Source organism: Canis lupus, chromosome 24 (genome assembly GCF_003254725.2).
Source record: "Canis lupus dingo isolate Sandy chromosome 24, ASM325472v2, whole genome shotgun sequence".
Taxonomy (NCBI): domain Eukaryota; kingdom Metazoa; phylum Chordata; class Mammalia; order Carnivora; family Canidae; genus Canis; species Canis lupus.
Genome location: NC_064266.1, coordinates 20,577,408 through 20,648,666, shown reverse-complemented (window position 1 = coordinate 20,648,666; position 71,259 = coordinate 20,577,408). Strand labels below are relative to the sequence as shown.

General features: G+C 44.1%; 3 protein-coding genes across 5 annotated transcripts; 2 read left to right on the top strand and 1 right to left on the bottom strand.

Moving 5' to 3' along the window:
• Positions 1-7,355: 7,355 nt before the first annotated feature.
• Positions 7,356-12,062, top strand: DEFB132 (defensin beta 132). The gene is made up of 2 exons (XM_025469620.3): positions 7,356-7,560; positions 8,757-12,062. The coding sequence occupies exons 1-2, from the start codon at positions 7,509-7,511 to the stop codon at positions 9,023-9,025; spliced, it is 321 nt and encodes a 106-aa protein (XP_025325405.1). The 5' UTR covers positions 7,356-7,508; the 3' UTR covers positions 9,026-12,062.
• A 22,529-nt stretch (positions 12,063-34,591) lies between these two features.
• On the bottom strand, positions 34,592-58,011 carry C24H20orf96 (chromosome 24 C20orf96 homolog). 3 transcript variants are annotated; one of them, XM_025469618.3, is made up of 11 exons: positions 56,636-56,794; positions 56,286-56,334; positions 55,622-55,745; positions 46,366-46,478; positions 42,047-42,205; positions 39,543-39,642; positions 38,438-38,595; positions 38,257-38,358; positions 38,012-38,098; positions 37,092-37,210; positions 34,592-35,591 (listed from the first exon to the last, which is right to left on the bottom strand). In XM_025469618.3, exons 1-11 carry the CDS (start codon positions 56,653-56,655, stop codon positions 35,531-35,533), a joined length of 1,092 nt encoding a protein of 363 aa, XP_025325403.1. In that variant the 5' UTR covers positions 56,656-56,794; the 3' UTR covers positions 34,592-35,530. The 3 variants fall into 3 exon arrangements, with proteins under 3 accessions (XP_025325403.1, XP_048956308.1, XP_025325404.1); XM_049100351.1 differs by lacking the exon at positions 55,622-55,745 and having other exon boundaries at positions 56,636-58,011; XM_025469619.3 differs by lacking the exons at positions 55,622-55,745; positions 56,636-56,794 and having other exon boundaries at positions 56,286-56,489.
• A 4,715-nt stretch (positions 58,012-62,726) lies between these two features.
• Positions 62,727-65,684, top strand: ZCCHC3 (zinc finger CCHC-type containing 3). The gene has a single exon (XM_025469616.3). The coding sequence runs from the start codon at positions 62,950-62,952 to the stop codon at positions 64,162-64,164; it is 1,215 nt and encodes a 404-aa protein (XP_025325401.1). The 5' UTR covers positions 62,727-62,949; the 3' UTR covers positions 64,165-65,684.
• Positions 65,685-71,259: the final 5,575 nt, after the last annotated feature.

Sequence of the window (71,259 nt, the reverse complement as noted above, 5' to 3'; positions counted from 1 at the left end):
ACACACACCATTCATACTCTCTCTCAAAAAAAAAAAAAAAAGAAAGAACGAAAGAACGAAAAAGAAAACTATTTAAAGTAAATAATCATTCCCATTGTTGTAAAAGGAGAAACTGGAAAAATAAAATATATGTTCATTCAAGGGTACTGTTTTGGCTAAACCACTGTATATCCATATGTGTAAAATGATGTAAAATTAGAAAAGAACCATGGAGACCCACATTTTTAGATATGAAAAGAACTAGACATATTAAATTTTTGAAAGGAAGCTAAAGAACCATAAGTACAGGATGATACAATTATTTTTTGTAATTGGTTCAATATCACTGACTAAATGTGGCTTTTTTTCTTTTGGTGTACAGTTTTAGGAATTTTGACATGTTTAGATTCATGCAACCATCACCACAAACAAAACATATAATAGCTTCATTGACTAAAAAATTCCTCTTTGTATTCAAACTTTTATCCCACCAGAACCTGTGGCAACCATTCATCTACTTTCCATCATTATAGTTTTGCTTTTCCTAGAATGTCACCTAAATAAAATGTTTTGAGCATGTCTTTGAGATTTATCCAATTTTCCATGTGCATCAATAACCCATTCCTCTTTACTGCTGAATAGAATTGCATTTTGGAGATATAGTGCAGATTTTTTTCTCCTTTCCCTCATTGAAGACATTTGGAGTTTTCCAGTTTAGGACTATATCACAAATAAAATTGCTATAAACATCTGTTTATAGATTTTGGTGTGATCCTAGGTTTTCATTTCACTAGGCCAAAAGTCCAGGTGCAGAATTGCTAGGTCCAATGGGTGATAACTGTATGTTTAACTTTTTTTTTTTAAGATTTTATTCATTTATTCATGAGAGAGAGAGAGAGGCAGAGACAGAGGCAGAGACACAGGCAGAGGGAGAAGTAGGCTCCATGCAGGGAGCCCGACGTGACTCAATCCCGGGTCTCCAGGATCACACCCTGCGGCAAGGGAAGGCACCAAACCGCTGAGCCACCCAGGGATTCCCCAATGTTTAATTTTAAAAGGAACTGACAAACCACCTACCAGAGTGACTGTGCCAGTTTGCATTCCCACCAGCAATGCAAGAGATCTCATCTTCTCCACATTCTTGCCAACAATTAGTATTGTTGAGAATTTTTATTTTAGCAATTCTTATCAATGTGCAGTCATACACTTGTTTTTAAAAGTCAAAGGATTAGGGGTGCCTTGGTGGCTTAGCGGTTGAGTGTCTGCCTTCGGCTCAAGGCACGATCCCAGAATTCTGGGATCAAGTCCCACATCAGGCTTCCTACAGGGAGCCTGCTTCTCCCTCTGCTTATGTCTCTGCCTCTCTCTGTGTGTCTCTCATTAGTTAATAAATAAAATCTTTTTAAAAAAAAAGTCAAAAGATTAAAAGAAAGTATATTATATATTATTTATGTAATTGAAACAAAACATAAACACATAAAAGGAAGATAAAAATAAGCAACCAATTCAAGAATCTATAGAAAGAACATCAAAATTAACTTTTTGAAATTAAGAGAAACGCATATACATAATGATCATGATTTGCTACACACCCAAATCCTCCCTAAAGAAAACAGAAAGCAGGTTAATGTAAGAGTAAATACAAATTAAAAATAAGAGCCTTGCTTTTCTTGCCTCTGATGGCCTGCCTCACCGCCCACACACCCTGCCACAGAAATGCTTTCATTACCTGCAATCCTTTGCCAAATTAGGCCAGTGTCCAGGTACTGGCTCCCCATCTGACTTGGGCCTATGCCAAAGATGTAAAACTCGGTGCAGGTGCCCAGACTTAACACTTCAGGGTGTAGACCTTTTAGCTGATGCTGTAGCTATTACTATGGAGCCAAAGGGAAGAATAGTGATTATTAACAGAATTAGGGAAGTCCCAAAGTAACAAAAGATGCTGTGACTCTTGCAAAGTCCATTGACTTAAAAGATAAATATAAAAATATTGGTGCTAAATTTGTTCAAGATGTTGCCAATAACACAAATGAAGAGGCTAGGGATGGCACCACTACTGCTACTGAATGAACATCTGTCAAAACTCTCAGATGGAGTAGCTAAAGATTGGTGGCACAAGTGATGTTGAAATGAAAGAAAAGAAAGGTGGAGTTACACATGCTACACAAGCAGCTGTTGAAGTAAGCATTACTCTGGGAGGCAGTTGTGCCCTGCTTCAGTATATTCCAGCCTTGGAATGCAGCTATGTAGCATTCCAGCTAACTCAGATCAAACAATTGGTATAGAAATTTTTTTTAAGATTTTATTTATTTATTCATGAGACGCAGAGAGAGAGAGAGGCAGAGACACGGGCAGAGGGAGAAGCAGGCTCCATTCAGGGAGCCCTGTGTGGGACTCGATCCCGGGTCTCCAAGATCATGCCTTGGACTGAAGACAGCACTAAACTGCTGAGCCACCCGGGCTGCCCTGGTATAGAAATTATTAAGAGAACACTCAACTCCAGCTAATGCAGATCAGAAAATTAGTATAGGAATGCCTGGTTGACTCAGCAGTTGAGCGTCTGCCTTCGGCTCCAGGGCACGATCCCAGAATTCTGGGATCAAGTCCCACATCTGGCTCCTGCAGGGAGCCTGCTTCTCCCTCTGCCTATGTCTCTGCCTCTCTCTGTGTGTCTCATGAATAAAAAATCTTTTAAAAAACTAGTATAGAAATTATTAAAAGAACACTCAAAATTCCTGCAGTGACCATTACTAGGAATGCAAGTGTTGTAGGATCACTGATAATTGAGAAAATTATGCAAAGTTCTCCAGAAGTTGGTTATGACGCTATGCTTTAAAGATTTTGTGAATATAGTGGGAAAAGGAGTCATCGATCCCATTAAGGTGGTAAGAACTGGCCTGTCTGTTAACTATGGCAGAAGTTGCAGTCACCGGAACTCCTAAAGAACACACAGATCCAGGAATGAGCAGAATGGGTGTTATAGGAGGTGGTATGGGAGGTGGCATGTTCTGATTCCTAGAATAGTGCTTTATCATTATTAATGAGCTGTGAGAGGGAGTTAAAGGCTGTGCTCCACAATAATAACTTTGGAAAGTCAACTGAAGGAAATGACTGAAGGAAAGGCTGGATGATGTTTAAGAAAATCAGTACAACCATCAGTTACTGGTTTCCGTTGACAACATATAATGGTTTACTGTCATCATTGTCCATGCTTACTGACAGCTTATATTTTTGAATAAAAAAACATTTGCAAGCTCTTGATAACTGAATGCAGGAACCATGTACCAATGTACTGCTTTTGACTTAAATCACTGAGATGTTTGTACTACTATTCTGTTAAAACCAGGATTTTAGTGCTTGCCATCACCAGATAAAAATTAAGAAGCAGCCTTTCTGTGGAGACCATGAATAATTGTGTACAGAGTAGAGACGTATCCAAATATGTAACAATCTCTGTGTAATAAAAGTTTGTGCAGTGACATCTGGGTAGCTCAGCGGTTGAGTATCTGCCTTTGGCTTAAGGTGTGATCTCAGGCTCCTGGGATCGGGTCCCACATCAGGCTCCCTGCAAGGAGCCTGCTTCTCCCTCTGCCTCTGCCTCTCTCTGTGTCTCTCATGAATAAACAAAGTCTTTTAAAAATAAAAATAAAAGTTTTTGTAAAGTTGGGGAAAAAAAGAGCCTTAATTCTCCTGCTTGAGACTTGTTACACTTCCCTCCCTTTCCTTCATTAGAACATTTACTTTAGAAAACTTGTAAGTTCTTTCTCTTTCTTTATTTTTTAAAGATTTTATTTTTTTATTCATGAGAGACACAGACACAGAGAGAGGGGCAGAGACACAGGCAGAGAGAGAAGCAGGCTCCATGCAGGGACCCTGATATGGGATTCGATCCCAGGACTCCAGGATCACACCCTGGGCTGTAGGCAGGCATGAAACCGCTGAGCCACCCAGGCGTCCCTCTTTCTCTTTCTTTAAAATGTGCATAAATCTTTTTAAAAATGTAAGTGGACCTCTGAGCACTTTTCAACCCAGGAATGTCTTTCTCGAAGACCTGGGAGCCACTTCTTTGAAATGCAGTCATCAAGAAAAGATAACACCTCTGCGGGTAGGTAGGAGCCTAACTTCAGCAGAGTTCCTTGCTCCAAGTTTCAAAAGTACCACGTGCCACAAGGATGCAAGAATTTTGTTTTTCCTTTGGATGAAACCAATCAGCAAACACAAAGACCCACTCTAATCATCAAGTGAATCTAGGATGAGCTATGTGTGACAAATGGTACTTTCACATCCTCTTACTTGAGGACTAATGACTGTTTACCTTGAGAACATGTCCGTAATGAGTTATATCTGCTTGGCTACAGAAATGGTAAGAGGGATCCCTGGGTGGCTCAGTGGTTTAGCGCCTGCCTTTGGTCCGGGGCCTGATCCTGGAGACCCGGGATCGGGCTCCTTGCATGGAGCCTGCTTCTCCCTCTGCCTTTGTCTCTGCCTCTCTCTCTGTCTCTCTCATGAATAAATAAATAAAATCTTTAAAAAAAAAAAAAAAGAAATGGCTAAGATTTCAGTCTTTTCAATCTCTTAGCAAATTGTCTATGATGTGCATCACATTCTGGTTTAATGCTATTCAGTGACAAAACTTTTTTCTTTCTCTTCTACCTCTGTGGGGTGGTTTTATTGACTGAGGAGAGATTTTGTTTTTAATTATATTCTCCCCATCAATAACAAATACAAACATACATGTGTGTGCACATGTGCACACACATAGATGACATCAACAAAACTAAGTGAAAAGAGTAGAAAGAAGTGAAAGTGAAAAAAATGAAAGTGGACTACAACAATAAAAGTACTAACATGTGTCCCAACAAGGAGAATAACCTGCCTTGCATGTAAGATTAAGCCAGTTGATCTCAAAGTGTGGTCTCCAAAAAGGGAGCCTTTTTGCATTGTTGGTGGGAATGTAAAGTGGTGCAGCCACTTTGGAAAACAATATGGAGGTTTTTCAAAAAATTACAGATAGAACTACCATGGATCCAGAAATCCCACTTCTGGATATTTATTTGAAGGAAACAAAAACACTAATTCAGAAAGGTATCTGCATCTCCATGTTCACTGCAGCATTATTTACAAGAGTCAAGATATGGAAACAACCTGTGTCCATCGATGGATGAATGGATAGATGTGATTTATATATACAATGGAATGCTATTCAGCCATAAAAAAGAATGAAATCTTGCCACTTGCAACAGCATGGATTGAGAGCATAAAAATAAGTCAGAGAAAAACAAATATAGTATGATCTTACTTATATGTGGAATCTAAACCAAATAAAAAACAAGTTCATAGATACAGAGAACAGACTGCTGGTTGCCAGAGATGATAGAGGGAGGTGGGCAAAATGGACAAAGGGGATCAAATGGCACAAAATTCCAGCTATAAAATAAATAAGTTATGGGGATGGACTGTACAACATGGCAACTATATTTAATAATACTGTATTGCATATCTGAAAGTTGCTAAGAGAGTAAATCTGAAGTTCTCATCACCAGAAAAAGGAAATTCTATAATTGTGTATGGTAATAGGTATTAACTAGACTTATTAGTGTGATCATTTCCAAATCTATAGAAATATTATACAAATATAAAATTATCATATTCTACACCTGAAACTAATATAATGTATTCAATTATACTTCAATTGAAAAAAAAAAAAGTGTGATCTCTGAACCAGCAGCGTCAACACCATGGGAATGTTTCAGAAATGCCAATCTTAGGGGTGCCTGGGTGGCTCAGATGGTTGAGAATCCAACTTTTTTTTTTTTTTTTCGAGAATCCAACTCTTGATTTTGCCTCAGATCAAGATCCCAGAGTTGAGCCCCATGTCCAGCTCCACACTCAGCATGGAGTCTGCTTGGGATTCTCTCCCTCTTCCTCTGCCCCTACCTTCTTCCCTCACCAACTCTCTCTCAAAGAAAAACAAAAGTGTTTCTCTCTGCCCCTCACCTCCTATAAAAATAAAAAATAAATAAAAATAAATTTAAAACTTAAAGACCTGTATTTTTACCAATCTTCTGGGTGACTCAGATACATGCTATAGTTTGAAAACCACAAAATCAGGCAACTAGATCTGAGAACAATCTGCCAAATCTAGAGGGCCCCTACACATGAGTGGATGCAGAAGTGGGTGGACAGAAAATTACTACAGTGAATATAGTAGCAGAAAACCAAAAGCAATCTAAATGATGGTAAAACATGGGTGAAATTAAATATAGAATATAATGGAACACCACACAGTTATTAGGCCTATGGCAAAGATTCATACACTAGGAGGGCAGCACACTAAAGACACCCCAACACTTTTCCTGTTCCAATTAGAAATGTGTGAGGTTGCAAGAGACAGGTAACTCAACTAACAGTGGCTTAACACACAAAAATATCTATTATTTATCCAACAATAAGAAGGGGGTGATTTGGTGGTGGCATGAAGTCATCCTTGGATCCTTCTACTGTGCCATCCTTAGTGTGTAGATGTGCTGATTACCAATTTATTCTCTCATAGCTCCAAATCCACCCTTCTTTGTTCAACTTTGTAATACTGGATTTGGACCCTGGAAATGTGCCTCTTTTGCCAGCTGGCCCGTGTTAGGCTTTGACAATAGAGGGTGTTGGAGGAATACCACAAAGTGGTAATTCTGTTCTGGGTTCCAGTTTTTCATTTTTAAAGGTAGCCAAGGAGCCTCGTGGCTCTCAGAGTAGTTCCAGCCCTGCTCAGGCCATGCTCTTTCCACCTGGTGGCCGCTCCAGTAGCAGCGCTGGCTATATCCTCAGGCAACTGTCTGCCCAGTGACCACCTCTGCAGATGAGCTCCGGCCTGCTCCCTTGGGTAAATTCCCTTATGACTAAATGGGACATTTCCCAGACTGGTCACTAAATCCCTCCTGGGATGTTCTTCCAATTTTGTAAAAATGACTTTCCTTGTTTGCCCTATGGGTACACAACCTGTACCCTGGAGGAGTCAGCAATGTACATCAGAAGGCAGGCATCTTGAAAAATCCCTGCATTTTGCCTCAGAGACTCTCTTCCTAGACTTTTGTCTAATGGACATAATTGTACAAGTACACAATGTTTATCTCAGCTAAATGATGTACATTGCCAAATTGCTCTCCAAAAACAAAACAATACCAATCAGCACAGCAACAATGCAACAATGCAAGAGAGTACTTGGTTCCCCCACACCCTTGCCAAGCTAGAAAGCACAGGTTGAAAGATGAGTGCTATGAACTGATGTTCTCTTTGCTCTGCCTCTTCCTCTCCCAACAGCCTAGAATACAGGTGCTCAATCAATCAAAGCTCCAGACTAGTAGACATTATGATCTAATCTGACTGTTCTGGGTGGCAAAGAATCCTTCCTCTGCTTCACTGCCCAGTATCCTGGCATCATGTGGCTCCTATAAAGGCAGTAGCTCCAAGAATATCACACAGAGGGTCCAGACTCCATCAAACCACCACCTGCTCCCCAAGCCATCTCTTCAGCCATGAAGCTCCTGCTCCTGGTCTTTGCATCCTTTGGATTCCTGGTGACTCCAGGTAAAATGGGTGAAGGAAGAGAGAGAAGGGCAGGGGACCTTCTCTGATCTGGTTGACAGATCTGGTGACAGGCAAGCCAAGTTGAGGCTTAGAGGCAGGACTCACCCTACTAAGTTCCAGCCTAAGGTAGGGATCTCTCAGCATTCACTACCAGCCTCAATACCCCATACCCAGCCACCACCGTATATATGAACTTATACAAAAACCAATCCCTCAAACTTTTTTCCTGTTCTGAAACAAAAGTGAGCCTCAACCTGGTCTGAAATATCCTTCTTTCACTTTACATGAGCTCCCTATGTCTGAGGTCTGAAGATGCTAAGAAGGCATCTCTCTCTGCCGTTTTCATCCTTTAAGATCAGCCCTGGGGTTAGTGCTCTGAGGAGAGACTGGGCCTGAGCAGGGGAGTAAGACATAGGGGTCCCATGTCCTGCAGAGTGCTGGCAGGCAGGACCAAGAGACCTCTCAGAAGGCAAGTTCACACAAGATGGCAAGCAATGTGCTCAACTTGAACCCTGGGGTGAGGAGGGCATGCAGAGCCAGAGAGACAAAGCAGAGAGCCAGGCAGTGGATGTGTAGAAAGCCAGAGGAGGAGGATTCACAGAAGAAACCAGTGCTGAGGTGACAGCAGACGGAGCTGAGATAAAGCTCTCAGATTTAGCCAGAAGGTGGCCCCTGGAGACAGGCAGTGTATGAATACACAAACACCCTGTCAGTAGCAACCATTACTTTTCCTTTAATGCCTTGGGGAATTATCTGACCTTTTTTTTTTCTTTCCCCTGGGTTGACTGATATTTTTTTCATACTCCCTGAAAACAAATGAGGCAGAAACACCATAAGAGTGGATGCTGTAGGTAGGAAGTGCCCCACTTCCCCCTTTCGAGCCCTTTGAGTTCCTCCCTGACACGAAGACCTGGCTCCCCACGCCCTGATGTCACACATACATTCTGTGGTACCAATTACAGCCCCAGGACAGGCTTTAGCTCAAGGCAAAGCCACAGAGAGTGGTGCAGACAGAGCTCCCCAGAGTTCCCAGAGCGCAGCAGTCCAGGCAAGTTCTGTCTTCTCTTCCCTGCCTTCCCACATTCACTCGCCGGCTATCTCAGGCACACGGTCTCAGAATAAAACACCAAAGGCTCCCAGAGAGCCCCGACCCCTGGGCAGTCCCCTAACTTCCACTCTTGTCCTCTCCTCTGCAGCCAGCGGGGGCGGGACCAGCTGCGGGCGCAAGTACCCCGGGCGCTGCAAGCTGCACTGCCACTCCCAGGAAAGATCCATATTCATCTGCGACAGGTACCGACTGTGTTGTATGAAAAACCCCATAGAGGGCATCACGGCATCTCCTGTCCACAGAGCTAAGCACCCCTGCAGAAAAACGACAGAAAGCCAAAATGTGGAGCAACAAATGGCTTCAACTCCACAACCACTGTCCTCTCCGAGTATTCCAAGTACTGTCATCTCCTCATAAAAGGCTAGGCTCCCTCCTTCTGTGGCCCCAATTTATGACCCTTCTCAAAGAGCCTGTCTTCCACATCACTCCGTCATTCACTTAATTAATTCTGGAGTTTCTATCTATCCTATGCAAATGACTGCTCTGTGGACTCATCCACGGGATATGTGTCAGTTTGGGGCCTCCAAGAGCTAATGCCAAGATGGAATTAGACATGGAAAGATTCTTTGAGGGGGAAACACCTGTGATGGAGGAAGGTAAGGAGCAGAAGGAGGCAGAAGAGCCTTCAGACTACAATACCTGTAAAAGGAGACAGGAGAGAGGACTGGAGGGGAGGAGCCTAAGACTGCAGATCTAAGGCTGATGGACAGGCTGAAAGCAAGGACTGCCCCTCAGAGGAGCCCCACAGGGCAAAGATCACCAAGCTCTAGAATGGCACGGAGCATAGTCATGAGCTGGGAGCAGCCCCTGGAGAACATGGCCTTGGTGAATGTTACCATAGATCTGGAAGTATGGCAGCTGGAGGTTGTCCACCAACCACATTCTCACAGCAGCATCTCTTGAGAAGGGTCTGAGCAGAGCACCTCCATGGCTGCCACAAAGCAGTAAATGAGAAAGAAAGGGCTAAGATTGTATGTTTCGGTCAGCCATGTAAACCAGCTGATGAGGCATTCAGTTACTCATTTGCATAATAAAATGGACAAAATACATAGATCCAACATTCTAATACTCTTTACAATGATGCTTATGACTCAAACATGCTCACCCACAATATAAAATTGGCATAACCCTGTTGCAAAGTCAAGTGGAAATAAGAACAAAAAAACAGAATTTCTATTTGTTTAATCCAGTTAACATTACTTCTAGGAATCTGCCCATTTGTTAAGTTACTCAAAAGAAGCAAAAAGGCACAAAGGTGTTCAATGCAGTGTTACTTAAAATGGCAAGAAAATAAATAAATAAATAAATAAATAAATAAATAAATAAATAAATAATAAAAATAAAAATAAATATTTTTAAATGGCAAAAAAATAGGAAAGCTCTAAATGGTGAAATATTATACATTAATAATATGTATAATTATGGACAAATGGGAATACTTATGAAATTCAATACACTCTAATAACATTATTCAAAATAACATTTATACTATGGTTGCCATTATGTCAAACTATCTCTTAAAATGATACAATGAAACTCATGAAAATTATGAAATTATGACTTTTTGGGGAATGGAAAGCAGGATCATGCATAAGCTTCCTCTTACATCTGACGTCCATCAATTTTGTATAACATTTATGTGATAGATGCCAAATTCCACCTGAGAGAAACAAAGCAGAACATTCAGGCCTAAACAATTCCAAGCAATTCTGAAAACAAGCTAACCATACAAAGCTTAATGCCAATACCTTACCTCATATCTCAATTCTGGCTAGTTTAAAAATGAGCATGATGGAGCACCTGCATGGCTCAATGGTTGAGCATCTGCCTTTGGCTCAGAGCCTGATCCCAGGGTCCTGGGATCAAGTTCTGCATCAGGCTCCCCACAGGGAGCCTGCTTCTTCTCTGCCTGTCTCTGCCTCTCTCTGTGTGTCTCTCATGACTCCCTGCTGGGCAGGGAGCCAGATGCAGATGTGGGGCTCAATCCCAGGACCCTGAGATCATGACCTGAGCTGAAAGTAGATGCTTAACCAGCTGAGCCACGCAAATGCCCTTCAGAGACTCTGATTTTAGGAATGATTCTGAGAAAATAACAAGAAAATAACAAGAATCCTTTTTTTTTAAGAATCCATTTTTTAATGTATTGTACAAATATAATCATAACAGCATAGATTAGAAGAATGAGAAACTGGAAACTACCTAAATGTCCAGGAATGAGAAATGTTAAATAAAGTTGATATATTCATAATGTATAATGCTATGCATCCTTTAAAAATGATAAATATAAAGCTTTCTTCCCCTCATACAGAATGAATCCAACTGTTATTGAGTCAAAGAACATAATAAAAATCACATATAGAGTTGATCCCATTTTATAGCAAAGATACATGTGCACACACAAACAGGTCCCCAAAATGCTGGGTGGGGCTCTGTGAACAGCTATTATTTTTGATCCATAACCTTCTCAAGGAAGAAATGCAAGGCATCCCAAAGGAGATTCAGCTCCACAATGCAGTCATGAGAAATAAATGTTTTACTGAAGATTTCATGGGGACATATGGAAGACCTTTTCCATCACCCTATCCAGCAAGTCTTCACAACCATTCCCTTTAAAAATCCTTGGTTTTGGGACACCTGGGTGGCTCCGTGGTTGAGCATCTGCCTTTAGCTCAGGTTATGATTCCAGGGTCCTGGGATCAAGTCCTGCATCAAGCTCCCCACAGGGAGCCTGCTTCTCCCTCTGCCTATATCTCTGCCTCTGTGTGTGTGTGTGTCTCATGAATACATAAATAAAATCTTTTTTTAAAAAAATCCTGTTTTTTTCCAAGTTCTTTTTCAGTCACTGACCTCAGCCCACAGGCCCTGAAGTCTTGGCAGTCACTCCACTCCACCACTCATCACAGCTCTTTCCCTTGCCTCAGATTCCCAACCCGCTCCCTCTAATTCCCCCACGTTCCCCACTCCCTACATGAAGGCCTTCTTGCCCTCCCACTGCTTTTTCCATTCACATCCTGCACTCCCTAATCTGGTCAGTAGGTGACCTTCTTAGCACTTAATCTCTTTAGAAAATAGCATGGGACTGCAAGTAAATGATTTCTCTATCATCATAAAAACATTTCTGACAGCAAGAGGCCCTCAATGGATATACAAAGATATAGGATTATGGATAATGTTTCCTATTATTTAATGTGTAATTTTTCTGCTTCCTAATTTTTCTATAGTAAACACAAGAAAGGTAATATTCTAATGGAAGCATGACAATTAGAAAGCATATCATAACTCAAACTAGCAAAACATTTTCCAGTTTCCTACTCATTCCCTCACTCTCTGTCAAGGATTCATAGGGATCCATGGGGCACGATGACTAGAAATGGCCAAAAACATTTTTCATATTTTTATTATATATATAAATTACATATATAAATGGTCTATTCCTTATCCTTCTGATATTCCAAATAATTAAGAATATGACTATAATAATGTGGAAATTTTAAATATTTTATTTAAATTCAATTTGCCAACATATAACACCCAGTGCTCATTCCATCAAGTACCCTCAGTGCCTGTCACCCAGTTATCCCATCCCACCATCCTCCTCCCCTTCTCCATCCCTTTGCCTGTTTTCCATAGTTAGGAGTTTCTCATGGTCTGTCTTCCTCTCTAATTTTTCCCCACTCAGTTTCCTCTCCTTCCCCTATAGTCCCTTTCACTATTTCTTATATTAATAATGTGGAATTTTAAAAAAAGATAAATAACTGAGATACGGAGAACAAATTGGTGGTTGGAAGGAAAGGGTAAAGGGATCAAAGGTACAAACTTCTAATTATAAAATGAATAAGTCCTGAGATGTTATGGATAGCATGGTGACTATAATTAATAATACTGAATTATATATTGGAAAGTTGCTTTAAAGCATGCTAGAAACTAATATGTCATTTATATCTCAATTTAAAATATATATATAATTATAAAAAGGAACAGTTCCAATGATGCACAAAATTTAGATAGATTGCATTTTTAAGGTACAATATCAAAATTACTTGTGGTCACCAATGGTGAACCATCAAAGGATAAGACACAGCCCCTGAAAAAGATAGGATACTACACTTTCTTTCTACCTCCTTCACCCACAGTGCATGGAGGAGATAGAATTGAAGGGATCCTAGAGAAGATGCTGTATAACACTTCTACTTATAAAGTTTTTCCCACCCAGAATGTGTCTCCTAAAATTTCTTCTAGGTAGGGGCACCCTGAATGGCTCAGTCGTTTAAGTGTCTGCCTTCAGCTCAGATCATGATCCCAGGATCCTGGGATTGAGGTCTGTATTGGACTCTGCTCAGTGGGGAGTCTGCTTCTCCCTCTCCTTCTCCCTCTGCCTCTCCCTCTGCCTCTGCCCCTGTCCCTGCTCATGCTCTCTCTCTCTCATAAATAAATAAAATCTTTTTTAAAAAAATCCCTTCTAGGTAAATGACCTCCAATTCTATTAGAAATCAACATATCAAGTACAGAAAGTAAAATAAATAAATAAATAAATAAATAAATAAATAAATAAATAAATGGAAAATTTTTACTAATCAATTAACAACCTTGAAGTAATTAAAACACAAAACATGCTGCATGACTAGAAAAAATAAACAAATAAACATTTCTCTCCAAAAACCTGTGGAAGATTCACAAAAATTGGCAGTCTTTTTAGATTGCAATCAAAAATTTTAAAAATAAAGTTAAAAGCAGAAATTTTACACTTCACAGTCTTTACTCAGAGCAAAATACGATGGGAAATTAATATAAAGAGAAAGCCAACCGTCTACTCTGGAGAGAGTATGAACAAAGAGCTGCTGGATTCAACGACTTGGGAGGAGCTGAAAACCACTCTGGAAGGATAGAAAAATCACCTATTGATCTGTAAGACACCTGGCTCCTTTTCCTTCTGCTTCATCTGGCCTGCCAACCAGGCTTTGATTTCCTGGGCAGAAGAAGAAAGAATCCCTTCCTGTGGTAGTTAAGGAGACCAAGGGAATTTGGGGAGGTGAGAGGACTGTTCTGCATCCTGATTGGGGTGGCAGTTAACACTCATACAACTGTATACTCAAAAGAGTCCATTTTACTATCTAGTAATTTTTGAAATTAAAAAGTAAAAAACACAGTTACAAAAAATGTCATTTTGGGAGGCACCTGGGAGGTTCAGTGGTTGAATGTCTGCCTTCGACTCAGGTCCTGATCCGGGGTCCTGGGACGGAGTCCCGCACTGGGCTCCCCACAGGGAGCCTGCTTCTCCCTCTGCCTATGTCTCTGCCCTTTCTCTCTATGTCTCTCATGAATAAATAAATAAAATCTTTAAAAATAAGTATTAATTAATATTTTTTAAAAAGTCATTTGGGGGGAGAAACTTCTTTGATCTACTGAGACCACAGAGAAGTTTTAATTTATATCAACATGGTCCTCTTACAAAATATCAACATAAAATATTAAAATATTAAGTACTCAAGAGCTATACCTAAACTTTATATATATATATATATATATATATATATATATATATATATATATACCTTAAGCAAACAGTTCTCCTATGAAAAGACAAGGATTCTTTCCCTTTTCTTCTCTTTGTCATTTTACTACAAAGAACTGTAATTGTGAGAAGCAGGAATGCTCAGAAGGATGAACCCAGAGCTCTAAATATGCTCAGTCTCAATCACTGTTTTAATAGGTATGAGAGCTTAGCTTGCTTCTGCTTCTTTTCAAGCTATTTTTCCTTGCAAAGAAGAAAAATAATTCTGAATCTTGTTTCAAGGGTAATTGCATGATGATTGTATCCTTGGCCAGGAAGAAAAGGAGAGAGGGCAGGAAGGGAGAAGGAGGAGGGAAAATACGTTAAGAAGTTGTACTATTCATCCACTTCAAGATGAATTTTAATCAATAAAACCAAAAGGCTCTTATAAAATTGAATTGTCCTTAATAATCTATCTTTCAGAATAATCATATTCACAGAAGGAATTGAACTTATGAGTTACCAAACTACAAATTGGCAGCAAGTCATGAAACTGATAAAATAATGTATATATCATGGCATTATGCCCAGAAAAATGGTACAGTAGCTACTATCAAGACATTTTTTTTCCAAGGCTGAAATCCTGAGGTTTTTTAAAAGAAAATATTCCTTTTCCTTTTTAAAAAACATCCTGGGGGCGCCTGGGTGGCTCAGTCAGTTAAGCACCTATCTGCCTTCGGCTACAGTCATGATCCCAGAATCCAGCCTCTTGTTGGGCTCCCTCCTCAGCAGGAGTCTGCTTCCCCCTCTTCCTCTGCACCTCCCTCTGCTCCTTCTTTCTCTCTACTCATTCTCTCAAATACATAAATAAAATCTTAAAAAAAAAAAACACCTACATCCTATGGACCTGGTTTATAAGCTGCAGAGAAAAGAGTAAACTACCACTCTTCTTCTAATATAGCCTATATAGTGATTTTTTTTTCCTTTTTTTAAGGTTTTATTTTTAAGTAATCTCTATACCCAAGGTGGGAGAAAATAAAATCTTTTCTTAAAAAATTATTCATGAGAGACAGAGAGAAGGAGAGGCAGAGACACAGGCAGAGGGAGAAGCAGACTCCACGCAGGAAGCCCGATGTGGGACTCAATCCCAGGTCTCCAGGATCAGGCCCTGGGCTGAAGGCGGCGCCAACTGCTGAGCCACCCGGGCCGCCCAAATAAATAAATCTTTAAAAAAAGAAAAAGAAAAAGAAAGGTAAGGTAAGGAAAGGAGGGAAAGAAAGAGTTATATTGTAAATGTTGATTGTTGATATGTAAATGTTGATATTTCTCAGTCCATTAGTCTGCTCAGGCTACTGTAACAAAATCCCATAGACTGAGTGGTTTAAAGGACAGAAGTCTATTTGCTTACCTTTCAGGAGGCTGGAAGACACGGATCCAGGGCTCACAGGGCAGGTTTCTGGAAAAGCCCACCCGGCTTATGGATGGCAATCCTCAGTCAGTGTCTTCATAGGGCCAATCAGTAAGCTTGGCTCTGGGGTCTCTTCCTACAAGGACACTAATCCTGAAGGATCAGAACCCTACCCTTATGGCCTCATTTATCCTTAATCACTTCCTCAGAGGCCCCACCTTCAAGTATAGTCACACGGTGGAGGGAGAGGGTGCTGGGACTGCAACAGGGCTCCATCCCAGGACCCCAGGATCATGACCTGACCCGAAGGTTTTTTAAAAGGTTAGCTTAGCCTTAGCCAAGCTAAGCTACTCACTTAGCCAACTGAGCTACCCAGGCATCCCTATTCTGGTTTTTGTATTCGATTTTCATACTAAAGCAAACTGCCAATAACATTTTAATTTCCATTTCCTTTCTATACAACATTAGATCTTCTATAATGATACCTGAGGATATACAAATGTAATATAAACATGGGTTTTGTGGTAGGCAAAATTTTAACATTACTCCCACCTCAAGATTCCTGTCCCCTGGTAATTCAATCAAATACTGATCTAAGTACAGCTATGAAGAGATTGTGCAGATTTAATTAAAGGCTCACATCAAAGTGGCCTTAATATATGGAGATTATCCATAAAGGCCTAACCCAGTCAGGTGAGGCATTCAGAAACAGTTTTCTCCAGCTGGCATGAATAATGAACTTACAACCTAGTTCACGTATTAAAATACCGAGGTTATGTTATACTATATGTTGGCAAATCGAACTCCAATAAAAAATATATACAACATAAATAAATAAATAAAATAAAGTACCCAGGTTATACTATTAAATTATGGGAACTAAAATTCCACTAAAATTTTCTGAGTATATTTAACAAAATTAAGTTTCTATAGTAATTTTTAGCATTAATATTATTTGCATTGAGATCATATATTGTTTGCTATTTTCAAATGTCTTTTGGAACTTTAATCACTGATAAGTACCCATGTGTATCTAAAGACTTTTCATAATTGGTATTTAATTCTAAAGCTATTGGGACACCTGGGTGGCTCAGTGGTTGAGTGTCTGCCTTTGGCTCAGGTAGTGATCCTGGGGTCCTTACATGGAGTCCCACATCGGGATCCCTATAGGAACCTGCTTCTCCCTCTGCCTATGTCTCTACCTCTCTCTGTGTGTCTCTCATGAATAAATAAATAAAATCTTTTTTTATAATTAATTAACAAATATAAATGCCTTGACTTTTCAAAGTCCAAAATAAGGAATCCCTGGGTGGCGCAGCGGTTTGGCGCCTGCCTTTGGCCCAGGGCGTGATCCTGGAGACCCGGGATCGAATCCCACGTCGGGCTCCCGGTGCATGGAGCCTGTTTCTCCCTCTGCCTGTGTCTCTGCCTCTCTCTCTCTCTCTCTCTGTGACTATCATAAATAAAAATAAAATAAAATAAAATAAAAATAAAAAAAAGAAAAAGGCAGGGCCTACATCCACTTGAATGAATGCATGGAGGAGCAGCCACCCCTCACACTGCAGATTGGGGTGTATGTGAGAAATGAACTATTAGGTGAAAATGTGGAATTTGAGAGTTTGTTCACCATATGAGCTAATGTTACCACAACAATACCGAAAAAATAAGACAAGAAATAGGAACAAAATATTGATAGTAGTGACCTCTGCCCTGTGGAAAGAAAGACTTTTCACATCACAGGCACTGAGATGATCCAGACATAACAGAAAAAAGTCACCCTGATCATCAGCAGGCCACATCAATCTTCCCAGGCTGCTATCTAGGTAGAGTCTATATTTGTCTGTAAGTCATTCATCCAAGTAAAATAGTGTTTCATGAAGAATGGCTAGTACAGTCCATAATTCAAGGGCAAAGTATCTTTAACTTGAGACAACCATTATACTTCAAAATTGTTTTAGATGGGGCATCTGGGTGGTTCCATGGGATAAGCCTCTAAGCCTCGGCCTGTAGCTCAGGTCACGATCCCCAGGGTCAGGGAGCCTGCATGGGGCTTCCCGCTCAGCAGGGAGTCTGTTTCTCCCTCTGCTCCTCCTCACGCCACTGTGCTCTCTCGCGTGTGCACTTTCGCTCACTCTCAAATGGATAAACAAAATCTTTTTAAAAATTGCTTTAGATGTATTTCCCATTTCATCATACAGAATATTAAAAAGATGTGTTCTGTAAGGAAGAAAATATTCTTCCCCTATCCTTCAAAGTCATCCATCCAGCTAGACCAATAATTAAATTTACATGAGACATGGTAACAGGAGGGGGGTGGAAACCAAGATTTTATTACCTGTGCACAGAGCCCAATATTGAAAATTGAGACCTAAAGATATAAAAACCTGGCAGTTTTTATACATTTTAGACAAAAAATAAATTTGTGACTAATTGACAGGGTATAAAAAACAGGTGTTTGGGAGCTTTAATCAGTAGAGAATTCTAAGCAGAACTTAGACCAAGGTAGTAAATTAGAAAAAAATAACACAGTTTGTTTCTAAGTTCTCTCAACTTTAAAGTCCCTGTCTCTGATGATAAAGATGTCTTTTACTTCTTAGAATAGGGACAGTATCTTTAACATGGGAGATTTTTTTCCTGCTTTCCAGGGACAGAGGAGAGTCTGAGTGCCCTTGCACCACTGTTTCTTAAGTAACTTTTATTTAAAACAATCAATATGCCAAAACAGCACATTTGGGAGCACTCTGTCCTCATTCCTATAGTACTCAAGGGATGAAAATGGATTAAAATTATAATTTTCATAAAGGACGTTCTTAAGTAAAACTAGGTTTTTGTTGTTCATTGGGTGTTTTGTCTGCTTGTTTGCTTTACTGTGAACGGAAGGATACAACTTGCCCACCCCACCCCCCCCAACACACACACACACACCCCAGGCTTCATGCTATGGTGCCAGCAGCTTTATTCACTACTGCGGCTGAGCTACAAGTGCAAACGCTAACACAGCGAAAAACAAATAATGCCTTTGTGTCAATATGAAAATACTTGGGCCACTCCTGAGGACCACCTTAAGGGGTTTTTAAGGCCGCCCAGGAGTCCACTGACCATATTTTGAGGACAGCTGGACTAAGGTATGCTGCAGTAGCAACTACCTAGAAATCTCAGTGGTCTTAAAGAAAAAATGTTTCCTTCTTTTTTTTTCTTTTTATTTAGTTTAAAGATTTTGTTTATTTATTGGAGAGAGAGCTTGCACACTAGTTGGGGGAGGGCAGAGGGAGAAACAGACTCCCCCCTCAGCAGGGCACGATGGGGGGCTCAATGGGGGGCTCAATGGGGGGCTCAACGGGGGCTTGATCCCAGAACCTCAGGATCATGACCTGAGCCAAAGGCAGCCGCTTAACCAACTGAGCCACCCAGGCACCCCTAAAGGTTTCTTTCTTGCTCATGTGCACAACCATCACATGGCAATGGAGTGCTCTGCTCCTCATTGTCCCCGGGACCCTGTTAATATTCCCAGAGACCATTCCAGAAGTAAAAAGAACTCTGAAGAGCCTCCCACCAGCAATTATATGCTCTGTTTCTCAAGTGACAATAGACACTTCTTCTTACAATTAATTGGTCAGGATTAGTCACATCGTTCCATCCCACCACAAGGAGACAAATAAAAACCTACCATGTACCCAGAAGCAACAATTAATTACTATGACAAAGTTCATACAGTAAAATCTTTGACTTGGGGATCCCTGGGTGGCTTGGTGGTTTAGCGCCTGCCCTCAGTCCAGGGCTTGATCTTGGAGTTCCGGGATTGAGTCCCACATTGGGCTCCCTGCATGGAGCCTGCTTCTCCCTCTGCCTGCCTCTCTCTCTCTCTCTGTATCTCTCATGGATAAATAAATAAAATCTTTTTTTAAAAAGTCTTTGACATTATAAAATATATAAAAATTAAAATGATGTTTTGAACTTTAGATTGTAAAAGAATAGAATTTATTACAGGTCTGTGTTTGAAAAAAACTAGGGGCTGTAAAAAGAACATATATAGATAGAATGTGGGAAACCGGGATCCCTGGGTGGCTCAGCGGTTCAGCACCTGCCTTTGGCCCAGGGTGTGATCCTGGAGTCCCAGGATCGAGTCCTGTGTCAGGCTCCCAGCATGGAGCCTGCTTCTCCCTCTGCCTGTGTCTCTGCCCTTCCCTCTCTCTCTATGTCTCTATGTCTATCATGAATAAATAAATAAAATCTTAATTAAACAAAAGAATGTGGGAAACCTCCTTTTTTTTTTTCTTTTTTCATCACCACCCACTCCCCGGAAACCTCCTTTATTTTCAGGCTTAAATCCAGCTTCATATAATAGAAAAATCCAAAAAGGTTTAAGCAGTATAGAGGTTTATACCTCTCTTATACAAAAGACTTCTGCAGAAAGCAGTTCCAGCATTGGTTTGACAGGCCACTATGTCATCACCAACCCAGGTTGTTAATTTGCTGTTTCACCATCCATACTGAAAAGCCTCCATACCCAAGGTCACCTCATGGCACAAAATGGATGCTGGGCTCCAGCCATCATGCTTTTGTTTCAGAAAACAAAAGGAATGAGAGAAGACCTCGCCTTTAGGAAACTTTCCCAAAAGTCCCACACAAAACTTCTGCTTACATACAACTGACTAACTTAGTCCCATGGCATACCAGCTTTCAGAGAAGCTAGAAAATGCTGTCTTTATTCCTAGAGGCAAGATGTCTTTAAAATTTGGGGCTCTGTTACTAAAAAATAAATTTCTAGATAGAATGATGGATAGGCGAAGAAAACAGAAATAGTTCTTTAATACACTTTAAATATATACAATTATGTTTGTCAACTATTCCTCAAAAAAGCTGGGGAAAAATTGAAAGTAAGATCTTGAAGGATGTTTGCACAGCAGTTTTTATAGCAGCACTATTCACAATAGCCAAAAGGTGGAATCAACCAAATGTGCATTAACAGATGAATGGGAAAACAAAATGTGGTGTAGACTGCCAGTGGAATATTACTCAACCTTAAAAAGGAAGGAAATTCTGACATATGCTACAGTGTGGATGAAGCTAGAGGACACAGTGCTAAGTGAAAAAAATCAGTTGCAGAAAAGACAAATAGAGTGTGATTCCACTGAACTGAGATATCTAGAGTAGTCAAATTCATAAAAACAGTAAGTAAAAAAGCAGTTGCCAGGGCCTTGGGGAACGGGGAAAATGGGAAGCTGTAGTTTAATGGGTATAGTTTCAGCTGTACAAGTTGAAAGAGTTCTGGAGATAAGATACACAACAATGTATGCATATGTAAAACTACTAAATCACACTTAGAAATGATTAAGATGGTAAATACTGTGTTTTTTAATCACAATTTAAAAAAATAGAACTCATAATTTTTTTTAATGAAAAATGTCATGAAAATAGGATGGATGGATGGATGGATGGATGGGGACTGGATAGAAGGATAGACATGTAATAAAGCAAGTATAGTACATTGTTAAGAGTAGAACCTTGGTGGTGGGGAAAAGGAGTTATTTCCACTTTGCTGTATGTTTGAAATTTTTCCTCAAAAAGGGTTGGGGTGGGACACCTGAGTGGCTCAGTGGTTGAGTGTCTGCCTTTGGCTGAGCTTGTGAAGGGATTAAGTCCCACATCAGGCTCCTGCATGGAGCCTGCTTCTCCCTCTGCCTGTGTCTCTGCCCCTCTCTATGTGTCTCTCACAAATAAATAAGTAAAATCTTTTTTTAAAAGTAGAAAAAGAGGGATCCCTGGGTGGCGCAGCGGTTTGGCGCCTGCCTTTGGCCCAGGGCGCGATCCTGGAGACCCGGGATCGAATCCCACGTCGGGCTCCCGGTGCATGGAGCCTGCTTCTCCCTCTGCCTGTGTCTCTGTGCCTCTCTCTCTCTCTGTGACTATCATAAATAAATAAAAATTTAAAAAAAAAAAAAGTAGAAAAAGAAAGGGTTGGGGCATGAGTCTCATTAAATGAAGGCTCGGAACAAGCTAACCACTTAGGCTTTTTCTCACTCAAGAGTATCTCTTCCTTTCTTTTTTTTTTTTTAATTAATTATTTTTAAATTTATTTTTTTTTATTTTTATTTTTTTTTTTTCACTCCATTCTATTTTTTTTTTATTGGTGTTCAATTTACTAACATACAGAATAACACCCAGTGCCCGTCACCCATTCACTCCCACCCCCCGCCCTCCTCCCCTTCTACCACCCCTAGTTCGTTTCCCAGAGTTAGCAGTCTTTACGTTCTGTCTCCCTTTCTGATATTTCCCACACATTTCTTCCCCCTTCCCTTCTTTTTCCTTTCACTATTATTTATATTCCCCAAATGAATGAGAACATATAATGTTTGTCCTTCTCCGACTGACTTACTTCACTCAGCATAATACCCTCCAGTTCCATCCACGTTGAAGCAAATGGTGGGTATTTGTCATTTCTAATAGCTGAGTAATATTCCATTGTATACATAAACCACATCTTCTTTATCCATTCATCTTTCGTTGGACACCGAGGCTCCTTCCACAGTTTGGCTATCGTGGCCATTGCTGCTAGAAACATCGGGGTGCAGGTGTCCCGGCGTTTCATTGCATTTGTATCTTTGGGGTAAATCCCCAACAGTGCAATTGCTGGGTCGTAGGGCAGGTATATTTTTAACTGTTTGAGGAACCTCCACACAGTTTTCCAGAGTGGCTGCACCAGTTCACATTCCCACCAACAGTGTAAGAGGGTTCCCTTTTCTCCGCATCCTCTCCAACATTTGTTGTTTCCTGCCTTGTTAATTTTCCCCATTCTCACTGGTGTGAGGTGGTATCTCATTGTAGTTTTCATTTGTATTTCCCTGATGGCAAGTGATGCAGAGCATTTTCTCATATGCATGTTGGCCATGTCTATGTCTTCCTCTGTGAGATTTCTGTTCATGTCTTTTGCCCATTTCATGATTGGATTGTTTGTTTCTTTGGTGTTGAGTTTAATAAGTTCTTTATAGATCTTGGAAACTAGCCCTTTATCTGATATGTCATTTGCAAATATCTTCTCCCATTCTGTAGGTTGTCTTTGAGTTTTGTTGACTGTATCCTTTGCTGTGCAAAAGCTTCTTATCTTGATGAAGTCCCAATAGTTCATTTTTGCTTTTGTTTCTTTTGCCTTCGTGGATGTATCTTGCAAGAAGTTACTATGGCCGAGTTCAAAAAGGGTGTTGCCTGTGTTCTTCTCTAGGATTTTGATGGAATCTTGTCTCACATTTAGATCTTTCATCCATTTTGAGTTTATCTTTGTGTATGGTGAAAGAGAGTGGTCTAGTTTCATTCTTCTGCATGTGGATGTCCAATTTTCCCAGCACCATTTATTGAAGAGACTGTCTTTCTTCCAATGGATAGTCTTTCCTCCTTTATCGAATATTAGTTGCCCATAAAGTTCAGGGTCCACTTCTGGATTCTCTATTCTGTTCCACTGATCTATGTGTCTGTTTTTGTGCCAGTACCACACTGTCTTGATGACCACAGCTTTGTAATACAACCTGAAATCTGGCATTGTGATGCCCCCAGATATGGTTTTCTTTTTTAAAATTCCCCTGGCTATTCGGGGTCTTTTCTGATTCCACACAAATCTTAAAATAATTTGTTCTAACTCTCTGAAGAAAGTCCATGGTATTTTGATAGGGATTGCATTAAACGTGTATATTGCCCTGGGTAACATTGACATTTTCACAATATTAATTCTGCCAATCCATGAGCATGGAATATTTTTCCATCTCTTTGTGTCTTCCTCAATTTCTTTCAGAAGTGTTCTATAGTTTTGAGGGTATAGATCCTTTACATCTTTGGTTAGGTTTATTCCTAGGTATCTTATGCTTTTGGGTGCAATTGTAAATGGGATTGACTCCTTAATTTCTCTTTCTTCAGTCTCATTGTTAGTGTATAGAAATGCCACTGACTTCTGGGCATTGATTTTGTATCCTGCCACGCTACCGAATTGCTGTATGAGTTCTAGCAATCTTGGGGTGGAGACTTTTGGGTTTTCTATGTAGAGTATCATGTCATTGGCGAAGAGGGAGAGTTTGACTTCTTCTTTGCCAATTTGAATGCCTTTAATGTCTTTTTGTTGTCTGATTGCTGAGGCTAGGACTTCCAGTACTATGTTGAATAGCAGTGGTGAGAGTGGACATCCCTGTCTTGTTCCTGATCTTAGGGGAAAGGCTCCCAGTGCTTCCCCATTGAGAATGATATTTGCTGTGGGCTTTTCATAGATGGCTTTTAAGATGTCGAGGAATGTTCCCTCTATCCCTACACTCTGAAGAGTTTTGATCAGGAATGGATGCTGTATTTATTTTTTTTTATTTTTAAATTTAAATTCAATTTGCCAATATATAGTATAACCCCCAGTGCTCATCATACCACGTGCCCTCTCCAATCCCCCAGTTACCCCATCCTCCCTCCCACTTCACTTTCAGCAACCCTCAGTTTTTTTCCCAGAGTTAAGACTCCTGGTTTGTCTTCCTTTCTGATTTTTCCCCATTCAGTTTTCCCTCCTTCCCTTGTGGTCCCTTGCAGTATTTCTTATATTCCACATATGTGTGAAACCATATGATAATTGACTTTCTCTGACTGACTTATTGACTTACTGAGTTATTTCACTTAGCATAATACTCTCCAGGTCCATCTACATCAATGCAAATGGTAAGATTTCATCCTTTCTGATAGCTGAGTAATATTCCATTGTATATATATATATCACATCTTCTTTATCCATCCATTTGTTGAAGGACATCTCAGCTCCTTTTCACAGTTTAACTATTGTGGACATTGCTACTATGAACTTTGGGGTGCAGGTACCCCTTCGTTTCACTACATCTGTGTCTTTGGGGGTAAATACCCAGTAGAACAATGGCTGAGTTATAAGATAGCTCTATTTTTAACTTCTTGAGGAGCCTCCATACTGTTTTCCAGAGTGGCTCATCCCATCAAGTGCTCACCTCAGTGCCCGTCACCCAGTCACCCCCACCCCCCACCCACCTCCCCTTCCACCACCCCTAGTTCATTTCCCAAAGTTAGGAGTCTTTCATGTTCTGTCTCCCTTTCTGATATTTCATGGATTGGAAGAATTAATATTGTGAAAATGTCAATGTTACCCAGGGCAATTTACACGTTTAATGCAATCCCTATCAAAATACCATGGACTTTCTTCAGAGAGTTAGAACAAATTATTTTAAGATTTGTGTGGAATCAGAAAAGACCCCGAATAGCCAGGGGAATTTTAAAAAAGAAAACCATAGCTGGGGGCATCACAATGCCAGATTTCAGGTTGTACTACAAAGCTGTGGTCATCAAGACAGTGTGGTACTGGTACAAAAACAGACACATAGATCAAGGGAACAGAATAGAGAATCCAGAAAACAATCCAGAAGAAACCCTCAACTTTATGGTCAACTAATATTCGACAAAGGAGGAAAGACTATCCACTGGAAAAAAGACAGTCTCTTCAATAAATGGTGCTGGGAAAATTGGACAACCACATGCAGAAGAATGAAACTAGACCACTCTCTTGCACCATACACAAAGATAAACTCAAAATGGATGAAAGATCTAAATGTGAGACAAGATTCCATCAAAATCCTAGAGGAGAACACAGGCAACACCCTTTTTGAACTTGGCCACAGTAACTTCTTGCAAGATACATCCACGAAGGCAAAAGAAACAAAAGCAAAAATGAATTATTGGGACTTCATCAAGATAAGAAGCTTTTGCACAGCAAAGGATACAGTCAACAAAACTAAAAGACAACCTACAGAATGGGAGAAGATATTTGCAAATGACGTATCAGATAAAGGCCTAGTTTCCAAGATCTATAAAGAACTTATTAAACTCAACAACAAAGAAACAAACAATCCAATCATGAAATGGGCAAAAGACATGAACAGAAATCTCACAGAGGAAGACATAGACATGGCCAACACGCACATGAGAAAATGCTCTGCATCACTTGCCATCAGGGAAATACAAATCAAAACCACAATGAGATACCACCTCACACCAGTGAGAATGGGGAAAATTAACAAGACAGGGAACAAATGTTGGAGAGGATGTGGAGAAAGCGGGGTGGGGGGGACCCTCTTGCACTGCTGGTGGGAATGTGAGCTGGTGCAGCCACTCTGGAAAACTGTGTGGAGGTTCCTCAAAGAGTTAAAAATAGATCTGCCCTACGACCCAGCAATTGCACTGCTGGGGATTTACCCCAAAGATACAGATGCAGTGAAACACTGGGACATCTGCACCCCGATGTTTATAGCAGCAATGTCCACAATAGCCAAACTGTGGAAGGAGCCTCGGTGTCCATCAAAAGATGAATGGATAAAGAAGATGTGGTTTATGTATACAATGGAATATTCCTCAGCCATTAGAAATGACAAATACCCACCATTTGCTTCAACGTGGTTGGAACTGGAGGGTATTATGTTGAGTGAAATAAGTCAATCGGAGGAGGACAAACATTATATCTCTTCCTTTCAAGTCAGAGGGAGTTTGAAGTTCTCCCAAGGCACGTAAGGCATCTTCCCTCTGCTTCCTGCACAGCTGCCTTTTATCATTGTCCCCTAAATCTTATTTAATTTGAAGATGTCATGGTGGCCATGTATCTTAGAGATAGAAAGAAATTTTCCCCACTGGGCATTCAATCCCTCCCAGGTGTCATCTTTGGAGCCATTTTTACTTAGACAAAGAATCTCTCCAAGAAGGATTCAACTTGTGATCTGTGAACAAAGTGCGTCCCTCTTCATATTTTTTAGCAAAAAACTTTGGGCCTAATTTTAGCACCTGTAATTCTTTGGGCTCTTTCACTAGTAAATAATTTTTAAATTTTGGCACAAATATGAAGAAGCTGAGCTCACTAGAGCAATGCAAACCAGAAGAGAATGTTCCAGCAGTTACTCAAACTCCTCTCCCACAACATCACTCATCAGTCAAATAACATGATGAAAGAAGTAAAAGATGTGACATTTCTCCATGTTCGTGCCCTTAATCATCATCTGGTGTGTCCTGAGGCTATGAAACGGTACAGAAATTCATTCATTTTCCTAGCATCTGATGGTGGAAATGCAGGCTGGTGGCATAAGTTGGATGAAGAATGCATTCAGTTGCTTCTGCAATTCAAAAAAGTGGGGGATTTAAGGAATATGAGATTCAATTTGAGGGACCGCCATCAGTGCAAATAATTAATGGGGCCCAGTGCAAAGTAAAAATGTGAGGTCCCTTGCTCTAAAATCATTAAGAATTTCAAGACAGTTACAGTAGAATATTAAAACCAAGCAGAGGGATCCCTGGGTGGCGCAGCGGTTTGGCGCCTGCCTTTGGCCCAGGGCGCGATCCTGGAGACCCAGGATCGAATCCCACATCGGGCTCCCGGTGCTTGGGGCCTGCTTCTCCCTCTGCCTATGTCTCTGCCTCTCTTTCTCTGACTATCATAAATTAAAAAAAAAAAAAAAAAAAAAACAAGCAGAGAGTTATTTTGAGTATGGGGACCTGTGTGATTGCACAGGTCACACATCCGTGAAGCCAGACTTGGCTCCCGTAGTAAATAAGGTAATTATTTTTACTAATGTGACCAAACTTCAGAATAATTTGAACTTGAAGCTATTAGATGATGAGATGCTCATTTCTTCAAGGTAGTACTGATATTCCCACTAAGTGAGGCATGCCAATCGAGCAAATAAAAATATTTAGGAACTGCATTTATTTCCCATTGCTGAGCTTCCTGACCTTCCTGGAATGGGCACCTAGCACACAGAGTAGGCATGCAACAATTTTTTAGGTGGACTCCACACTCAACATGGGGCCCAAACTCACGACCCAAGATCAAGAGTCACACCCTCTAACGAATGAGCCAGCCAGGCGCACCCCTAGGCATGTAATATTGATTGAATTAATCACAGAATTTAAAAGCCATGAAGCCACATTTCCAGAATTCATTCACATATTTTAACAAGTAAGAATTATGTTTGAATTTTATGCATCTGCCTTTTCCTAAGAGGACAAACTTTAGAAAGTGTTGTTAACAAGTCATCATATTTTCTTGATGTATTTCAAAGTAAATTCCAGTCTTAACTACAAAAAGGAGCAATTAAGCTACATATCAGTCAACATTCTTCAGGTAATTTATTAGCTCACCCAACTGAAGGACCAGGGACAATCATCAAGGCTGTTGGTGAGGGCTTACATGATGCCATTTAAGAATCTGTCTTCCTTTCACCTCCAGGGGTCATATGCCACCTCCTGCTGTATAGGATTCGTTGTCAGGCTATATGTACATAATGGCTTCAAGCAGCTACAATTATGCATCAACTCCAATAGGAAATCCAGTAGGAAAGAGAGCTCACTACCCCTGCAGCACAAATAGAAGTCCAAGACCTGAGCATCAGGAGACCTGACTGGCCTTACTTAGGTCTTAGGTCCATCTCTAAATCAATCAGTGGCTGGGGGGATAGAACACTATGATTGCCTTAGTCTTGGTCGTAAATCTCTACCCTCAAATTCAGAAATAGAGCCAGCCTCTGCAGAGACTGAGAATAGAGCCAAGGTGGATTCCCCAGATGGAAATTTTGAATTGTTATCACAGGAGGTAGAGTGGACTCCTGCTATTCCATCACAAGCAGAAAGCAAGCTACCTCTACTACAAAGATACTTGTGTCCCCAGAAATTTAGAGATGAGATATGAAGTCAGGAACCATCTTGAAATTTCTGACTGTATTTCAGTGTTCTGGGACAACAGGACCAATTGGGTCTCTGAAAGCATCTCCCTGCCCCTCCATTAAACAGCTGAAATTAAAGCTGAGAGCCAACATTAGGTACATGAGTCTAGAGTCAAACTAATATGCTCCAGATCTCAAAAATAGTTCAGGACTCTGAGTGCTATCCAGATTTGTTTTTAACTTAGAACTGTTTTTACTGTAAACATCTAAAAAGAGAAAATTGTTTAGTCGATGTTATACCAGTTTTCTTTCACTAACTTGTCCAAAATGACTCTGCCCATAACTATGCATATCTACATTAAACTTATATAAATAGCTATTTAAACACTTATTTCTAATCCATATTTTTAACGTGCTTTTACTAAAAAAAAATCCACATAGCTCTAAGATGTTGACTAGTAATAACAGAACCACCATCCACAGCAGTGAGAACTTGCATCTGATCACCTTCCATCTTGCAATATCTCACCTATTTATCCCCTACGCAAATCCTAATTTGCCTAAAACAGAGCTCTGCTGAAATCCCATGAGTACAAGGGCCAACTCAGAGCTAGTCACAATGCACTTTCACAGGAGATGGAGGTCATTGAACCCTGCCCAGGAATCAAGTGGGCTGGGCACCAGGTGCTGCTGCAGGCTTTTCTTTAAGATTTTATTTCTTTCAGGGGATCCCTGGATGGCTCAGCAGTTTAGTGCCTGCCTTCGGCCCAGGGTGTGATCCTGGAGTCCCGGGATCGAGTCTCTCATCGGGCTCCCTGCATGGAGCCTGCTTCTCCCTCTGCCTGTGTCTCTGCCTCTCTCTCTGTGTGTCTCTCATGAATAAATAAATAAAATCTTTAAAAAAAAAAAAAGATTTAAAAGATTTAAATCTTTAAAATATTTTATTTTTATTTATCTTAAAGATTTTATTTATTTATTTGACAGACAGAGAGAGCGCAAGCAGGAGAACAGCACAGGCAGAGGGAGAAGCAGGCTCTCCACTGAGCAGGGAGCCAGATGTGGGGTTCTGTCCCAGGACCCTGGGACCATGACCTGAGCCGAAGGCAGACACTTAACCGACTGAGCCACCCAGGCACCCCTAATATTTTATTTTTAAATAATCTCTACACCCAACATGGAGGTCAAACTCACAACCTTGAGATCAAGGTTGCATGCTCTACCTACTGAGCCATCCAGGCTCCTAGTTGCTACTCTGCATTTTTATTTATTTTTTATTTTTTAGTGAATGTTGCTGCATTCTTAAAAGACAATTGGCAGTTTCAATCCAACCAGTAAAAAAGCTGCACAAAAAGATTCTGCACTGTTTAACACAGGGACATGTCTCTGTGAACATGAGGGCCAACTTGGAGCTTACAGATGTCCTGCTCATTGCCTCAGCTCAATGGAAGGTCAGGACCAAGTACCCTGGTCCTGTCCTCAGAAGCTCAAGACTGGTGATAGTCTCATAATGCAGTATGCTAGCCAAACCCTCCATTTTGGCTCCTCATTGGAGCATTTTCCCCAGTCAGGACCTTGTTTCCATGACGATGCAAGTGTCACACTGAAACCTTAGCTTTACAATAGCAGAGCCAGTCATCCATTCAATAATTTAATAAATATTTATTGAGCACCATCTATGTGCCAGGAACTGCTCCCCACACCAGGGGTAGCAATAAGCCAGAATGACACGTTGCTTGCCCTCTTGCTGCTTACTTTACAGTTGGCCAGCTCAGGTAACAAACATATAAAGAAGTAAATGAATGTGTGATGTCCCGCAGTAATCGATGCTATAAATAAAGCAGAACAGAGTGATGTGATGGGAAAGAAACTGGTCAGGCAAGACCTCTCTAAGATAGGGGATTTGAACTACCAACACATGATAAGCCAGTCTCTTGAAGACTTGCCGAAGAGCATTCAGATCAGGGGACCAGTCGGTGCAAAGGCTGAGCTGGAAATGGGTTTGTCTGAACTAGAAATAGGGACAGAAGAAAGGGAAGGGATGATGGTAGAAGGCATGGAGCAGGCAATAGCAATGGGCACATAACAAAGGCCTCCCACTCGCCAGGCTAGTGGTCAAAATGATCGGTTCCGACCAATGTGAACTCTACAATAAAACGAGTGATTAGCGATTTACCAGCAGGGGATCCAATACCTGGGGGCCCACCCTTAAAGTCGTTGAAATGTTAATTTTACTGGCCCTTTCCCGCCATCTGCTGGTGATATTCAGTATGCCCACGCCATGGTCGACACCGGCTTCACGTGAGTGCACACCGAGTACCCTGTGGGGGATGATACCGTTGAGGGCCTTCAAAGTCCTCTTAATTCCTACTGGTATCCTTAAGTAGAATCAGCGTTGAAGGCGAAGCCTGGTTTCTTCTTGCTACTGACAGTAAAATGGAAAGAAGAGCGACGAAGTGAGGGAAAGAGCCGTTCACTCAAAAGGAACCAGGATTTGCTGGTTTGGGGAATACTTAGACTGTGCAATGACAAAGGATACTAAAAGGAGATTCGCTGTAAGGAGAGCATGTTCTGGGAAAGACGCTGAGAGTGCGGCTGTACAAACTTTTGCTAATACTTGAGAAAGATCAAAAGTTCAGAGGACTTAGTCATACAAAAAGCTCTTTGAAATAAGCCCACAAAAGATGCTCATTAGTCATCAGGGAAACACAAATCAAAGCCACAAGGAGGGGGATCCGTGGGTGGCTCAGCGGTTTGCCGTCTGCCTTTGGCCCAGGGTGTGATCCTGGAGTCCCAGGATCAATTCCCACATCGGGCTCCCTGCATGGAGCCTGCTTCTCCCTCTGCCTGTAACTCTGCCTCTCTCTCTCTCTCTCTCTCTCTCTCTCTCTCTCTCTCTCTGTGTGTGTGTGTGTGTCTCTCATGAATGAATAAATAAAATCTTAAAAAAAAAAACAACACAAGGAGGTATCACTTTACACTCATTAGAATGACTATTATTTTTTAAAAAGGAAGGGGGGAGAGAGAGGGAGGGAGGGAAGGAAAGAAGGAAAGAAGGAAGGACATATCAAGTGTTGATGAGGATATGAAGAAATGGGTGGTTCCTCAAAAGTGAAACAGAATTACCATATAATCTAGCAATTCCACTCGTAGGTATATACCCAAACGAACTAAAAGCAGAGATTCAAATCAATATTTGTATACCCAAGTTCATAGCGGCATTATTCACAGCAGCCAAAAGGTGGAGACAACCCAATGCCCATGAGCAGATGCATGGATAAACAAGATGGGGTGTAGGCACACAATGGAATATTACTCCCTAAAAAGGAATGAAATTCTGCCCCGTGCCATAACATGAATTAATCTTAAAAACACTGTGCTAAGTGAAATAAGCCAGACACAAAAGGAAAGTTATTGTATGGTTTCCCTTACACGAAGTACCTAGAACAGGCAAAGTCAGAGACAAAGAGGAGAATAGATATTATTCTATTCTCCTGGGATGGAGAGGAGGGAATGGTGGGAAGTTATTATCTAATGGGTACAGAGATTCTCTTTAGGAAGATGAAAAAGTTCTGGAGAGAGACAGTGGTGATGCTCATACAACATTGTATGTGTACTTACGGCCATTGAATGGTGCACTTAAAATAGTTAAAATGGATAATTTATGTTACATGTATTTTACCACAATTTTTAAAGGCCCTTTGAAGAGCTGAAGCGTGTGACTCACAGATCCTTAGCCAGCTGAGCAAAATTCACAAGTGGGGATGGGAGTCTCTTGGAAAGCTACGTGGAGAAGACAAATGGATTGAATTCCTATGACATGCACGCTTACTGAGGGTGTCACATCAGCAGAAACACTGCCAGCTTGGAATGAAAGAGACAGAGATGCCAGAAGACAAAATGAAGGCAGGACACCCACCTCCACAATCCTCTAGGCAGGAAAAAGGCTGATGGAACTTAGCTACAAAAAGGTACTACCTGGCACAGGAAAGGAAAAATTACCATGAAGATGTAGCTTCAAGCCCAGAGAGAAGAGCCACAAGCCCAGAGGCCTAGACAGTAGATGAATTTTGAAATGGGACCAGTGACTCCTTTTTTCCTTTCATTTTCTCCCTTTTGAATGGAAAAGTCTGGGACACCTGGGCAGCTCAGCAGTTGGGTGGCTGCCTTTGGCTCAGGTCATGATCCCGCGATCCGGGATTGAGTCTCACATCGGGCTCCTGTGAAAAGCCTGTTTCTCCCTCTGCCTGTGTCTCTGCCTCTCTCTCTCTCTCTCTCTCTGTCTCTCATGAATAAATAAATCTTTTTTAAAAATGAATGTAAAAGTCTGTAACTTCTAGGTACCTTATGTCCACCCCACCACTGTATTTTGGGAGCAGGTAACATGTTTCTTGAGTTTCTTAGATCCACAGATGGAAATAAACTGTGCCCCATGATGAATTATTCTCAGAGCCTCCCTCTATCTAGTTCAGATGATGAGATAGGGGACTTTTGAGCTGATGAGATTCAGATGAGAACTTTTTACTCTGAGTTGATGCTATCATGGGATGAGACTTGGGGATGAAGTGAATGTATTTTGCATGTGGGATGGATGTGAGTCTTTGGAGTCCAGAAGGCAGACTGGAGTAGGCAGAAAATAGTCCCCTAAAGATGTCCACATCCTACCCCCAGAATCTGGGAGTGTTTATTACCTGACAAAAAGGAATTATGATTGTAGAAAAAATTAAGTTGCTAATTAGCTGACTTGGAAAAAGATCACTCTGAATTATCCTAGTGGATACAATACCACAGAGCCCTTAACAGTGGAAGAAGGGGGCAGAAGAGGAAGCCAGAGTGACAGATGACTTGACCTGCAGTTACTGCTCCTGGAGGTAGAGCAGGGGCACACCAGGAATACATGAAGACTCTAGAAACGAAAGGCTACCCTCAGCACCCCAGCCTGCATGCCCAGCCAGTGCCTGGCAATCTCTGAGTGGGAAGCAGCCAAGAACTCAGCCACCTCTGGTACCTCCACCAAGACCTCCCTGTAAGGTGGGAGGTGGGGGGGCGGGGGAAGAGGGGTCCTGAAGACACTTGTCTCCAATCTACCTCAAGACCTGGAACTTTCCTTCTCCTAGCCCTGCCTGTTCTCCCTTCCCTACCCAACTCCTGAAGGGGGCCCCCAGATTCACAAAACTGCAGAAGCCTTTTGTTCAGGGCTCCCTCAACAGTGAGACCACCCCCAGGCACTTGTCCACCTGACTGTGGATGCCATTCCATAGGGAAAGTGCAACAGGGTGGATGTTGGCACTTTCTCTGGTTTAGCTTCTTTGCATGAGGTAAGCAATGAAAGCCTTGACTATTGCTTTTGACTTGTCTTAGCTGGCTGTTCTGACACCTGCGGCTCAGCTCCCCAGCTCACCTGAGCTCCTAACAGTACAGTGTTTAACAGTAAACTACCCTGGGGTACGTGGGTAGCTCAGTCAGTTACCGGTCGGCCTTCGGTTCAGGTCATGATCTCAGGGTCTTGGGATTGAGCCCTGTGTCAAGGCTTCCTACTCCCTCTGCCCCTTCCCTGCTCCCACTTGTGTTCTTTCTCTCTCAAATCAATAAAATCTTTAAAAAAAAAAAAGAGTGAGCTACCTTATGCCTGGTGACTTTGGAGAAATCACTTTGTCTCTTCATGTACTGGGTTTTTCACCCATAAGATGGAAATGCTTAACAATACGTACCTCATAGGGTTGACTTTATGAGGACTTAATGACTGGGTATATGAAAAGCACAGAGTAAGCACTAGCTAAGTGTTTGTTCAACACTGCTAGCTTATTATGTTCAACATTGTCCATTTCTGAGGTGCTGGCTGGCTCAGTCAATGGAGCATGTGACTCTTGGGGTTATAAATTCAAGCCCCACTTTGGGTGTGAAAATTACTTAAAAATAAAATCTTTAGGGGTGCCTGGGTGGCTCAGTAGGTTAGGCGTCTAACTCTTGATTTTGGCTCAGGTCACGATCTGTTTGTGAGACTGAGCCCCACATCAGGTTCCATGCTAAGTGGGGAGCCTGCTTAAGATTCTCTCCCCCTCTGTCTCTCTACCCCTCCCTCTCTAAAAAAATAATAATTTTTAAAAATAATAAGATCTTTTCTAAAAAAGGCAAAAAACATTGTCCATTTCTGTTTGCAATTCATATAGTTTTGGAGGTGCCTACTAGCTTAATCTAGGTCACGTGTTCTGGGACAAAGATACTCTTTCCAGAAGGACATGAACAGGGAGTTGCAAACAACCACCCCCAGGAGATGCGGGCATCCATACTGCAACCACAGGAGAACACTTCGCAGAACAAAATAGAGAAACAGAAACTGGGTCTTTGGTGACGTCACTTTATTTCTGGATAAAGCCTCGCCTCACTTAGAACATTTATTTACCTGAGCCCTCTATTGTTTAGGACAATCTGATTAGGTGTTCTGTAGCTTGTAACCAAAAGTCACTCTTACACAGAGTGGATTGGTGGGCAACCAGAGGATTACAGCAGTCTGGGTCCCTGGGGAAGCCCCCTCTGGGGCAGAGTGTAAGGTGCAGGATGTTTATTACCAAGCAACTAGGAATCAACTGCGGGGGGGGGGGGGGGCAGGACTGGGAAGAGGGAGAAGTCAAGCTGCCCTGCAGGCCCAAGGACAATTGTAGACAGAGAGTTCTGGAGCCAGAACAGGCCTTTCAGAGTTGTCCCAAGTGAGGCCAAGATGGCCGGGCCTTTGGCATTTGCACTGCCCTGGCACTGGCTCAACAGGTCTGAGCACAAATCAGGAGGGAAGCTGGGCTCCCACTGCACCAGGGACAGAGCAGCCCAGAGCCAGGTCAGAAGGCGGAGGGGGGGGGGGGTGTCACTCAGCACTTCTTGAGAAGTTCTGTGGCCCAGAGAGAGTCAGCAGTCACCTACCCCTTATCTTAAGACAAACTTCATTCCTACCACATCTTCTCAAAGCTGAGCTGGAAATCTCCAAGCAAAAGAGCAAATACAAATCCAGCTTTATTGGTAAAAAGGAGTGGCAGACTTGACTGGGGATGCCCACCTGGCCCAGGCAGCAGCACCAACCAGAGAGAAAGGAGGAAAGGTAGAGGAAGAGAGGGAGGGAAAGAGGGAGGGAGGAAGGAAAGAAGGAGGGAAAAGGGGGAGGGAGGGAGAGAAGGAAGGGAGGGAGAGCACACTAGGGTCTGAGTGGGCAAGTGGTCATGGAAGGAGACAATTCAATGCTATGGGTATGGGGAAAAGAGCAGAGAAGGAAGGCTGGCCCAAGGCCCCAACATCTAGAAGGGCAGCAGCTCTTCCACTGGGATGTTGAGGATGACATCCATGTCTGGGGTGCACCTGGTAAGGAAGAGCAAAGAGGATATGAGACGCCAAGCAAGGGCGCCAGAGTTGCAGAATAGGGGAACACACCCTTAGGGAAATCCTGTTCTCCACAACACCTGTACTTAGTTGGGGAGCCCCATCCCCAAAGACCTGTGACCTTGCAACCCAAGTGTGCATGTGGGTGTGCACGCACACACACACCAAAAATGAAAAAGGAATGGGTTTGGCATGACTAATGTTCCCCTACAGAGGTCTAGGGTCAAGAAGGAGCAGTAACTGAGCTCTGAAATGCAGGGGCCTCTCACAACAAGCACTCTCTCTACAGTCAGAATGATCAGCTCGGACACCTGGGTGGGTGTCACCTTGAGCATTCATTCTACAGCTCTCTGAGCCCCACTCCTTCGGTCGGCACCTGTGTAATGAGCACTCACTGTGTGCCGGAACCCAGAGCAGCCTCAGGTTCCTCATTGGTCAAAGGGGGACAATAATCAATAATTCCAACCTCAGTCTTTGGCAGGCAGACTAAGTGGGGCTGTGCTGACATAGGAAAAGTGCTCAGTACCTGACGGGTATCCTTCTTGCACATAAAGGGCAAGAGCAAGGGGTTCCCACTTGCAATATATCCCCCATCTCAGGGACTAGCACACTTAGGAGGCCACAGGCTCTCTCTACCTTGTCCCAAGCTCTCATCCACTCTCATGGTTTCCATACTCTCCTGACACACATGGAGGTACATAGGCATGAAATGTTAGGATGTCTGCAATTTACAGTACCTCACAAGAAAAAATGAAGGAACGAAGATGAAGCCAATATGGCAAAAATATAACAACTCCTAATTTGGCACGGGCAACCGAGTAAGCATCAAAATATTCTCTCTGCTGTCTGTATATTTGAAATTTTTCATAATAATAGTAAAAAGATAAAGTATCTCTATATCGACAATGCCCAAACTTTCATCTCTAGCCAGTATCTATCTTCTGAGGTCCCGGATACCATCATGGAGAGGCCTGGCCTAGTGGGATCCCCAAGCTCTGCCACAAAGAGCCTGATCCAAGAAAGGCGGCCAGAGAACTGGCTTTGGAAGGAAGGAAGTTCTTCCTCGGGGGCCCAGGAGCCAGTCACGCAGAGAAAACATCCTTCTCTCCTCATGGAGTATCTTCCAGGCCATTCTTCCCTAGAGCCAACCACCCTACTCAACTCCAATTTCTTGAACAACCCAGGAGCTTAGGGGTCCACCCACTTGGTGGAAATGTGGAATCTGGGAACCAGAAGAGTCCAAAACGATTATGTGACTCATCTTCCTGTATACTAACAGGACATGAAAGCCCAGAGATGGGAAAGGTCACATCTGCCCCATGGTCAGCAGCAGAGCCAAGGTGAGACCCAAGTGAGATCCAGGTCCCCCCGTCCAGGGTTCTGCCTTCTACACCAGGCTACCTTCCCGGGGACCAGAGAGTGACTTCAAGGACACAGCATAGTGGGTTTAAGAAGCATCTCCAAAAAGAGATCACATACTTGGGTCTCCGAAGCAGAACATCCGCAAATATGATCTCTCGGGGCTCCTGGACTTGGACCTGGAGCTGCTCCACCTGGGCCTTCAATATGGGTATCTCCTCCTCAAACTGGTGGATAAACTGAGGGGAGAAGCATAGCAGGGAAAAGTGAGAAGCCCAACGTCCCCCAACAGAAGGGAGAAGAGGGTAAACCGATGAGGAGGAAGGACATCTAGGGAAATGGCACAGCTTCCTGGGCTCTCTGCTGTCTGTATATTTGAAATTTTTCATAATAATAGTAAAAAGAGAAAGCATCTCTATATTGACAATGCCCAAACTTTCATCACAGGGCCTCCTGGGCTCTGCCCCTCCATGCAGCACAAGGCTGCTTGCAAGAAGGGCCAACGTCTGATGGTGCTGAAAATGGCAAGATCTCAGAGCATGGAGACAGGTGGCAGAGGGGATTAGTACCTGGTGATGAGAATGAATGGGGGCTGGCAGAGATGGTGAAGGCCACTCACGTGGACAGTGGATGGAGGATGGTAATGAAAATGAATGCGAAAAGGGGGGTGACAGTGAAGTTCATTAACACGGCTGACGGCTAACAGCTAACGAGTGATGCTCAGTGGCCAGAATTAAGGGGCAAAGATAGGGAGTGGTAATGACAGTGAAATGATAGGTGAGCTGGCAATGCCTGGCAATGTTGCTAACGGGTCGTCACCAGTGATGCTGGTCAATGAGGCAAGGCCTGGACCTGCGCCAACCTCCTTCTCAGATGAATGGCAATGGACAGTAACAGCACTAGCAAGGAGGGAGGCCAGCACCAGAGGTGGAGACCTCCCAAGCACCAGATCAGGACAAGCCTGACTCCCACAGAGCCCTGGGCCCTCCCCACCCTTCTGCTCCTTCACAAAGAGACCGTCACCTTCCATGCCCACTCACTTCTCTGAACTTGTCCGTGCACTTGAGCATGTACTGGCTGTCCCGAGTCTTCTTCAGAAGAGCCTCCTGGTGGGGCTGCTGGCTTTTCTACAAAGGGAGAAGAGGTCTGGCCCCCATGTGCCTCTTGCTGGGCAGCAGAGCCCAGTAGAGACTAGTGGGGCACACGGGGGAAGGAGGCGGAGGACAGGAAAGGAAGCAGGTTTGCAGTGACACTCGGACACCCACCACAGCAGCTGGCTACTCACTACCACCAGAGCTTTCAGGAGTTTTTTCTTCTTCTTCTGAATCTGATTAGACAAATACTCCAGGACCATTCTGCGCATCTCATTAAGTTCATCCAGCTCATCCTAGGGGCCACAGGAGGGTGTGAGCTGCCAGGCCTGTGTCCAGGATGGGCCAGCGGGGCAGGGCCAGGAACTCTCCTACCTGCTGGCTGTCCTTTATCTGCTGCAACTGGCGCGTAAGGTTGGCAATCTGGACCGACTTGATAGGATACTCGTGGTCCATGTACGTGCTCAGGAAGTTCACCTCCTTGTAGGTGTTCTCAATCTTGGCGTTCAGCTGTTCCACCTGCTGCGCCAGGTCTGCAGAGGTCAGGGACAGGAGGCAGGATCCTCCCTCAGGGACCCCTCCCAGGAGATCCCAGAGGCAAAGCTCTCCTTGGCCAATGGACTGGGGTCTGGTTGAAGCAAGCTCACACACAAAGCTAAGTCCCTAGACTCCTTTACCCCCCGCAGGAGAAGAGGCAACACTGGGTAGGAAAGAGAAACTAAACCAGGGCAAGATCACTAGACTAGGGGCACATGGGTGGCTCAGTGGTTGGTATGCCTTCAGCTTAGGTCATGATCTCAGAGTCCTGGGATCAAGTCCTGCATCAGGCTCTACGAAGGAAGCCTGCTGACTTATTGTGTGCCTAACCAAGACTATCCCTCCCTGGGCCTGTCTCCTCAGGCACACGCTCCCAAGCCCAACAAACCCAGGGAGATGGGGCGACACTGACTTCCTTGAGGTGACCACTGAGACAAAGTCTGTATTGACTCCCTCCATGGGGGGGTGTCCCCGGGGTCTGAGGCTGGCTGACACACCACCCCTCCCCTTGGAAGGCATTCAGTCTGCTCCAGAGAAAAAAACCACAGGCTCAGCACAATAGAGGCCAGAGACCTGGGACCTGGCCCAGCCACTGACTCCCAGAGAGACCATGGCAGGAAGCAGAGGCAGGCTGGGCCTGGATTCTGGCTCCCGGCTGTTAAGACCTTTAGCAGGCTACCACACTTCCTCTAGGTTCAGCTTTCACATCTGTAAAATGGGTGAACAGTCCCTGCCTCATGGGTAGTTGCAACAGCTGAGAGTGTGCCCATCCATACAAAGCTTCAGTGGACCAAGAAGTAGCTCAAGAAGTAAGCTATTAGCTCTGCCTAAGAGGGGAGATGCTGGGCCCACTGGTTTCCAAAAGGTAGGTGCAAGACGAATGCCCTGCTGACTTCCCCAGAGTCAGGGAGAGGATCAAGGAATTCACCCCGGGGATTCTTACGCTTCATCTTGGACTCCTCCTTCTCTTCCCACTCCTTAAGTTCACACCTGAGCTTCTGCAGCTTCTTCTTGTTCAAGTACTCCAAGATGTCGATGACAGTCTGTGGGAGTGGCAAGGTCAGCTCGCCCCGCAACCTCTCCTGGTGCTGCCCAAGCATGGGCTCCCAAGGGACGTGGCACTTCCTTGGCTCCCAAGGGACGTGGCACTTCCCCAGATCCAAATCCACTCCCTGACCCAGCAACCCGACTGGAGGCCAGCTCAGTCACTCCAGACTGGACCCTCTCCTACAACCCATTGCAGCCAGTGGCTCTACTGCACCCAGGCACTGGCCCAAAACCAGGCAGCAGTCCCCACTCCCCTACTCCTTCTAAATGTCACCATGTGCAATGGATTTAACCCTCTACAGCCCTCAAAACCATGTCCTTTGGGCAGCCCGGGTGGCTCAGCAGTTTAGCACCGCCTTCAGCCCAGGGCCTGACCCTGGAGACCTGGGACAGAGTCCCATGTCAGGCTCCCTGCATGGAGCCTGCTTCTCCCTCTGCCTGTGTCTCTGCCTCTCTCTCTCTCTCTCTCTTACTTCTCCCTCTGCCTGTGTCTCTGCCTCTCTCTCTGTGTGTGTGTCTCTCTCATGAATAAATAAATAAAATCTTAAAAAAAAAACCATGTCCTTCTCTCCATCCCCATGGCCACTATCTTATTAAGTTCTCTTCACCTCCTGCCTCAAATACTACAATAGCTACCCCTAACTATTGGGGGTACACCTAACGATTCTCCTCTGATCTATGCTCCACTCCAGTCAGGATGATCGTTCTTAAAAAAAAAAAAAAAGAAAAAAAAAAGCTGGCCTCATCCCTCTCTTATTTAAAACCCTCTAGGGGTTCCCTTCTGCCCTGTAAATAAGATACAATCTCCTTACCTTAGCTGACAAAGCCCTCCCCCAGCTGGCCTGAGCCAACATGTGGCTCTTTGAGCTAGCTATGCTCCTTCTCTCCACAGGCCCTGTGCACCCATTTCCTCTGCCTAGAACTCTCCTGCTCTCTACCAACTAGCACCTACTTCTGCAGGTTTCAACCCACGCATCACTTTCTCCAGGAAAGTGACCCTCCTGTGTCTGGGTGAGAAGCCCCACTCAGGTCCCCAGATCCCCCATCCTCAGAGCAGGACACACAAACGGCTTTCTCACTGCCTGTGACCCCACTAGAATGAGAGCTTAATGTATACAAGGTGTCCCACTGATCACTGTTTCCCAAGGGCCCATAGGAAGCACTCAGGATGAACAAAAAATGTATTAATGGATTGAAGCCAGAAGATCAACAATGACTTTGTCTAAGTTTGGAGAATATTCTAAGTTCCCCAGGGCTGAATGACTGCAGTCCTTGACCTGTGTTATAGACTGAATTGTGTACCCCCAAACCCATATGTTGAAGCCCTAACCCCCAACATGACTGTACATAGAAACAGGGCCTTTAGTCAGGTAATTAAGGGAGTCAAAAGGGTGCAGAATCTGATAAGATTATGAGAAGAGGAAGAGACACCAGAACACACTCCATGTGAGCAAAGAGTAAAGGCCATATGAGAACACAGAGAGAAGGCAGCCATCTGCACCCCAAGGAGAGAGGCCTCACCAGACCTCCACCCTGCCTTGAACTTAGACTTCCAGCCTCCAGAACTATGAAAAATAACTTTCTATGTCTAAGCCACATGGGTCTATGGTGTTTTGCTATGGCTGCCTGAGCAGATTGAGTCCCCAAGACCTATTTTGTCTTCATCTCACAGGTTCCAGGGAGCTCAGTCCCTCTTCTGCTTGGGCAGACTGCAGCCAGGGGGCATTAATTCTCCATGAAATCATTTTCTGTGACTCTAGCTCTGTTCTGGCAGCTTTCCCAAGGGTATCCCAGAAGAGGCAGAGGGTGCTCCCTAGGATCTCCAGAAAGTTGCTCTCCCTGTAGACCATAAGCACCACCACTGGCTGAAGGAGGCTATCCTGGTGCCAACAGCCTGTGTTCAAGGCCCAGTTCTGACCCTTGCTAGGTGAGCGAGCTAGGGTGACCTTGAGCTAGTTATCCAGCCTATCTGCGTTTCTGTTTTTTCCTATGCAAGATAAAGATAATAATCCCCACCCCATGGGGTTGTTATAAGGATTTATATGGATACGAACAGAACACTTACGTTACACTGTGTGAGTACTGCTGGTGGTGGTTGTAGTTACAACACCCCCTTTAGGATAAGTGCTTTGTGCTCTATTTTACAGAGCTCAGAGGCTAACTCGAAGTGCCCCAGCCAATAAATGCTGGCGTTGGGATAAGCCCCCAACTCGGTAAGGTTCCAAAGCCCAAGTAGGTGGGGAGAAGTGTGTGAGAGATGCATCTTCCAGAGGGTGTTAGCAGCTTGTGCAACCGGCCGGGAGAGGGCGCCCGAGCGCTCAAGGGGACGGCGCCGTGGGCAGGACGGAGGTGCATTGGGCGGAGGCCAAGGTCGGTGGGGCGGAGGCGGTTGAACCTCACCGCAAGGCTGTCCTGCTGCTGCAGCATCGCGCGCACTTTCTGGGCCGAGCTCTCCTCCATGTCCTGGATGGACTTGATCAGCTCCCAGTTGAGCTTGGTGAGGAAGACCTCATGGCTGCGGAGCTCCTGGAGTGAGGTTCGCCGGTTCCTGAGCAACGTCTGCAGGCGGAGAGGAGGGCAAGGCTGGGAGGCGGTGCTGCGCGGGGCGGCCGGAGCCTGCCTGAGCCCAGGGACCGCTTCGCTCCCGCCGCACGCACGCCCCCTTGTGGTCTCCACTGGTAAATGCGGCCCCATTGTCTGCGGGTCACAGCACCCGATCTATTTCATCCGTTCTGAAACGTCCATTTCCCCCTAATTTTACATCTCAGAGGTGGACGCCTCTTACAACTGGTGGCATGCCACAATCTAATTGACAAAATTTGTTCGTGGGAAATAAGATAAAGCTGCACCTTATTATCACTGGCCTCTGAGAATCAAAAAAATATAGTAGTAACCATAGTTAAAAAACACCCCAGGTAGGTCAGAAAGAGGCAGAGGTGATGGGCCACGTCTGGAGAAGCAGGGGAAGCAAAATGGATGATAATCGCTACCATTGCTCATCAGGCAGCTGGGGTGAATGAGTATTCTCTCATTTCGTACATCACCCAGTGGAAAGGAGGGGGCTGAGAGGTTAAGGGGCTTGCCCCAGGTCACCTCCAGCAGGTACCCAAATCTACAGTAATAACAAGAATTGTTGAGGGCCTACTATGTGTTGGTCACTGTGCCTCAATTGGCACATGGCACATGATATCAGTTTATCCAAAGGTCCTATGTTTACTAACTCCTCTATTTTATTGCTAAATGGAGGCTCAGAGAGGTTAAGTGACTTGCCTAAAGTCACACAGCCTGTACGTAACGGCACCGGAATTGGAAAGCCAGACTTCTGACTCCCAATGTCTGCCTTCCCACCACATCAAGACAAAGAAGCAAGTGAGCTTAAAGTGGCAAGGTTTGGCTGAACCTTGTGGTGATTCAGATTTGGATGTTAGAGGGGGTCCCTGGGTGGCTCAGTGGTTTGGCGCCTGCCTTCGGCCCAGGGCGCAATCCTGGAGTCCCGGGATCAAGTCCCACATCGGGCTCCCAGCATGGAGCCTGCTTCTCCCTCCTCCTGTGTCTCTGCCTCTCTCTCTGTCTGTCTATCATAAATAAATAAATAAATCTTTAAAAAAAAAAAAAAAGATTTGGATGTTAGTCCTAGACTTAGTTCAAATACCAGCTCTGCCACTTACTCCCTCAGGGAACCTGGGCAAATGAGTTAGCCCCCAGAACCCTGCTATACTCGTTCTAAAGGTTAGGAAGCTAACACTCGCTTCCTAGAGAAGCTGAAAAAAAAACAAATGAGATAATATTCACAATCAAGCCACTTAGTGGCAGTGCCTGGCACGCTCAGGTGCACTCAGGAACTGGAGCTGATACTGTTCTAACTGGCTCTAGTGCTCCACCACCATCAGACCTATGTGCTCTCTTTATTCCTCTGTTCTTCCTCATTTCTCTGTCTTCACTAGAAGCCACCCCTTCCTGGTGCTCAGCTCCCATATTCCTCATATAATAAGAGTAATAGTGCAGGGGCCCCTGGGTGGCTCAGTTGGTTAAGTGTCTGCCTTTGGATCAGGTCCTGATCCCAGGGTCCGGGGATTGAGCCCCACATTGGGCTCCCTGCTCAGCGGAGAGCCTGCTTCTCCCTCTCCTTCTCCTTGCTGCTCCCCTGCTTGAGCTCTCCCTCTCTCTCTTTCTCTCTTCTCTCTGTCAAATGAATAAATAAAATCCTTGAAAAAAAAGAGTAATACTGCAAACATACAGAGTGTGTACTATGTGCCCAAAACTATGCTCAGCACTTCACATAAACTACTTCACTTGGCACTATTATTAGCCCTGTTACACAGAAGGCCACGGAGCCAATCTCTCTGGGGCTGGCGCCAGGAATCTGTATCCTTAGCACACACCCCCGGGGATTTGGATAAACTGTAGAATTAATGACCTCTGCTCTAGAAATGGATCTTCCCTGACCACCAGATTTAGTGCAGAAACCCTGCTTTGTTTCCCTCCTGACCCTTAGCCCCAATTTGTTATTATATATTTTTCTTATTATCTTATTTTCTTCATTTTCTTATTTCTTACCTGTCTCCCCAACTAGAATGTAACGGCCAAGAGGGCAGGGGCACTAGGTGTTCTGTCACAGAGGTAGGACACAGCACATAGGATGGTGCCTGGAGCTCCATTAGTATGGGTTGAATAAACTGATGAGTAAATATTCTTTGGGGTTTTTTAATACATTTATTATTGGTCCCCCCACTACAGTGTAAGCTCCATAACAGCACCAATTCTGAGTGCCGTGTTCACAGCTGTGTCCCCAACCCCTGGCGTGGTGCCCCTCACATAGTAGGCACTCCCTCAATAGCTGCAGATTGAATAAGTAATTGTGCTGAGACTAAAGGGCAGAGTCAGGATCCTGTTCCAACTCTAAAAGCAAACCAAATGAGTAGTTTCTTCTCCCTTCCTGTTTCCCCCTTGTCTCCACAGCCCATTCTCCACACAGCAGCAGCAAACCAAGGACTCCTGTGAAAACCTAGGTCATATCACATCCCTGATCTACTCAGAATCCTCCATGGTCTTACTGCCTTACTCAGCATAGAAGCATAAAGCTCTATCTTGGACTACAGAGCTGCAAACAAGTCATCACCCATACCCTCAAACCCACCATCTTTCCTCGTCTCCTGCTCTAGACACACCAACCTCAGGACCTTTGTATTTGCGGTTCCTCTGTCTGGAACATTCCTCCCTCAGATGTCACCTCTTAAGCAGCCTTCTCTGACCACCCTGCCTAAAACAGTCACAGCCACCCTTCCTCTGTGCCTCTCTAGCCTCTAATCTTACCTTTACCTTTCTTCATTGCTCTTAGCATCATGGCACATATTATATACTTATTTGTCTTATTTACCATCTGTCTCTCAAAGTCGAATGTGAGCTCCCTAAGGTCAGAGGCCACATCACTGGTGAATCCTCACACTTAGAACATAGTCTGGTACATAGTAGGTATTCAATAAATATTTATTGACTAAATGAATGAATGATCACAAGAGACAACATTAGGAATTGGTTGGGAGCCCAGGCTGCAGAGCTAAACTGTCCAAGTTCTAAAGTCAGGATAAAAATAACACCAGACATACAAGTTCCTCCTTTAAGAACGCTGGGCCGCCTCTGAACCATTCCGCAAAACTGGAGGTTAAAGGGAAGAAAGGTTTCAAAGCAAATACATTCTTTCTTATTTCTTATATAGTAGTCATTGTTCACTGAGCTCTTAAAAACTTTCTTGAAGGGCAGCCCTGGTGGCGCAGCGGTTTAGCACCGCTTGCAGCCTGGGGTGTGATCCTGGAGACCTGGGATCAAGTCCCACACAGGGCTCCCTGCATGGAGCCTGCTTCTCCCTCTGCCTGTGTCTCTGCCTCTCTGTCTGCCTCTCTCTCTCTGCCTCTGAATAAGTTAAAAAAAAAAAAAACTTTCTTGAAGAAAGTACAAATTCTTCTCCAATATTTTATAGCATTTATGTATTTAATATTCTACTTTCTGCTAGGGACACAAAAGACTCCTCCCCTTTTAGTCATTTCAAATACTTTGAAACATTGTTCAGAAGCCATAAGAAAGCAATAGATGTGGGAACACGAATTATCTAAAGCTGTATTGGATGATGTGAAAAATGTAATAGTGAGCCTCTGAGCTTTGCTCCAAGGTGCAGTTTTCCACAAAAGGTTAATTTATTAAAAAATTTCAAATGAACAAGCCACCAGATTGTGTCCCTAATGCAGTGAAATAAAAAAGCAATTCTGGGGATGCCTGGGTGGCTCAGTGGTTGAGTGTCTGCCTTCGGCTCAGGTCATGATTCCAGGATCCCCGCAGGGGGCCTGCTTCTCCCTCTGCCTATGTCTGCCTCTCTGTGTCTCTCATGAATAAATAAATAAACTTTTAAAAAAATAAACAGGTGATTCTGATCATTTTCCTGGTCTTCAATACAAAGGCAAACACCTAGCTTAACCGGCTTTGATCCCTTGTGCTATCACTTTCTTGCCATGTGACCTGGTACAAGTCTTTGATCTCCCTGCACCTCAGTTTCCCACCTGTAAAATGGGGGGTGATGATAAGCATGCCCACGGCACTGCTGAAGAGAAAGTGAGTCAAGCCTGGCAACTGCAAAACTGCATGTTCAGTGCATGTTTGCTCTCACTGTCCCCCTATCCTCCTATCCCTACCCAGAGTCCCAGCACCGGTGGGGAGGATGCTCATACCCTCATTAGCTGAATTTTAGCCTGTGCCTTCTCAGAGTCCAACTTCCCTCTGTGCTTTTCTTGTGGATTCCTCAGCTGGCTTGTCATCAACATGGTGGGCTTGGAATACAACCCTAGGGTATGAGAAAGAGCAGAGAGGGAGTGAGGGTACGGGCAGGCCTAGGGTCTGGTCCCAGGGAATGCACCATCCAGGTGATGGCCCAAGCCCCAACCCCACCCACTCTCAACCTTATAATACATGTCAGTGAGGTGGAGCATGGGACTCACATCAATCAATAAGCTCCCAGGCCCCACTCTGGGCCTTGATATAAAGGACAGAGAAATGCAAAGGACTTCCATATGACTGCCCAGTAGCAAGGGCAAGAAGTAATGACCCAGACAGTCTGGGTTCAAACCCAGGTTCTGCTTTCTACCAGCCATTTGAGCTTGGGCAGATCACATGACCTCTCTGTGCCTCAGGTTTTCCCTCCTATAAAACAGAAGTCATCATCATGCCTACCTCATAGGGTTGTCCTGAAGATTAAATAAGATGTTACTATACCTTAAAGTGTTTGGAATAGTCCCTGACACATTCAGTGCTGAGTATGCGTTCCTAATGGTCACTGTCATAACTGATGACCTGAGGACTGGCATCAGAACCACAGCATCACACAAAGGCCCAGGAGCTGTGCTAAACTCCCAACTAGTTGTCTGAAACACCTATAAAAGCTGTGGTCCTGCCAGACAAGGACATATGGAAATAGTTCAGATCAGAATAAGGCATTTGGAGGGCATGTTCTAAGAACCTCTGCTTCTTCTCAGGCCTAGACTAAAACAAATCACCCAAATCATCTGACTACTATGCCCGCATTCTTGACTCCCACCAAAATCCCTGCTCCAGGTGCAACACAGTACTTTTCAGAAAATATTATTTCTTTAATGGATCAATATAGCTAACCCTGGAAAAATTTTACTAATAACTACTGAAATGATGAAGTAAATTAAAATAATTTTGTGTTACAGTTATGAATTACCTGTATATATCAGGTATTTAATTGTATTGTTTAAAAGATGGAATTATCAATAAATTAATTTTATAGTTCTAAATTTTTCAAGATTTATTTATTCATGAGAGACACAAAGAAGGAGGCAGAACACAGGCAGAGAGAAAAGCAGGCTCTCTGTGGGGAGCCCAATGTGGGACTCGATCCCAGGAACCCAGGATTATGACCTGAACCAAAAGCAGACACTCAACCACTGAGCCACCCAGGCTCCCCTATAGTTCTAATTTAAATGAGATTTTTATTTAGATTTAAGTTAAATGTTTTAGACATTCTTTTTTTTTTAATATGTTATTTATTTACTCATGAGAGGCAGAGAGAGAGAGGCAGAGACACAGGCAGAGGGAGAAATAGGCTCCCCTCAAGAAGCCCGATGCAGGACTCAGTCCCGAACCTTGGGATCACGCCAAGAGCCCAAGGCAGATGCTTAACTACTGAGCCACTCAGGCATCCCAGACATTCTTATTAAATATGTATAAATTACCAAAACTTTTAAGAGAACATAGATTATCCATGCCTAGAAGTTTATTTATTAGATGTACAAGAATTATTTAAATCCTCAATGGTTTTTGTTAATCAGACAAGTGAACTATTTGAAAATGAAAAATGAATATATTAAATTTTAAAATGTGGCTTAAAAGGATTAGGGGAACCTAATTAACCAAGTTCCAAAATCCCCCTTAGGAGTGTTTATAAAAATTTTAAGATTAGTAAGTTGAACTTAAGTACTTAGAGAGATTTATAGTTTTAATAATGACTATTTATTTTCATTAGTGATAGTAGCCTTGATTTATCTTTTTTTTTAATTAAACTTATTATTTTGGGATAAGTTCAAGTACATGCAGTTTTAAGAAATAATACAGAGACGAATCACTGAATTTTATTCCTGAAACCATTACTGCACTGTATGTTAACTAACTAGAATTTAAATAAAAAACTTTTTTTAAAAAGAAAGAATACAGAGAAATCCTATGTATCTTTCACCCAGTCTCTCCCAATGATAGCATTTTGCAAAACTAACTGCAATATCAGAATCATGACACTGACATTAGGATGGACAAGATACAGAACATTTCCATCAACATAAGCATCCTTCATGCTGCCTTTTATAGTCACATCCTCTTCCCTCCCCTAACCATGCTCCCCCTACCTTTGTCCATACCCCTGGCAATCACTAATCTGTCTCCATTTCCAGAATTTTGTCATTCCCAGAATGCTGTATAAATGGAACCACAAAGTATATAACTTCTGATAATGGCTTTTTTCACTCAGCAAAATTCTGTGAATTCATCCAAGTTATTGACTATACCAATAGTTCTTTCCTTCTTATTAATGGAGAGTATTCCATGGTATGGAATTATTTAACCATTATGGACTTCTGGATTCCTTCCAGTTTGGGAGTACTATAAATAAAGCTGCTATGAAACATTCATGCTCTGGCTTTGGTGCCATAAATCTTCATTTCACTGGAATAAATGCCCAAGAGTACAATTGTTGGATCATGATGAAAACTGCAGATTAGTTTCATTAGAAACTGCCATATTCTGGTGCCTGGATGGCTCAGTCCCTTGAGCATCTGACTCTTGATTTTGGCTCAGGTCATAATCTCAAAGTCATGAAATCAAGCCCCAGGTCAGACTCTGTCCTGGGCCTGGAGTCTGCTTTGGATTCCCTCTCTCTTTCTCCCTCTGCCCCTCCCCCACCTCACATGTGTGCACAGGCTCTCTCTCTCCAAAAAAAATTGCCATACTTTTTTCCAGAGCAGCTGCACCATTTTACATTCCCACCAGCAATGCATGCATGATCAAGTTTCTCCTCTTTGCCAGTATTTGGTGTTATTCACTATTTTTCATTTTAGACATTCTGATAGATGTGTAGTGACAACTTATTGTGGTTTAATTTGCATATCCCTAATGAGTAATGATGTTGAGCATCTTTTCACGTGTTTATTTACCATCTGGATATCCTCTTCAGTGAAACGTCTCTCCTTCATGTCTTTTGCCTATTTTCTTTTTCTTTTTTTTTTTAAGATGTATTTATTTATTTCTGGGAGAGAGTGAGCTGAGTGCACACCAGTGAGCGGGAGGGAGGGGCAGGGGGAGAGAGAGAATCCCCAGCCCACTCAGCACTAAGCAGAGCCTGAGGTAGGACTCCATCCCATGATCTTGAGATCATGACCTGAGCCCAAATCAAGAGCTGGACCCTTGACCAACTGAACCACCCAGGTACCCCTCCTTTGCCCATTTCTTTTTTTTTTTGAAGATTTGATTTATTGGGCAGCCCCGGGAGCTCAGCAGTTTAGCGCCACCTTCAGTCCAGGGCGTGATCTTGGAGACCCGGGATCAAGTCCCATGTCAGGCTCCCTGCATGGAGCCTGCTTCTCCTCCCTGTGTCTCTGCCTCTCTCTCTGTCTCTCATGAATGAATAAATAAAATATTTTTTTAATTTTTTTATTTATTTATTTGATAAAAAGAGAGCCTGCAAGCAGGGGAGGGGCAGAGGGAGAAGGGGAAGCTGACTTCCCCCTGAGCAGGGAGTCCCACATAGGGCTCAATCTCATGGCCCTAGGACCACGGCCTGAGCCAAAGGTAGATGCTTAACTGACTGAGCCACCCAGGCAACCCTCTTTTGCTCATTTCCTAACTGAATTGTTTTTCAATTCAATTGTTAGAAATTATGGAGTTTTGAGAGTTCTAGATATGTCTCACACAGAAGTCTTTTATCAGAGGTGGTTTGCAAGTATTTTCTCCAAGTCTGTAACTTGTCTTTTCATCCTCTTCACAGGGTCTTGCACAGAACAAGTGTTTGATTTTGACGATGTCCAATTTATCCATTTATTTCATTTCTCTTTTATGGATCAAGCTGTTGGTTGAAAGTCTAAGAGCTCTTGACTTGGCCATGGATCCCAAAGGCTTTTTTCTCCTATATTTTTCTCTCAAAGTTTTTACAGTTTTACATTGAACATTTAATTTTTATTTCATCTTACATTTATATTTAGAGATAATTTTTGTCTAAGTTCTGAAACTCAAGTCAAGGTTCTTCCTCTTGCCTATGGATGTTCAATTGCTCCAGCACCATTTCTGGAAAAGGCTTTTTTTTCCTCTGCTGAACTGTTTTCACAGTCTTATCAAAAATCAGCTGGGCATACTTGTATGGCTCTATTTCTAGTTTCTCTATCTTGCTCCATTGATCTATTTGTCTATCTCTCTGCCAGTACTATGCTATCTTGATTACTTTGGGTATAATAATATGTCTCAATATCAGGTAAAGTGACTCTTCCCACATTATTTTTATTTTTCAGAATAGTTTATGTATTCTAGAGCCTTGTTTTTCTATATAAATTTTAGAATAAACCTGTCTGTCTACAAAACAACTTGCTGGGATTTTGACAAATTACATTAAACTTATAAACCAAATCGGGGAGAACTGGCATTTTTACTATGTTGAGTGTCCTAATTATGAACATAGTATGTCTTCCCATTTATTTAGTTCTTTGATTTCTTCCATTAGTATTAAGTAATTTTCAGTATATAGGTCCTACACTTGCTTTGTTAAGTTTAGACCTAAATATTTCATTTTCTGGGGAACCTGCCTGGCTCAATCAGTGGAACATGCAACTCTTGATCTCAGGGTTCTAAGTTTGAGCCCCACATTACATGTGGAGATTACCTGAAAAAAACAAATAAAATCTTTAAAAAATATATTTTAGGGGCACCTGGGTGGCTCAATCAGTCAAGCATTTGCCTTCAGCTCAGCTCATGATCCTGGGGTCCTGGGATCGAGCCCCACATTGGGCTCCCTGTTTTGGGGGAGTCTCCTCCTCCCTCTGCCTACCACTCCCCCTGCTTGTGCTCTGTCAAATAAATAAATCTAATATATATACATATGTGTGTGTATGTATATATATATATATTTATTTCTTTGGATTATAAATGAATTTTTAATTTGCTTTCCTCATATTCAGTTAGCACATAGAAACGTGATTGGGGCACCTGGGTGGCTGAGTCCAACTCTTGATTCCAGCTCAGGTCATGATCTGAGTCACGAGATCAAGCCCTGCATGGGGCTCTGCACTAGGTGCGTGGAGCCTCCTTGGGATTCTCTCTCAAGAAGAGAGCCTCTGCTCCTCCCTCAGCTCTCACTTGCTCTAGATAGATAGATGGATAGATAGATAAAAAGAAACTTTCAAAATGTTCTTGATTTTTGTGTACTTGTATTCTGCAATCTTGATGAACTCATTAATTCTAGTTTCTTTTAAATTTAATAATTCTTTAAGATTCTCTATGTAGATGGGCATGTCATCTGTAAATAAAAACAGTTAAATAATTCTGAATCATGTCAATGTTGGTGTCTGTCTTCTCTCACTCGCTGTGATTTTCCTTATTTTTGGTATGACAAGTGATTTTTATTGTATCCTCAATGTTTTATTTTTTTTAATTTATTTATTTATTCATGAGAGACACACAGAGAGAGAGGCAGAGACATGGCAGAGGGAGAAGCAGGCTCCATGTAGGGAGCCTGACGTGGGACTCGATCCTGGGTCTCCAGGATCACACCCTGGGCCAAAGGCAGGCACTAAACCGCTGAACCACCGGGGCTGCCCCTGTATCCTCAATGTTTTAAACAATACTCTGGATCCTACTTCATCTTCATTTTAGCAGATAGTCACCAGTTGAAATGTAGTATAAAGGCCAGATGACTGCTCACCACTCTGGCAGTCCACCTTCTTCTTTCCAGTTTTCAGAGTCCTCTTCTGTTCATTGTGTTATGTCCAGGGCTTTTTTCAGTTGTAAAAGGGAGGACCAAAAGGTATGGAGCTACTCCATCTTGGCAGAATCAGTTGATTTATCTTTATTTTTTAAGTTTTTTAATTTATTTGTTTGAGAGAGAAAGGACATAAGCAGGGTGAGGGGTAGAGGGAGAAGCAGACTCCCCATTGAGTAGGAAGCCCAATGCAGAGCTTGATCCCAAGACCCCAGGATCACAACCTGAGCTAAAGGCAGATGCTCAACCACTGAGCAACCCAGGCGTCCCTGATTTATCTTTTTTAATACACAAAGCTGCCCTCAAGGGCATGACTTTGCATAAGACATGTTACCAACCTAAGCTTCAGTTCCTTCATCTGTAAGATGGTGATATCATCTCCAGGTCATAAGGAATGAATGAAATGATGACCTCCTTCTATCCATTTATCTCCAGTGCATTTAAAGTTTTGTGTAGTTACATGTTTGAGGTCAGCACTGTGAACTCTACACAGTTAGAAACCCAATCTGTGAACTCTACACAGGCATAAACCCAAATTCCTTTACCATGAGTCAACAATGCTAGCCCAGTGCTGGGCACATGGGTACTCAGCAAATGAAAGCTGCTGAATGAACACATGAATGAGTGAATGAATGAATGAATGAATGAAACCTCTACAACAGAGCCTGACACAAAATAAGTCCTCAGCAAGCAGTAGCTATATTCATCATTATAATTTATACAGATGATTTCACTTGCACAAAGGCAGGAATCCTTGTGGACCCGGGCTGTGACAAGTAACCTAAATGGACTCGCAAGAAAGGAAACTGGAACACCAACTCAGGTCCATGTTTCTCTAGCACCCATACTCTCTCCACAAATACATGGTTAATATTGTGCATCCTCAAGGGGAGCCTGGGTGGCTCAGTCAGCTGAGCAATCCACTCTTGATTTCAGCTCAGGTCATGGTCTCAGAATCGGGATCAAGCTCTGTATCAGGCTCCACATTCAGTGTGGAGCCCATTTGATTCTCTCCCTCCCTCTCTCTCGGCCCTTCCCCCGACTCTTATTTTTTTTTTATTTAAAAGATTTTATTTATTTATTCATTCATGAGAGACACACAGAGATAGAGAGAGGCAGAGACACAGGAAGAGAGAGAAGCAGGCTCCATGCAGGGAGTCTGATGTGGGACTGGATCCCGGGACTCCGGAATCACGCCCAGGGCCAATGGCAGGTGCTCAACCGCTGAGCCACCCAGGTGCCCCTTCCCCCGACTCTTACAAAAAAAAAAAAAAAAAAGATTGTGCCTCTTGGAGCCAAACTGCCAATTGTCACAGCCTGGCTCTGCCCCCTTCTACCTATGTGACTTTCAAAGTTACACCTGTCCATGCCTCATCTCTAAGAGAAGGTGGAAATAACAGCACCTACCTCGGGGTTGTTGAGAAGATTAAATGAAGTGATATGGGTCAAGTGCTGAGAATAGTATCTGGCACAAAGTAAGTGCTTGGTACATGTTAATTGCTCTTGTTCTTACCATGGTTGTGTCTGTTACATACCTCACTCCCTCCCCAGTGAAAGAAAGGAGTTTCCTTGTAGATACTGTATGACTAGGGTCTAGAGCCTAAAACAAAAATTCTGTCACTACCAAGGGTACTTTACTTTACATCAAAGAGTTTTGACAGGGGTGTTTTAATTTTTTTTTTAAGATTTTATTTATTTATTCATAGAGACACAGAGAGAGAATGAGAGGGAGAGACACAGGCAGAGGGAGAAGCAGGCTCCATGCAGAGAGCCCAATGTGGGACTCGATCCAGGGTCTCCAGGATCACGCCCTGGGCCGCAGGCGGCGCTAAACCGCTGCACCACCGGGGCTGCCCTGACAGAGGTGTTTTAGATACATTGGCAGGGAGGATTTGTGGTTCTCACAAATTTTGGGGGTCCAAAAGGCATCTGGCAGTGGGGGCCAAAGATGCTAGATATCCCCCAGAACAGGACAGCCCCATAGAACACAGAATTCTCCTAAGTCCTGTATGACTTTCCAAAGCCCTAACAGATACTGATATTGGTAAAAATCTTATTTATAGTGATCTGATCCAGAACTTAACTCTTTCACATGTAAACACAAAGAATATTTTACAGGGTTTTATGGCTATGCTGACTTTTCCAAGAAAGCAGCTACCATCAAGGGAAGATTATACTTTGTTCTGTTTAGAACTTTATCAAGAGGGACGCCCGGGTGGCGTCTGCCTTTGGCTCAGGGCGTGATCCCGGAGTCCCTGGATCAAGTCCCACGTCAGGCTCCCTGCATGGAGCCTGCTTCTCTATATCTCTTCCTCTCTGTGTGTCTCTCATAAATAAATAAAATCTTTAAAAAAAGAGGTGGGCACCATTGCAGTCATGCACCATCATGACTGCAATGACAAATCCCTCTGGATATCTGAGTCTCTGATATCCCACCACGAGTCAGTATGCATTTGCAGTGGTTAAATTCACCACACATGACTCCACATCTGTGGGTAAACTTTGTCATCTAATAGAGTTCATCCTGAGCATTTCATACTGAAATATATGTTATTTAACTATAAGTAACCTTCCTTTACTTTTCCTTTACTTTACACTTAAGGAAGCATATTAAGTTTTTTAATTATATACATAGATCAGTTATATTTTCTATGAAGTTTATTTCAGATACTAAAGAAATATTACAAAGTATTTGTTATTAAAAGGAATATTGGGTCTGAAAAGGTTGAGAGCAACAATGCTTTACATAGATCTCATTTAATTCTTGCAACAATTCTATCAGGTCCTCATTCTACAAATGAGAAAACTAAAGCTCAAAGAGAGAAATGGCTTTCCAAGATAGAGAACAGCCAAGATATGAACCTGTGTCAGCCTGAGCCAAGGGCCTGAGAACTCCCCTGGACAACATGACAACATGGCAGAGATTATCCTGAGTTGACAAAACCCTGTTTCCTTTCCTCTTGGACACATAGCAGGACAACGTTTCTCATCTTCCCTTTTGGTTAAGGGTGGTCATATGACTGAGTTATGGCCACTGGAATATGAGTGGGAGTGATATATGTCTTGTCATGTCTAAGCCCTGAAAAAAAACTGCCCACAAAACTACCCATATTCTTACTCACGCCCTCTCTCTCTTTGCTTTCTACCAGCTGAATGCAGAAGTATCTAGCAGAGGACTTCAAGACCTTACAAACTGTCAGAGCCATAAAGGTTGAAGGAACCTGGATCCCTGAATGATCATGTAGAAAGATTACTTCCTCCCCTGCAGATCCACAAATGTACTTTGACATAAATGAGAAACAAGCTTCTGTACTAATACCTGAAACCTGGGGATTGTTTGTTACAGCAATTAGCCTAGTCTAACATAATTGATGTCACCAAAGGTGAAGCGCTTTCCATACACTTTATCCTGTCCCCAATCTGCTTATCACCCATCAAGTGCCTCTGCCCACCTGGCAGGACGCTAGTCAAAGTCTTCGTCGTGCTTTTCTGGTGGCCTCTGGTTTGTAGAACTGGAGGCAGAGTAGTAGTAGATGGCTTGGTTTTCTGCTTGGACCGCTGCCATGGAACATAATCCTACCAGATACAACACAATCAGTCACATAGCCTGATGGGTTCAAATCCTAGCTTCGCCCCTTACAGATATCTGTGGCCTTGAACAAGTGACTTTTGAGGTCTGAGCCTCAATTTTCACATCTGTAAACTAGATCTAATTATAAAACCTACCTCCACAGGTTGATGGGAGAATTCCAAGAGATGATATTTGTAAAGCATGTGGTAAGAGCTCCATAAATGTTAGCTATCACTTGTTTTATCAGCCAGCCATAATTTACTAAGCTGGATTCCAGGCTGTGAGAAACACAAGGCAGGGAAAAGACCCAAAGGGAAACCAGAGGAGCAATCAGAGATGACTAAGAAGCAGTGTATTATACCCTCATATTCTGATAAGGTGTTTGGAGGCATGGCATGGGTCCTACGGCAAATGTGTGAGACACACAGGCCTGGCACTCAAGGCTCCAGGTTCTATCGGCCGGGACAGTCCCGGCCGTGGCGGACTGAGGGCCAGGCCCCTGGGTCAGCAAGCCCCCATCTCCTCCTAAGGCCTCCCCAACTCACCGGAATCTGGAAGTTGTAGACTGTGGAGCGAATCCCAGGGTGGTTGGGTCTGGAAAGAGTTGGGGCGGGAAAGAACTTCCATCATTCCCAATCCCTGGGACTGTAAGCAGCAAGCGTGAAACAGGCGTGGGACATCCACAGACACCACAGTTCACTAGGAACGGGGGCTAGTGGGGGCAGGGAGAGCGCGAGGGAGGGCGGGGCTGGCGAGGGAGGGGCAGGGCTGGCGAGGGAGGGGCGGGGCTGGCGGGACGGCAGCAGGGAGAGGGCGGGGTCTAGAGACCGCCGCGCGGGCCCAGCGAAGGGGGACACGCATGCGCACTCGGCGACCCTTCGATGCCTCGACCTACTTCAGGAAGACGCGCGCCATTGGGGAAAATGGAAGAAGAGTCGTGGGTCCGTGCGGCCCTGATCTCTTGCGATACTTCTCTACTCGGAGTCTCCAACTTTCTTGTTTCAGCGTGCACCGCGTGGTAACCCAGGCCGCTGAGGCTTCCCAGCGAGACCAGTCCCGCTTCTCCGTCTCCAAGGAAACGGACGCAGGCTACCGAGTGCCTAGAGGGACTAACCTCTCCGAGTCCTACTCCAGTCTTTGAGCTGGCCCTGCCCATCATCCTAAAGAATTGTCATATTTCTCCTCTCATCAAACCCCCAGCGCTTTCTTCTCCATCCTTATTCTTGGCTAATGACTTTGCTTCCTAGAACACTTAAGAAAATCGTGAGGATCAGTAAACTCAATTTCACATCACTCATTTCACATCACCTCCTTACCCACCTAATCGCCTCCCTCCTGTGACAGTATAAACTGCCTAAGCCCGATTCCTACAACTGTGCACTGAAGCCTACTCTCTTCATTTGTCTCTAAGAGACCGCGCCAGCAATTCTGTTTTCTCCCATCATCCTGTATTATTCCCATATGTATTATTCCCGTCAGTATACCAACATATTTTATTCGATGTTAAAAAGTGACAAAAAAAAAAAAAAAAAAGTGACCACTTTGCATCTAACTACCCTGCAATTTCTACTTCACTTTACAGCACAATTCACAGAAAGGTTTACCTACTGTTGCCCTCTCCTTTCCACCTCTTTAGTCAGGCTTTCGTTCTCCACCTCTCCACTAAAACTTCCCTTGTCAATGCCACCAGTGCCCTCTGCTTTGCTAAACGCCACAGTGACTCCTCTGTCGTTTTACCTGGCCTATCTGCAGCATTTGACAGAGCAGATCACTCCCTCTTTGAAACACTTTCTAAACTAGGTGCCCTAAAAACTGCTCTGGAGTGGCTTCCTGATCTCTTCTCTTCTCCTTTGATGGTTCATCCCCTTCTTCCTTTATTATTGGAGTGTCTCAAGGTTCAGTCCCAGCCCTCTCTTCTCTCTCCATTCACACTCCATTCATGTTTCCTTCAAGTCTTGTGACTTTGGATGCTATCTCTACCTGGATGCCTCCCAGATTCGTATCTCCAGCCTCTCCACTGAATTCCAGCCACACACTTCCAACAACCTACTTAGCATCTCAACTTGAGAGCCTAATGGGAATTTTTTTTTTTTTTTAAGATTTTTATTTACTGGGACACCTGGATGGCTCAGTGGTTGAGCAACTGCCTTCAGCCCAGGGTGTGATCCTGGAGTCCCGGGATCTAGTCCCGCATAGGGCTCCTTCCATGGAGCCTGCTTCTCCCTCTGCCTGTGTCTCTGCCTCTGTGTCTCTCATGAATAAATAAAATAAAAAAAGATTTTTATTCATGAGAGACACAGAGACACAGGCAGAGGGAGAAGCAGGATCCCTGTGGGGAACCTGATTCAGGACTCGATCCCAGGACCCTGGAATCACAACCTGAGCTGAAGGCAGATGCTCAACCACTAAGCCACCCAGGTATCCCTTAATAGGCAATTCTAACATGCAACTCTTCCTCCAACTCAAAATGGCAGCCCTCTTCCTGGAGTCACCCTTGATTCCTCTTTTGATTCACCTCATCCCAGATCAAGTCTGTCAGCAATACTTTTTTTTTTTTTTTTTTTTTTTTTTTAAATTTTTATTTATTTATGATAGTTACAGAGAGAAAGAGAGGCAGAGACACAGGCAGAGGGAGAAGCAGGCTGCATGCACCGGGAGCCCGATGTGGGATTCGATCCTGGGTCTCCAGGATCACGCCCTGGGCCAAAGGCAGGCGCCAAACCGCTGCGCCACCCAGGGATCCCCGTCAGCAATACTTTCAAAGTACATCTGGAATCATACCACTTACGACCACCACCCACACATACACACACCTCCCTTTCTTCTGACACCCACACTACAACCTTGCAGGACAGAGAGACTTGCCTACCAAAATGTGGCCCACAGATTTTTTCCTTTCTTGCTCTCCAAAACCTACTTCTTTCAAGATCCATCTCAAATCATGCCTCCTCCAGAGTTTCCTAATGAGTTTTTTTTTTTTTAAGTCCAAATCTGGGGTGCCTGGGTGGCTCAGTAAGTTGAGCATCTGACTCTTGGTTTCAGCTTAGGTCATGACCTCAGGGTCATGAGACAGAGCCCTGTGTTGGGCTCTGAATTCAGCCCGGAGCCTGCCTGTTCCTTTCTGTCCCCCAGTGTCACTCCCCCTACTCGCTTGCTCTCGCGCACTCTCTCTCAAATAGATAAATAAAATACTTTAACAAAAAAAATTCAATTCCAGAAGACTGTCATTTAAAACCTAGACTAGGGGGATCCCTGGGTGGCTCAGCTATTTAGTGCCGCCTTCCGCCCAGGGTGTGATCCTGAAGTCCCGGGATGGAGTCCCACATAGGGCTCCCAGCATGGAGCCTGCTTCTCCCTCTGCCTGCGTCTCTGCCTCTCTCTCTCTCTGTCTCCCATGAATAAATAAAATCTTTTTTAAAATAAATAAAATGTAGACTAAGGTGCCAAATTGACCAATTCTGATATCCTTCTATGGCAGTAATTTGCCAGAAATGAGTCATGCCTCCCCTTTGTAGATGGCCTTGGTACCCATCTGGACTGATTTGCTCAGAGGGTACCTGCCTGGCCCCTGGTTCTGTGATCTCCACAATAGGCCAGTCTGACTGCTAGAACACTGCTAAGGAGAATGGCTGACAGTTTTTAAAGAAATTCACTGAAGGGGCACCTGGGTAGCTAAGTCTGTCAAGCGTCTGTCTTTGGCTCTGGTCACGATCCCAGGGTCCTGGGATTGAGCCCCATATCAGGCTCCCTGCTCAGGGGGTCTGCTTCTCCCTCTGCCTCTGCCTACTGTTCCACCTGCTTGTGCTCTATCAAATAAATAAAATCTTTAAAAAAAAAAAAAAGTCAGAAAACTCACTCTTTAAAAAAAAAAAGTCACTGAAAAATAAATTAAAATGTTCAGTCTTTTATCCAACTCATAGGGAAAATTGCTGGCAGTGATAATCAACAAGAAATAAAGCCAAAAATAACCAAAAAAGAACACAGAAATCTTGGACCTGCAAAATTTGAGCTGCGAAAAATGGAATTGATGGAAGGAATGGCTATACACATACCAACAAAACCTTACAATACAAGATGTTATTAGTAAAGTTCCAGATGGACCTAGAACCCAATCCACAGATCAAATCTTTTCAAAATACAGATCTCTTTGTAGTCAGAAATAAAACAAAAATGCCTAATATATGTTGGTTATATGACAGCTTTTAGCTAGTGTAGTAAGATAAGAAAAAGTATAAGATCTGAACAGAAGAGCAAAACCTTCGTTATTCAGACAATGTGACTATCATCATAGAAAAACAAACTGGGGATCCCTGAGTGGCATAGAGGTATAGCGCCTGCCTTTGGCCCAGGGCGCGATCCTGGAGACCCGGGATCAAATCCCACGTCAGGCTCCTGGTGCATGGAGCCTGCTTCTCCCTCTGCCTATGTCTCTGCCTCTCTCTCTCTCTGTGTGTGACTATCATAAATAAATAAATAAATAAATAAGTAAGTAAGTAAGTAAATAAATAAATAAATAAATAAATAAATAAATAAAAAGAAAAACAAACTGAGGGGTGGGTTAAGCATCTGCCTTTGACTCAGGTCATGAACTCCAGGTCCTGTGATGGAGCCCTGAGCAAGCAGCAGGATTCTTGCTCAGCAGGGAGTGTGATTCTCTCCCTCCACCCCTCCCAACCGCTCCCCACCACTCATTCTCTCTCTCAAATAAATAAAAATATTTTTTAAAAAAAGCACAGTGATTCTAAAAACCACTGAAAATTTTAAAAGATGTCAGCACTGTTGCTACTATACAAAATTCAACTGTATTCCCTTTAAATGCCAATAACAAATATTCTAAATATATTTACAAGAGCAATCAAGTATCATACCTTACAGTAATTCTTTAATTATGCAAGACCTTTATGAAGAAACTATAAAATGTTATTGCAATTTATAAGACTGACTTAAATAAATGAGAAATCCAGTGAGGTCATAGATGGAGCAATTTAATATTATTAAATGGCTAATTCTGTACACGTTGAATGCAATTGCAATTGAAATCCCAAAAAGCGGTTTCCTGGAACTTAGTATATTGGTTCTAAATTTTGTACAGAGGATCCAAATATAGCTGAGACAGACTTGTGGAAGGAGAAGGAAGAATGCTTCCCATAAAAAAAATAGAGTTCGGTTTTCTCTTTAGTATATGGAGTATCTAGGTATAGCAGGCTCTCACTTATGGAGAGCAATAATCAGCAGGAGTTGACTTGTGACTGCCCCTTCAAATAGAATACTGCTCTCCAGCTCACCCAGCACATTGTTCTTTAAGGCACATGCCTCATCCTGTAGATATGTGTATGATAGTTGCTCGGGTGGGAGGATAGGGTAAGAGATATAGAAGAGGTTATTTTAAATTACATGGGTTCTGTTAGTTTTGTAAATATCCTCCCAGTGAGCTGCCAAGCAGAAAGAAGAAAAGAGTGGATCGTGTGACTCTTAAGAGTTCGATGCTTCTGGTAGTGATCTGAGCAGGATCATGGGAATAAGTGGCAGAGAAAGGATGGAAGAAAGCACACCAGAGGTTATAGTGTGAGAGAACTGCAAGGTCCAAATGGCACAAGACTTGGGGATGTTGGCTTCCCTGAGGCAAATATGTGGAATTAGGGTGAAGAGAAAGGTCGAAAGGTCGTAAGACAAGAACTGACAGGGACTCTATAATGCTAAGCAAAACTAGAAGTGTCAGAGAAACAAGAAAGAATCCAACACCAACAGAAGGAAACATAATCTTTCCTGGGAACCCACTGTAGACCAAGCACTTTGACACAGGCTCTCTCCTTGAACCCCAACATTAGTCCTCTGAGAGTAGGCATTAATATCCCTTTGTTGCAGATGAGCAAACTGAAGCAATGTCTGAGGTCATTGGCCCCATGTGACAAGACTGAGATTCAAAGCAGTCAGATTCACACTAGGGCCTCCTGTTTCCACAGTCCACTTCTTCTTTCACTAAAGTCACAATGGTCACTGAAGCACCCTGAAATGCACACAGACTTGCATAAGGAAAACAAAGCTAACAAAGGATATTGTTAAACACATCCCCTCAAACAGCTAGACTTTATCAACGCTTCCAAAGCACCAGTTCAGACAGATGAAGGAGGAATAGGAATTCTGTCCAGCGCCAACTTTAGCCGAGCATCTTTGTGTTAACCAGATTTTCTGGAAGAGTCTGATGCAAACAGCCTTAACCCACAACGTGAGAAGCAAGGCAGTTTTAGAAATATGTCACCTACATGAGGTCGCCTATTTTAATTCTGCCACCTGATCATGTGTTTTAACCCCGTCTCCAAGCCCCTGCCTCCTGTAAAATGGGTGTAAATTACAGCGTGGTTCTGGAAGATTCCATGTGATAAATCTTGCAATGTCCTACTATGCTTAGAACAGTACCGGGCACCTAAGAGCTCAATATATTACCATCGTCACCATGAGTATGATGGAGGTCTTTTTTAAAAATAATGCAGTAATACTTAGAAATGCATCTTTAAAAAAAAAAAAAAGGACTGATGGATATAAGTGTAGTGGGATGAGGCATAGTAAAAATTCTAATGATGGAAAGTTAAAATAGTCAAAAGTTAAAGGTAAAATGTCCACTGTGAAATTCAACTTTCTCTAGGTTTTAAAATGTCCATAACCAACGTTGGAAAAACAATGCACGGCCGTGCGCTCGGAGAGGAGGAGGGGTTAGTTTCGTTTTGTTCCCTGTCAAACAGAAAAGGTATATAGAGAAGAAAACAAAATGGGCGAGCTCCTCCCCAGCTCGGGGCCGCCTCGGGGCCGCAGGGCCGTCCGCAAGGCCGCCTGAATGAGCTCGAGGGCCGCTTGCGAAAGAGCGAATCCTCGAGAGCGCGGCCCGGGGCTGCCAAGCCCTCGCGAGGGACAGGGACGCGCTCCAGGCGGCGCCTCCCGCCTCAGCGCCCAGGAGGTGGGGCCGGAGCGCGCGCCGGCGGAGGCGCGGCGCGGCGCGGCCGTTACCCGGGGGCTCGGGGCCGGGGCCGGCAGCAGCGCGCCGCGGGTAAATACCTTCAGCTGGGCGGGGGAAAGGAGCGTCGAATTTCAAAAAAAAAAAAAAAAAAAATCCACACACACACCCCAAACCCCCCACAGCCCCGGGCGGGCGGGCGCGCGGATGGGCGCCCTTTGGCTGCGGGAGCGAGTGGAGGATGCTGGGAAGGAGGTAAAATGGCCACCGGCGGCGGCGCGGAAGAGGAGAGGAAGCGGGGGCGGCCGCAGCTCCTGCCCCCCGCGCGGCCCGCGGCCCGCGGCGAGGAGGCCGAGGGCGGCCGCGAGAAGATGGGCTGGGCCCAGGTGGTGAAGAACCTGGCCGAGAAGAAAGGCGAGTTCCGCGAGTCGCGGCCGCCGAGGCGGGAGGAGGAGGGCGGCAGCGGCGTGGGCGGCGGGCTCGGCTGCCCCGCGGGCCTGGCGGCGCCGGGCCTCGGCGACTTCCCCCCGGCCGGCCGCGGGGACCCGAAGGGTCGGCGGAGAGACCCGGCCGGCGAGGCGGCGGACCCCCGCAAAAAGAAGGGTGCAGCCGAGCCGGGCCGGAGGAAGAAGGCCGAGGCGGCGGCCATGGCGGGCCCGGCCAGGCCTGGCGCGGCCGAGGACGCGGCCGAGCGGCCCGCTCAGGACGAGCAGGCAGTGGCAGCGGGCCCCGCGGCGGGCCCGGGCAAGGGCCGCTTCCTCGTGCGCATCTGTTTCCAGGGAGACGAGGGCGCCTGCCCCACGCGGGACTTCGTAGTAGGCGCGCTCATCCTGCGCTCCATCGGCATGGACCCGAGCGACATCTACGCAGTCATCCAGATCCCGGGCAGCCGCGAGTTCGACGTGAGCTTCCGCTCGGCGGAAAAGCTGGCCCTGTTCCTCCGCGTCTACGAGGAGAAGCGCGAGCAGGAGGACTGCTGGGAGAACTTTGTGGTGCTGGGGCGGAGCAAGTCCAGCTTGAAGACGCTCTTCATCCTCTTCCGGAACGAGACGGTGGACGTGGAGGATATCGTGACCTGGCTCAAGCGCCACTGCGATGTGCTGGCCGTGCCGGTGAAAGTGACCGACAGGTTTGGGATCTGGACCGGGGAGTACAAGTGTGAGATCGAGCTGCGCCAGGGGGAGGGCGGGGTTAGGCACCTGCCGGGGGCCTTCTTCCTGGGGGCCGAGAGGGGCTACAGCTGGTACAAGGGTCAGCCTAAGACGTGCTTTAAATGTGGTTCCCGGACCCACATGAGCGGCAGCTGCACGCAGGACAGGTGCTTCAGGTGCGGGGAGGAGGGGCACCTGAGCCCTTACTGCCGGAAGGGCATCGTGTGTAACCTCTGTGGAAAGCGAGGACACGCCTTTGCCCAGTGTCCCAAAGCAGTTCACAATTCCGTGGCAGCTCAGCTAACTGGGGTGGCTGGGCACTGAACACCCGCCTGCCTGCCAGGGTGAACACAGAGCCAGCTTACCCCTCTTAAGTGCCAAAACTTTTTTTTAAACCATTTTTTATCGTTTTCGAAGGAGATCTTTTTAAATCTACAAGAGACATTTTTCTCTCGCTCTCTCTCTCTGCCTTTTTAAACCGAGTTTACTCCATTTCAGCCTTTTCTGAATTGGTGACTCTGTCATCAGTAACTACCGAGGACTGTAGTGTCGCCTCCCCCTTTTTAAAATTTTGTTTTCGTTTTTGTATCTGGGTTTGTTTTTTTTTTTTCGTGGTTTTGTGTGGGGTTGTTTTTATTTTTTTGTACTTTTTACTCCCCACGCCTTGTCTTCTCCCGGGATTTTCACCCATTGGGCTGCCTTGCTCATCTTTATGCCCCAGCACTGGGTACGGGGCCCACCACGTAGTAGGCACCCCATCAGTGTTTGTTGAATTGAGAACATTGTTGACTGTGGCTTCTGTCAGGGTGTCTACTTTTTGCAGCTCTTCCCCTCCCCTTTTAATTTGCTGCTTCTATTCTATGTGGTCTGAGAATTTGTGAAACCAGTGTTGTTAGAAGTGTATGTAATCTGAGTCAATAAGCTCTGAATGGTGGCCAAGGGCCTCTCTTATGGCATTAAAATGCATGGACTTTGGGACAGCTGTTCAGTGGCTCAGAAGCCATTTTTCACAGAATCATGGAATTAGAATTTTCTTGCTGGAAAGGAACTGAATATTGGTTTAGACCAATCCCTTGGACTTCCAACAGATGAAACAGGCCCATTGAGGTTAAATGACTGGGTCAAAATCACATAGCTGTCTGGTGCCAGAGCTAGCCTAGAGTAGAGTTCCCTGACCCCAAGCCCGGTGCTCATTCCACTACCTCTCACACTTCACAACATTTTCCTCAACACTTGAGGGCCCAGAAAGTCTGATCCCTCCTGAATGATGAGCCCAGAAGAATGCTAAGAAATCATCTGGAGGGAGAAGCAGAAAGGGATTTAGCAGGGCTTCTGAATACTTGGGAGATAAGGAAGGGACAAAGGAACATAATCTAGGATGCACTCATTGCTCCCTGGGGTGTCATATCTGGATTAAAGTGCCAAGTCCTTTGGGGCCTTACCCTTCATCGTTCATTGCCACCACTTAGAAATGGGGGTGCTCCTGAATAAGGAGACCTACCAGAGGTTTACATTTGCACCTTAGCCTCAATAGCTAGAAACCCCAGAGAAGCCTCTAACTGGAGCTCATCTACAATTTCCTGACTCGCAGGAGAAAGGTGATTTTAACCTGGAATCATAAGTAAGCTGTTAACTCTAAAATATGCTTGCAAAATAGGTCAAGCAAGAGGGCATTGGGTCAATAAGTGTTACCAAGTTAAAGTAGAAGAGACAGTACACTGCTTTTCTTTTTAGTCTTTGTTTTTCCTTTGCTTTATGTTTTGCTATTTCCTTGTGGCTTAGAATGTAAAATCGATTGTTAAAAAGTTTTGTTCTGAATAAATATTTATCTTTTGTATTGCTAACACTGTTGCCCTATCTCCTTTCAAAGTGTAAGATCCTCAGGTACACAGACTCTAGTTCAATCTATACTTCTACACATTTGTTTACGCTGCAACTACATTTCCAACCCCTGCTGGCTATACTTAGCACCTACTTTGTTGTGCCAGGCCCCTTGGAATTGTTTCCTAAACCCTGTGGATGCATTGCACTCAGCACATTGCAAAAACTCAAATTTTAAGCCTTAACTTTGCTCCAAGGAATCAAAATTGCTGGTGTGAGTGAAAATAGTTTTAGTAAGCAGCCCTAAGCAATTCTGATCCGCAGCCAGGTTTGAGGCCACAGTTCTGAATGGTACTAACTTGAGAGAGATGGATTCTGGCCTCAGGAGATTAAAATGGGGAAGGCAGAAGTAAGATGTTAGCTTCATCATCTTACAGTTACTCTGAGTGCCATGAATTGGAATTAAACTATTTCTAGGCTTTTGAAAATGTCATCTCTTCAGGTATTAAGGGAGAAAGAGAAAGTCCAGGAAACTTCCCAGAGAGCAGACTCCTCCAACCCAGCCCTGGAAACCCCAGACACAACTGACTGAAGAAGGATTTTCAGCTCTGAGCCCTTAAAGTGATCCAATGCCAAGAACTAAAGTTCTCAATGTCTTGATTCTCTAACTCAGTGATTTGAGGATATTTCCAGAGTTGATAAGGTGGTGTTGAGGCCTGGTGGGCTCTTAGGAGCCCTGCCTGTCCACACCAGCTCAGCCCCTCTTTTCTGTCTCCCAAAGCATACAGACCCTTCCCTCCTCCATCCCTCCCCCTCCTCTCTCCTTCTCTGCCGTGGGTTTCCCTCCTTCCTGGAGCGGGAGGCTGGGAGAAAGCCTGCATTCATCATACCCGCCTTCCCTCCAAGCGGGCCCTGTGCCAAGGAGCCTCCTTGGAAGGAATCTTCCCTCTCTGCCCTCCCCCACCCCTCAACTCTCCTGCAGGGAGCAGAGGAAGAAACTAGTTCCCTGCCCATCCCCCACAGGATCTGCTCCAGGGCCTCCTGCCTGGCGGTCTGGGGACGGAGCCCTGGCCCGGAACGGAACAAACCTCCCCCAGCTTCCTCTCCTGATCTAGCAACCCCCAAATTACAATCTTTCACTGTTCATGGGCTCCTAGGGATTGTGCAGAGATCCCCAGACTGAGGCTGGCTGACTAGCTGACGCCCTAATCCGGCTTTCAACAGAGAGCCGGGGCCATTAGAGCCAAGCCCTCCTGCCAGGCACTTTGCATACAGCAATGAGACAGTTACTTGCGGAGGGAGCTTACAGATAGATAATGAGCAGTTTTTAAAATAATGAGAGGTATTTTTAAATATTCTGAAAAAATACGCTGAGTATATATTGTCTGAAATACCGGTCTCCTGGAAGAGAGGATGTCCTGACCGAAGCCTACAAGATGAATAAGCCAGGTGAAGAGGGCAGAGCTGACCACATCAGCCTGTGCAAAGGGCCAGAGCACACAGGGTTCAGGGTGGCTGCAGACTCACAGAAAGATATGCTTGGGAAAAGGCCGTGAAGAGGCAACCCTGGGCCTGTCAGTGTTACTTAAGAGGTCTTTGTCCTGACCCCCTCCAGTCTAGCCACCTCCATTCCATCCACTTACTTAGCATGTATAAACACCAACTCTTTCTAGGCAATGGAATACAGCAACATAGTCAAGGTCCCTGGGACTCAAATTCTAAAGGCACACGGAGACATAATTACAAACTATGACCAAGCACTAAAAGAAACAGAGACTGATCTGGTCTTGAGGGTAAAGGATAACTTTCCAGAGAAAACATCTTAACTGAGATCAAAAAGTTGTGTAAGGAGTTAATTGACAGATGGGGTTGATTGGATGCCTGGGTGGCTCAGCGGTTGAGCATCTGCCTTTGGCTCTGGGCAGGATCCCAGAGTCCCGAGATCAAGTCCCACATCGGGCTCCCTGCATGGAGTCTGCTTCTCTCTCTGCCTGTGTCTCTGCCTTTTTCTGTGTGTCTCTTATGAATAAATAAATAAGATTTAAAAAAAAAAAAAACAAACGAGATGTGGTTGGCAAGGGTGTATTAGCCTAGCCAAAAGGGATAACAAGTATAACAACCCTATTGCAAGAGGAGGCATGGCCCATTCTAGAAACCAAATGAAGCCCAGTGTATTCAGTCCAGGTTTAGAAACAAACCACTCTAGGTATTGAAGAAAATAATGGGGCCTAGGTAGGGTATTAGGAATGACTCCTAGAACTAACTGAACTAAACTACTAAAGCAGCTGCTACCTCTCATGGAAAGGAGCCAGGAAGCCTTCACTGGAAAGGTTGAGTTTGAGAACACACTACTGAACCTACCATCCAAGGACAGGCTGCCAGGATCAGAAGACCACTGCCAATTCTACTGTCAGGACAATGAAATATGTTTTTGAAGCTAGAGACATGACACTAGTGTCTCCACAACCTTCCTTATGAGCAGAAACAGATGAAACTATTTGACTCTTGCCTTACTTCCACCTTCAGACCTCATGCCAAGTATATCTACTTGCTGGAGCTTGAGGTGCAAGGGAGTCAGGAAGTGTTTGAACTTTCCAGCATGTGTAGCACCAGAAGGCACAAAAACAGTGGGAATCAGCGCGCTTGGCTGGCTCAGTCAGTAGAGCCTGCGACTTTTTTTTTTTTTTTAAGTTTAATTTATTTAATCTCTACATCCTGGGACGCCTGGGTGGCTCAGCAATTGGGCACCTACCTTTCTTTGGCTCAGGGTGTGATCCCGGAGTGCTAGGATCAAGTCCCACTTTGGGCTCCCTGCATGGAGCCTGCTTCTCCCTCTGCCTGTGTCTCTCATGAATAAATAAATCAAAAAAAAAAAAAGAGATGGTGAGTCCATTTCCCAAGATTCGGAACAGAGGAGAAAATCCAAGTTTGAGATGAAAGTCTTGAGTCAGATTTGGGACACAAAATGTCTAAGAGAAGGTATAGAACAGGTAGTTTAACACAAGTCTGAAATCCTAAGGAAACTTCTGGGCTAGAGAAATAAACAAGAGTCCTATAGCAATGGCCTTCAAACTCTTTAACCACATCCCACACACAATAAGACAGACATTTTAGGGACGCCTGGGTGGCTCAGCGGTTAAGCTCTGCTTTCAGCTGAGGCCATGAGTCCCAAGTCCCTCCTTTCCACATTGGGCTCCCAACACAGAGCCTGCTTCTCCCTCTGCCTGTGTCTCTGCCTCTCTCTCTGTGTCTCTCATGAAAAAATAAATTAAAAACCTTTAAAAAAAAGATTTTAGATTGTGGCCATCAGACATATGGACATATGTACTTATGTATGAGGAAGCAATTTTAGGGGCACCTGGGTGGCTCCGTTGGTTAAGCATCTGCCTTCAGCTCAGGTCAGGATCCCAGAGCTCCCAGGATTGAGCCTGGCATCAGGCTTCCTGCTCAGCGGGGAGTCGGCTTCTCCTTCTGCTCCTCACCTCACTTGTGCTTGCTCGCTCTCTCTCAAATAAAATATTAAAAAAAATAAACAAGTTTATATGTATATAAAGAAATAATATTAACCCTGTGGGCGGTGTGCCCTGACATTGTTCATTCTATTGCTTCATTATTTTATAAACACATGACCCATTAAATTGATTTTTACAGTCTCAACGGATCATGAGAGAAAGCATAGGGGAGAAAGTATAGCAACTTGGATCACACCTTAAGCAGCTCTGACATGTGAGTTTTCCCTGATGGAAAAGGATAGGGTAACACACTAATAAAGGAAAGCCAGAAGGGAGAAGGGAAAGAAGAGTGTAGAGACAGAAACCAAGGAAGGAAAGTTCCAGTCAGAGGGATTAACAACCGCATTATTGAGTGCTGCAAGAGATCAAGTAAAATTGGCCTTGAGAAATATTAAGTAAAGTCAGGACTCAAGAGTACCCATTAGACTGTCACGTGGAGGTCACTGGTGAGGGCCGTTTAGAGGCATAGTGATGGCAGCAGTAGGCAAACGAAGGAACAAATAACCTTCCTAAAATGCCAATCCAGTACTCTGACACTCTCTCAGGGGCTCCCTATTGCTCTAGGGAGTCAGCCTAGCATCCGACTCCTTTTGCCAAGAGGCTCGTGGGCGCCTCTGGAACTTCATTCTCAGCCAGAGGACTCATTACATCTGTTCATGTAACTCTAGGTATGGCCAACAAAAAATAAGCAGAAGGAGTTCAGTATGGTGGAGGGTGGAGCAGTACAAGAGGAAGCTACGGGTGAACAGGCCTCGGAGTATACCAAGTTTAGGGTGGAGTGTCATGAGAGTGTACCAGATATGTGCAAAGCAATGGATCCATACTACTGCTACTTACTGGATTATCAACCCGACAGAGAATATTTAGGGGAGGACAAGTTTCATGAAAATAAACACAGATAAAACATGGAGGAGAATGCAAATTTTACAAAGCTTTAAAATAAAACATGGGGAGAGCCTGGGTGGCTCAGTCTTGTGAGTGTCTGACTCTTGATTTCAGGAGGGGTCATAATTTTGATGTTGTGGGATCAATCCAGCCCCAAGTCAGGCTCTGAGCTGGGCATGGAGCCTAATCAGGATTTTCACTCTTCCTCTGCCCCCACCTTAAATAAATAAACATGGGGCACCTGGGTGACTCAGTTGGTTGAGCCTCTGCCTTGGGCTCAGGTCATGATCCCAGGGTCCTGGGGTGGAGCCCCACATCAGATTCCCTGCTCAGCAGGGAGCCTGCTTCTCCCACACCCCCCACCCCACCCCACACATGCTCTCTCTCTCTCTCTCTCTCTTTTTCTCTCTCTCTTTCTCAAATAAATAAAATCTTTTTAAAAATAAATAAATAGGGAAGCCCGGGTGGCTCAGCGGTTTAGCGCCGCCTTCAGCCCAGGGTATATTCCTGGAGACCCGGAATCAAGTCCCATGTCAGGCTCCCAGCATGGAGCCTGCTTCTGCCTCTGCCTGTGTCTCCGCCTCTGTGTGTGTGTGTGTGTGTCTAATGAATAAATAAATAAATCTTTTAAAAAATAAATAAATAAAGATTTATTTATTTATTCATGAGAGACACAGACTGAGAGAGAGAGGTGGAGACACAGGCAGAGGGAGTAGCAGGCTCCTCGCAGGCAGCCCGATAGGGGATTCGATTCCGGATCCCAGGATCACGACCTGAGCCGAATGCAGGCGCCCACCTGCTGAGCCACCCAGGCGACCCCAAAATTCACATAATCTTTAACACAGCATTCATTTATAGGAAATGAATCTATAGCTAAACTTGTGCACAATACCAGTGTACCAGGATGTTCACTGAAGAATTAGCAGGGGTAATAAAGCCTGGAAACAGCCTGATTGTTTATCAATAGGTAACTATTTAGATAAGCTATGGGACATCCAAATAGAGGAACACTATGTAGCTGTTTAAAAGAACAGTTTTGTATATATTAATACAGAATGCTCTATAAGATGTATCTTTTTTTAAATCTTATTTATTTATTCATAGAGATACACAGAGAGAGAGAGAGAGGCAGAGATACAGGCCGAGAGAGAGAAGCAGGCTCCATGCAGAGAGCCCAACTTGGGACTCGATCCAGGGTCTC

Bases quoted from the DNA above. Each gene is read 5' to 3' on its own strand.
- C24H20orf96 (XM_049100351.1), bottom strand. From the start codon at position 56,899: ATGATGGGCAGGGCCAGCTCAAAGACTGGAGTAGGACTCGGAGAGGTT. The intron at 42,206-46,365 runs GTATGAGCATCC...CTCCGCCTGCAG, and splicing joins CTAAAATTCAGCTAATGAGG to ACGTTGCTCAGGAACCGGCG. The intron at 38,596-39,542 runs GTAAGAATCCCC...TGACCTCTGCAG, and splicing joins GGAGGAGTCCAAGATGAAGC to ACCTGGCGCAGCAGGTGGAA.
- DEFB132 (XM_025469620.3), top strand. From the start codon at position 7,509: ATGAAGCTCCTGCTCCTGGTCTTTGCATCCTTTGGATTCCTGGTGACT. The intron at 7,561-8,756 runs GTAAAATGGGTG...TCTCCTCTGCAG, and splicing joins TGGATTCCTGGTGACTCCAG to CCAGCGGGGGCGGGACCAGC.
- ZCCHC3 (XM_025469616.3), top strand. From the start codon at position 62,950: ATGGCCACCGGCGGCGGCGCGGAAGAGGAGAGGAAGCGGGGGCGGCCG.